Source organism: Agelaius tricolor, unplaced genomic scaffold (assembly GCF_023055355.1).
Source record: "Agelaius tricolor isolate 1412-34295 unplaced genomic scaffold, bAgeTri1.0.p SCAF_24, whole genome shotgun sequence".
Taxonomy (NCBI): domain Eukaryota; kingdom Metazoa; phylum Chordata; class Aves; order Passeriformes; family Icteridae; genus Agelaius; species Agelaius tricolor.
Window position 1 is genome coordinate 712,722 of NW_027269284.1, and position 71,798 is coordinate 784,519.

General features: G+C 46.6%; 1 protein-coding gene across 1 annotated transcript; it reads right to left on the minus strand.

Annotated features, from left to right (window-relative positions):
- Positions 1 to 1,619: 1,619 nt before the first annotated feature.
- ADRA1D (adrenoceptor alpha 1D) lies at positions 1,620 to 47,234 on the minus strand. The gene is made up of 2 exons (XM_071447214.1): positions 45,834 to 47,234; positions 1,620 to 5,938 (listed from the first exon to the last, which is right to left on the minus strand). Exons 1-2 carry the CDS (start codon positions 46,798 to 46,800, stop codon positions 5,370 to 5,372), a joined length of 1,536 nt encoding a protein of 511 aa, XP_071303315.1. The 5' UTR covers positions 46,801 to 47,234; the 3' UTR covers positions 1,620 to 5,369.
- Positions 47,235 to 71,798: the final 24,564 nt, after the last annotated feature.

Sequence of the window (71,798 nt, forward strand, 5' to 3'; positions counted from 1 at the left end):
AGTCAGATTCATCATTCCTTCCACTGGTGGGGGTCCCAGAAAACACCACAAACTTTTGCCCAGGATGGCTGAAGTTTCTTGGGAAACCTCTGGGGCATCTCCCAGTCCCTGCTAAAATCCCTGTCCTGCAATTATAAAAGATTATAAAAGTCTTTTTATTGAGGGGGTGGTTTTCAATTTCTGAGTGGATAAAGAAATTTCCCAGCAGGAACTGGCACACAGGGATGGCAAAATCTTCTGACTTTGATGATGTGATGGGGACTAAACTTTGGGTTTTCCATTTTTTTTTTTTTTTTGGGACTAAACTTGAGGTTTCCATTTTTTCCCCTCATTTTTGCCTCTGGGCAGGGAAATGCAGGGTGGAATTTTGGCAGGGATGGGCTGCCAGTGTGCAGAGGGAAGGGACGCAGACAGGGCTGGACCTTCCCAGAGCCTGGCTCATTCTGAGTCCCCTCTCTGAATTCTGAAATTCAGAAAGGATAGAGGAGAAAAAAAAAAAAAAAGACAACAGTGAAATATCCCTTGAAATATCCTCCCAGCTGACAGCAATTGCTGCCTCAGGGATTTCTCAGCTCAGAGATTATATAAACGCTTCCAACTGCCCTTGATGGGTTTATCTGTCACCAAGGCACCTAATTGCTGTTCTAACCCCTACAGACAGATGCAATATCTCGTGGTGATGAGTTCCACCCTTCAGAAATGAGCCATGAGAAGAATTACCTGGCTCACTGGGTTCATTTTGATAATTGGGTTTGATGTCACTTAGTTCTTGTACCAGGAGAGGCAGTGAACATTCACTGCTCGTCTTCTCCCCAGCACTCCTGGTTTTACAGACCTGGATTCTCAGTTATCAGAGTGCCATTTGATTTAAATGCTCCTTGGATGGAAACTGTCCTGTAGCTTTGGTCCACTCTAAATCCATTCTACCTTTTTTGAACTGAACAATCCCAAAAGCAAACAGGAGTCAAATGACACATATTCGGAGGTGCAAAGATATTTTCAAGGTCATTTTCAATCTCTTCCAGTCTCCATTTCTTCCCCCAAACAATTTTCCCCTCTGGCTGCTATCAAATATTGATCCAGTGTTTTCATGATAGATCTCCTTTTGATTTTCCCTTTTGCCTTTCCCCTTCCAATCTACATATGCATCATGTAAATAAGAATCCCAGAATGGTTTGGGTGGGAAAGGACCTTAAAGCTCATCTCATTCTACCCCCTCCCATGGGCAGGGACACCTCCCACTATCCAAGGTTACTCCAAGCCCCATCCAGTCTGTCCTTGGACACTTCCAGGGACCCATGGGCAGCCACAGCTTCTCTGGGCACGCTGTGCCAGGGCCTGCCTAGAAAGCCTGGGAAGAATTTTTTTCCTAATATCTAATCCAAAGCCGCTCTCTGGATGTGGCTGGTGCAATCCCTTCCTGCCTGTGTGTCAAGAAACTGAGTGTCCTCTCTTGACTTGCTTTTATCATTAATTCTTCCAAGTGGGAAGGATTATCCCTGTGAAATTGCAAAAATAATGTCTTAGAGAAATAAGCAAGAGTGGATAATTTTCTGCCTTTTCTTCCTCCCTCCTTCATCCCCTATAACCCTTGTTTTAAAAATCAGACACAGCAACAATTTACAGCAACGTTTTAGACAGGTTTGTGCATGTATTTGGTACAAACAAACAAAAATATGTGCATTCTGTTTCATAGAGCTTACATCAATCTGGCAGAACCTGAAACACAAAACAGAAATACTCCGGCTAATAAATACATCTGGGGATGAAAAATAAAAATCTATACATAAAAAATTTCCAACGTTCTGCTAAAGAAAATGTACACTTATATACACACTGTAAACAATAGTAATGCAACCCAGCTGCAGCCCAGCTCAGGCTGGCAGGGACCTTTCTTCCCTCGTGGACCTGGGAGAGTCCAGTGACACAAAATCTCATTTTCCACCCCCAACCCTTGGTTCCTTGGAGCAGCAAGGTCTGAGAATGCAATTGTGACGTGGAGCCAGTGCAATGAGGTGGGATCTGATGGATAACTGAGGTGCAGGTGCTTTGGGAAATGGCCTGCCTGGAAAACCTGCTGGAACAGGGCCATTCCCTCAGCTGGTCACACCCTTGTGGATCCAGGGAAATCTGTGGGATTGGACTGAATTTGCCTCCTGAAAGTCTTAGCCCGTTTTTCCAAACTTGGGAGAGCTTGGAAATCAGGGGATTCAAGGAAAAATGCTCAATTCCAGACACTCAGGTCATATTTCATACAAGTTTTCCTTCCTCCCTGCCAGCAAAGACAGCCCTGTCTCCTCTAAAGGAAGCTCTGCATAAGCAGCCTCAGAGTCCAGTCCTGGCACTGCTTCTGATGCAAGATGCCAAATCAAAGCAGGGTGAAAACCAAGAATTTTGCCTGAATGCAGCAGAGCAGAGCTCAAGGCTTTCCTACAGCTCCTTCCAGGGCATCTCTTGGGGCCAGATCAAATACAGTGAGTAACTGAGCCAGAATCTGGGCATTCATGAGTGTGTGTGTGCCATGTGTGTGCTTGAACTGACTTTATTTTCTCCCTTGTTGGTCTGTAAAGACTTGGGATGGAGAGGCAGCAAACCTCCAGACTAATCCTTTTTTCCTTCTCAAAAAGCTTTCGAGGAGCTGGAGGCTGTAAATATATTTCAATACTGGAAAAAAAAAAAAGAAAAAATATATTGAAAAGGTCAGGGAGAAGTGTAATCTATAATACCAGCTCATTTATGGGAGTGCACTGCTTGCCAGCATTTGCTAAATGTTCATTTATAGAGGGATGTTTGCCCATTTGTAGGAGAATGCCTGGCATTTTGGAAATGACACATTTATATAAACACAGTGAAGTGTGTCTGTCTGTCTGTCTGTCTGGTCATGGGTGTCCTTTCCCTGCTCCCTTCTCTGCCACATCCCCAGCGCTTCCCATCAGGATCCCAAAAACACCCAGGAAACCAGTGGCAGCTGCAGTCCTCACGCTAAAAAATGACTTTTTGTGCCACCCCATTATCACTGCAAAGCCTCAATTCCCTTCAGAGCCAAATAAACCGGGGAAAAAAAAATTATTTCCCCACAGAAGCTCCCATGGGGTGATGGGAAGTCCCCTGCTTTGGTAGGGCAGAGCTGGCAACCTCAGGCTGGTTTTGCAGAGCTGGGGAACATGCAGGTGGTTGTGAGTCTGAGTTCAGTGTATGTGCTGGGATTTGCTGCTGGGAGGAAAATATCTGGACAAGATCTGCTGGTATTTGTGCAATAATTGGTCCAGTTTGTCCTGCATCATGTAAAGGGTGTTGAGACAGGGCCAGCTCCAGATATCTTGTCCCAATATGCACTGCACAAAAGAGTTAAAAAACAACAAAAAATTCCAACTTCCCTCCTGTCCTGTTTTCATTTAATGCAAATCAGAACATCAGAAAGAAAGGTGACATTCTCCTTGCTGTGCCTGGCACCTTTAATCTTCCTTTGGCAGCCACCCTTGGTGGGATGAGCTGGATGTGCTGCAGGCACTTCCATGAAAGGCTTCCATGAAAGGGTTTGAGGGGCACTGCTGGTGTGGAGCAGTTTCCACCCAGGACACGTTCAGTGCCGTGTTTCCACCCCTCAGGACTTCCCATTCATGTTCTTTAGTTCCCTGGCTTGAGGCACTTCCCCTCAGATCCCTCCTCTGCCTCCATCACCTGCGTGTCTCCTGCTCATGGCTTAACCCGACGGTCACTCCTTGGGGCTCATTATCTGGAATTTGGTTAAACCACTCTGATTTTTGAAACCAGCGCCTGCAATCCACGGCCAAGCAGAGTTTGGGTCACCATTTCCTGAGCTGCCTGGTCAAGGTGGGCTTGCCATGGCTTCAGATCCTGGAGTTTCCTGGAGGAGGCTGTGGTGCCCTCCTGAGGGGTGCTCACACTCTGGGACTGTGAGCAGGGAAAAACCCACTTTAATTGTCATTACTTTTGGCACAGCCAAGGCAATTGTTGGCAGCCACCAGAAGTTTGATGCATGAAGCATGTGGGAAGTCCCTTGGGAGAAGGATCATGAGTGTGACCCTGACTGGGGAGAGGATCCCTCTACTTCAGGGAGCTCCAGCTGCACCTCAGCTCCACTTCAGCTTGGACTCTACGGGCAGTGGAAATGCAAATTTCCCAACTCAGCCATCCCACCTTTCCTGAGCCACAGCACAGGCTGGCTGAGGACCTTCATTACAAAATCATTACAGTTGGAAAAGACCTCTTGGATCATGGAATCCAACCGTCAACCCAGCACCACCCATTCACCATTAAACCACCTCCTCAGGGCCACATTCGCAGTCTTTTGAACACTTCCAGGGATGGTGACTCCACCACTGCCCTGGGAATCCTGGTCCAGTGCCTGGCCACCCTTTGAATGAAGAAATTCTTCCTAATATCCAGCCCAAATCTTCCCTAGCACAACTTGAGGCTGTTTCCTGTTGTCCTGAGTGAAGCCCCTGGGATGCATTTTTTATCCTGCGTTTTTTGAGAAAAACAACGAGAGCAAAGAAGGGGACAGGAAGGTTTGGGGGTGACTGACACCAAAAGGAGCTGGTTTCTCTGTGTGTCACGGATGGATGTTCACTAAAGCAAGGTGGGTTGCAAGTGTTTCACTGGAAAGTGAAATGCAAAATGCTTCACAGGATAGAGTTAGAGGAGAGAGACCTGTACACCCCCTGGCAGCACGTCTGGAATACTCCTCTGGCCTAAAACCAGGTGATGTGGAAGGGCCAAAGCTGTGGCCACTGCAGAGATGATGACTGAGAGCTGGGATCCCTCCACCTTGCTTGGGAATACCCCAGTCTGCTCTCCCTCCAAAGCCAAGGCCTCATCTGGATGTCCCGTTCAGGACCTCCAGGATCCCAACCCACCCACATAAAGGATCAGCTGCCAGCTCCTGCTTGGCAGGGTCCTTCCTGGCTGCTGCCTCTGGATGGAGACATGAGCACGTTTACTAAGGCAGGGTTGGCAACTTTTGGGATTCAATCTTTCCATTAGGTTTCGCTGTGGTGTTTTTAAGGCAAAGGAGACATCCTGGTTTCCCTTAATTGCACAGCTTCTTCCAAAGCCAAAGACAACTATCCACCAGAGGAGACAGCTCTTGCCCTAAGGTTATATCCACACCTTCTCCTCCTGCTGTGGCTTTTTAGAATGGGATTTGCCATTGGCTCTAATTTGAGGAACCCATAACCCCACAGAAGGGGCTGAGCTCCGCCTGGGGGACGCTTGGACAACCTTTGGGCAACTGCATTTAATACCTGATTGCTGCTTCCAGCCTGCCTGACAGACCCACAGGTGGTATCCCTCCATGTTTCTTCTAGATACCTCTAAAGAAACCATCGACAGCTGCCCCACAGGCTTCAAATATCTGTTTCTCTCAGCCCACAGCAGTCTGTTAAATCATGGGTTTGGTAGTCGATGGTTTCCGTGAAATCATGAGGGATCCCAATCGAGACAGACTCCACCTCTGTCTTGTAGGTGGCTGTGGCCCCCCCTTTGCTGGATCCACCCCGGATTTTGTTGGAAAGGCTGTTCATCTTCTCCTTCAGCTGGGTGGACGCCGGCTTCTGGAAAGGCGTCAGCATCTTCCAGCCCTTGAAGCTGAGCGTTCGCCTCTTACCGCCTCTCTCCTGGAAGGAGGAGTTAAATATGAAGGAGCTGTTCAGGGTGTTAATCCTGGGCCGTAGGTCTGTCTCTGAGTCCTGCACTGAGCTGTTGATGGAGGCCCCTCTCCAGTGGTGGTCGTAGACCCTCCAGATGGGCCGGCGCCGCCGGCGGCACTGGCACTTGAGCAGCCGGATGAACGCGCGCTTGAACTCCTTGCTGGAGCACGGGTAGATGATGGGGTTCACGCAGCTGTTGAAGTATCCCAGCCAGAAGATGATCTTGAAGACGATTTCCGAGGGCTTCAGGGACGGGAAGAAAGAGCCTTGGGAGAGATTGAAAGGAACATGGTTAGAGGAAGTGGAAGGATGTGGTGGAGTAGGGCGATAAGGTGTCGGGGGTTGACAAGGAAGTGAGTTTCCTTGGGAAGTGATAGCCAGGCTTTGGCTGGAACCTGTCACAGACATCTTTTATGAAAAATCCTTTCCTTAGGATTTTTCCTCCTGAGAAGCTGAGAGGCCTCAGGAACAAAATGTAACCAATGGTTATCTGCTGCTGTGGAATGCAACAGGTGGGATCTGTGATTGGCCCATGTTGGTTGTTTCTAATTAATGACCAATCACAGCCCAACTGGCTTGGACAGAGAGTCAGAGCCACAAGCTTTTGTTATCATTCTTTTTTTTTTTCTATTCTTAGCTAGCCTTCTGATGAAATCCTTTCTTCTATTCTTTTAGTATAGTTTAAATATAATATATATCATAAAATAATAAATCAAGCCTTCTGTAACATGGAGTCAGATCCTCATCTCTTCCCTCGTCCTAAGACCCCTGTGAACACGGTCACAGAAACCAGTTCTCTGAGCTTTCTGGAGGATGGTTTTCCTCCAGCAAACAGCCCAGGGAGCCCTTATGTAGGTCAGTCACAAAGCTGGGGGTTAATCCAGTCTGGAAGAGGGGAGATGTGTAGAAGAGGCTGATGGTCTGGTGGTGGTGAGACCCTGGAGCACGTTTCCCAGAGAAATTGTGTCTCCTCACCCTGGAACTGTCCAAGGCCAGGTTGGATGGGGTTTGGAGCAACCTGGCCTGGTGGAATGTGCCTTTCAGGTAGTTTACTGCCTCCAGACTTATGGACTTCAGCATAAAAGTATGGCCACAGCCCTGTCACCTGCACTGAGAGAAGAGCAACACCTCTTCACGTCCTCCTCTCGTGTATTTTGGGTCATCAGTGTCACACACCCTCTGCTCAGATTCTGTGGTGATGCTAAGGGGGGCTGTTAAATGGGCTCAGACAATATCCACTGCCCCGAAGCTTGTCCTTGATACTTTAAAACACTTTTGTCCACCCAGTTCCTCCTTAGTTTTTTGCAGAGTTTCTCAGTGTTTTTCTCCATGAAAAAGCTGGAGATAATTTTTTACTTTGAGCCAGAAGATGTCAGTGTTGCTCCCACATGGCCTCGGAACAGCATTCCCCACTTGGATCTGAAATAACTTTCTGACTCAGCCTTAATTTCTTTTAATTTTAGCTCCAAATGACAAATCATGCCGCCATGTGACTGAGTGTTAATTTGTATTTTAGTAAATAACATTAACTCCAGATATCATTATTATTTTCCCCTGCGCTCCTAAGCCTGGTGTCAAAACAGTAAAACAGGTGCCAGGAGCCAGAAATTCATGACTGACACTACATAAAATCTCCCCAGGCTGTTTGCTGGAGGAAAACCATCCTCCAGGAAGCTCAGACAACTGGTTCCAGCAAAGCTTTTCTACACCCATCCCTAAAAAGTGGAGAAATTTCAGCCAGACTCAACATTAGGTACGTGGGCAGCTCCACCACGGGTGTGTGGGAGAACACAGACACATCCCAGCATTTTGGGCAGGCAAAGCAGATTAAATATCTGCTGCAGGCCCACCCAAAGCAGGCAGGAGCTCAGGCTGGCTGTCAGTGTGTGCTGAAGGGGGCATGGAATGAGGGCTGTGAGCAGGACTGACATCTCTGTGCTGGGAAGGCTCAGGGCCTTCCTGGAAATGAAGGCATTTGCAGCCAAATGAGCAGCAGCTGGTGGTGGCTTTGAATGGAGCAATGATCATGGAATGGTTTGGGTTGGAAGGGACCTGAAAGATCAGCTTGTCCCAAACCCCCTGCCATGGGCAGGGACACCTTCCACCATCCCAGGCTGCTCCAAGCCCTGTCCAGCCTGGCCTTGGACACTTCCAGGGATCCAGGAGCAGCCACAGCTGCTCTGGGCACCCTGTGCCAGGATTCCTCACCCTCACAGGGAACAATTTCTTCCCAATATCCCATCCAACCCTGCTCTCTGTCAGTCTGAAGCCAATCCCCCTCATCCTGTCACTCCATGCCCCCATAAATAGTTTCTCTCCACCTTCCCTGTCAGCTCCCTTAACACAGGGCTCAGTTCTGTGGGCAGTGACCCCACCTTGGTTGCTCCAGATAAAAGGAATTTATTCTCTTGGGGACAGTGCTGAGATTTCCAGGTTGGCTCTGGGCTGCTGGAATCACAGGGTTTGATTTTAACCCCACCAGAAACTCCCTGAGTGACAGCCAGGAGCTCTGAACCCCCCCCAGTGCTGCTGGGGCCATCCCCCTTTGCCTTCCACACAACACCTCCAGTTTTCATCCCACCATGGCTTTACCTTCTCCCTTTTTCACAGTGCCCCCAGCCCACCCCTCTGGACCTACAGGAACCATGGATGTGCCAGGAAATTGGACCTAGGAAGATGAACTGAACATGCAATCCTGCTTATTCCCTTGTCAGGGAGAGGTTTCCTGCCTCAGTTTCCCCACAGAGAAAGGGTTAATGACCAGGAACTCCCCACAGTGTTGCTGTGAACCCTTTTTGCAGCGTGCTCTGGGTTCTCAGAGGAGCTGCAGCTCTGTGGAGCATTTTTTTTTTTTTTAGCTTCAAGAGAGAGGAAAAGAAAACAAAAAACTATGGTAACAAAGCAAATAAAAGAAGGGTCTCTTTTTAAATTCAGCTGGTAATTACTGCTTGAGCCAGGCCACTTAAGAGATTGGTGTTGCCTAAACAGCCTGATGATTGCTAAAATAATAATTTCTATCTGGTGTTTAGCAGTTCAGGGCACAATGCAGTTTCTGTACTATGTGCTTTGTCTTTTGCATCCAGATAGAAAACACAAATTGAAAAGGAAGAGAAACTATGAATTCTCTGAAATTCAACTCTGGCTGGTTTTCACCCAGTGAGAACCTTGTGTACATACAAAGACAAGGGGCTCATTAGCATCCTCATTACCATGCAAATTAGCGTGCCCCTCGAAGGGACGTGTCCTGAGTGCAGCCACAGTCTCCTCATTTCCTCACCCTGGGATGAACAGAACTGGGCAGGGAATCCCCAGAACAGCTCCTCTGCACATGCTGGAGCATCAGAATCTTCTGATGGGCACTGGGAAGCTCCACATATGAGAATTTAAGAGGTTTTTTAAAGGAATGAGTGAAAAATCAAAGAAATCAGCTCTTGCTTTCATATACTCGAATATGCAACAACACTTTGAGGGTTTTTGGGCTGGGCTTTGTGACATTTTCTACATAAATAGGTGAAAGTCAGTACTGAGTGATGGACACTCATGAAACACACAAGGATGTGTCCAAGGTCCAGAAATGTGAGTAAAAGATGAATAATAGCAACACAGAGTGAAGCACCAGCACTTCAGTCTGTTATCTTAGTGTGAGAGCAATTTTTGGGTGATCTGGCCCCAAAAGCATCAAGGCCAGTACAGGGCAACATCAAAGAAGAGGAAATATGATTTCTGTGGGATCTGTCACAATCCAACAGGAAACCTGGTCTTGTTTAGAGAGGAGAATTTGCTGAGCACTCAGAATCAGCCCTCTGGGCACCTCTCCTGGGCATCCAGCTCAGCACCTCATGGGGTGAGGGAGGAGGAGGTGGTGACACCCACCTTAGGGACAACCATCAGAATTTATAATAAAAAATAATGCTGGGGTCTTAATAGTCCATCTGGGGACTTTATTCCTTCCACCATTTTATAAAAAGATCATCCCACACCTTGCAAGATCTGAATATGACAGAGCTGGGTCAGGGCAAGGGTTCTATGCCTTGTTGTAACCTTAAATAATTCCTGTTGTAACCCTAAATAATTGTCTTCAGGATCATTCAGAAATTAAGAAGGCTGCAGGTGAGCTCAGGAAAAGCCTGTTTGCAGCTTGCAAAGTGACTGAAGTTACAGACTAAGCATGATCTGAAGACTGAACTGCAGTTTTCTGGTGATGCAGAAGTCAAGCCAATAAAGTATGTGCTCATACCATTTTTAATTTTTTTTTTATTGTTACTTGTTAATTTTTTTTTTATTGTTACTTGTTAATGCTCATATTTGGGGAAAACCAGGCAGGTAAAAATCTCTGGAACTATGGGCATAATTCCCAAAACTAAAACTGTGACACTCTGTGGTGGGAGGTAGTGGATGCAATCTGTCCTCCATGTATCCAAACACATTTCCCATTTTTTTTTAGGTTGTTTGAGCTGACACAATCTCATGATCTCTCCTCGCCTGCCCTTCTCCACCCTGCCCTCCCCATGACTCACTGGAAGGTGATATCACTTGGATTGTTCAGAGTTGCTGGTCCCAGTGTTCAGAGCTCAAAAAAATAAAGCAAAACAAGGCAAAAAAAAAAAAAAAAAGACAAATGCACCAATGCAAATGGAGCCAGTCCAATCTAAATTCTGGCCCTGGCTCCCAGTGTACAGCCAGAATTCATGAGCAGGCTTAGCTGGCAAGGGCATCTTTGTTGTAAAAGGTCCCTGCTTTGCAGCATGTCCTGAATAGTCCATGGAGCAGGAATGCTGCAGACATGGGAGAGGTGGGAAGAACAAAGGGACAAAGTCATGTCCCAGCGCTGCCCCAGCTTGGAAATGCAAGGACCAGCAGGACTGCTCAACACTGATAAAGGGGTTGCTGTTGCTTGGTGTGGGCTTTGTATCAGGAATGGGCTTGCAAAGAAAATAGCTTTTGGAGAGCTGGATTTTACAGGTGTCATCACAGGAGAGGACAGGTAAAACCTTCCACAGGAGGTGGCAGGTGAACAGCTAAGAAGAGGACATGGCTCATCTCACAGCAGGTTGCTAAGTTATGGATGTCCCTGCAAGCAGGAGGTAAAAATTGATTGGCCAAACTCATGGAAAATAATAATAATAATAATAAAAAAAAAATTACCAATGTGTGAACCAGTGTTTCTGAGCTAGGAAGCTCCAGAAATCCATCTGTAGGATTAGAACTGTGGTGGGGACAGGTGTGCCATCACCTGAGCTTCTCCTGGATGTGCCTTAAAGGTTCAGGAGGGGATTGAGGACTGCCTTGGGAGGTATCAGAGCAGCAGGTCAGAAGAAATCCAGCTGACAGAGGAAAAGCCCTGGCACAGGAGGTACCACAGATGCTCACTGTGGGTCCTCCTGGCCAAAGGAAGGCAGAGAATCATGGAATGGTTTGGGCTGGGACGGATCATAAAGCCCATTTCATTCCACACCTTCCACTGTCCCAGGTTGCTCTGAGCCCTACCCAAGCTGGCCTTGGACACTTCCAGGGATGCAGGGGCAGCCACAGCTTCTCTGGGCACCCTGTGCCAGGGCCTCCTCACTCTCATACTCAAAAACCTTTCCCTTGTATCCAACCTAAATTGACCCTCACTCTCTTCCTTATTTTTTTTTTTTTCTGACTCTCAAAAAGTAAATTAATTAAATCTGTTCCAAAAGAACCATGAGCTGCCCCTTTCTGCTCAAAACCCAGCTTGCATCTCTCCTTGCCAGCTCCTTCCTGGGCCCCCAGGATGGACAACCTCCCTGGAGCAGCTGCCAAGCTGTGGGAGAAGGGGCTGGATTTCAGCAAGGACTTCTCCCAGTGGTGGGGCTCTGATTCTGACTGGTCCTTCCTGACCTTCTCCTCTGTTCTCTATTAGCCACCTCCACTGGGTATTTGTAGGCATGTCAGGGTCCCTAGAGGGTTAACACCTCCTTGGTGTGTCTTGGAGTGGTCAGGGAGTTCACTGCCCTGCTAGGATGGATCCAAGAGCTGCTTGGCCTGGGGAGGAGGACAGCATGTTCACAGCCACTCCAGCATTTTCCCTGGAGGATGATGGCATTGGGATATCGGGTGGAATTCCTCAGGCCTGTCAGCCCTCCAGCCAACCCCATAAACAATGTCACAGATAAGCTGCAGCTTCCCAATGAAAGCCCCAATGAGCTGCCTGATTGTCTCCCTGCTGCCTGTGAGTCCAACTTGTGCATCCTGCTCTGGCCCAAAGAGAAGCAGGGAGGAGCCACCACTGCCCTGACCACTGCTGACCTTCTAGGCAGTGTTTTGTCCCATGTCATGGCTGGAGAGGTGCTCCTGGAGAGCCCCTGGCCAGGCCAAACCTGGTGTGTGGGCCCTGCTGGGGAGGGAGGGAAGCTTTAGGTGTGATGGAGATCAGGGAAACATTTGTCTGGCAGATTGCAGAGGGAGGAGAAACCAGTCAAGGGCTCTGAAACACACCAACAGTCTCAAGCAGGATCTCAAATTTGAGGTCTGAGGGTGGTTTGTTGTCGCCACATTTCTCTTCCCAGAGAAAAGCAAGGCACAATTCTTCCCAAGAATATTTCTAAGATTCACATTCTCTGAACCTCAGAGAGAGGAAAAACAATTCTTATCATTTGCTGGGCGTGTGTTTGTGCAAAATATGAAGATTATTTACCCAAAGTGATGGTGTTTTGTTTCCTTGGCCTATCAGGGCCTATCTCAGCTGACAGTCACGAGAGTCAGAGCAGTTGTGTGCAGAGTTGAGTACTTAGAAAATTCAGTTTAGATATAATGTAACATAATGTAATATAGTATAATAAAGTAATTAATGAACCTTCTAATAAGATGGAGTCAAATGCATCCTTCTCTCCCCTCGTTGGGGATCCCTGCAAATACTATAGTTTGTGTGTCAGGAAGAGGAGGATAATGAATCAGAGCCTTGCTCTGGTCATTCACTGTCAAATTCACGGCCCCCAAACCTGTCTCCCAACATTTAGGAGTATGGTCCTAGTGATGTCCCCAAAACTTTTCTCTAAGGTGCTGCACATCAGTAGGACTTTGACCAAAATTGCCCTTTATTCCCCTCAAATATTGGAGATGATCTCAGAGTAATCCTGGGAATTTGGCCTGGTGGGAGTAATTGATGTGAGGATGTTTATGAGGCATCAAATTTCCTCAAAATTGTGGCTTCTGTGTGAATCACCTGCCTGAGTTCAGGCACCTGAGCAGGTCCTGGGGCTCCTCTTACAGTCACTGGCTTAGAGGGCAAATTTTGTGATGAGAGTGGGCTGATCTATCTCATCCTCAGTAGAAGCCACAGGGCAGATGGATCACAGCAGTTTCAGGTGACTGGACTCAGACTCCTGGCTCATCACAGACATCCAAGGTTACTCCTGGTGGGTGGATTTCACCCTCAATGTCACGATCATCTGGTGGTCTGATGCTCTCTGAGAAGTTGCCAAAGCTTCCCATGCACCAGTTTCTCCCCTGTCTGGGACAGGACTTGGATCACAGGAAGAATTTCACCAGTGGAAGGTGAAGTGAAAAGCCACACAGGTTCCTCTATACTGTTCCCTGACAGAAACATCACAAGTAATTTCAAGAATTTTGAATACTGCTAACTTGCTTAGCGTGGTCCAGCCAGACCCCTCCAGATAAATTTGGTCCAGGGAACAATTTAATCCAGAGCCCATCCTCAAAAAAAAAAAAATAAAAGGGATTGACTTTGCAGCCTGCCAACATTGCCCCAGCAGACTGTGCTCCCTTAACCACCTCCAGATGCCCTGGTGCCACATCACAGGGCAGGGAATGCAAAGCTTCTGCTCCACCCTGCAGATCCAGGCTGGTGGGCTGCCACACAGCCCCCCTGCTCTGCCAGAGATCCTGAACTTCACAAGACAGGAATTTTGCCGTAGGACCATGCATGGGGCACAAGACAGGCTTTGGGCAAGATCCTGTGAAGTATTTACTCTGCTCTGTTCTGCTCTACAGCTCTTGCTCCAGGCAGGGGCTTGAGATCATAAACTGGCTTTTTTTCCTTTTTTTTTCTTTTCTTTTTTTTTTTTTTTTTTTTTACAGTATAGCTGCTCTTAGTTTGATTCCTAAGCAAGTTGTACCAAAACTTTGTAATTTGCTGAATATTATTTGGAATGTGCTTTTTTGATATGAGGTGAAGGGGACTTAGAGTTTTAAAATATAGTAACATATATGAAACAAAATAGAAGTTTTAGAGCAGAAATCAGTTATTCTTCTTTACCTTATTCTTTCTTCTTCTTCATAAATTTAAGTATTATTGTGTAATTAGACAAAAAAGTTTGCATTGCAGACTTCAAGTAATTAGTTATTAAGTTAAAAGTAAAAATAATTTATGTGTCATTTCTTAATTAAATAGTTTAACCTTAAAGGACTTTATAAGAAAAAATAGTTAACCATTTTGTACCTTGCTAATAAAAGACTACAGAACTCACTGCTGTGAAACTATAACATAGAAAAGAAATAATAAACACCTAAGTCTAAACCCAAACTATCATCTCAAGTACCTTCAATCCCAATCTCAACAAAAGTAAAAAAAAATTTAAAAAAAACCCAACAAGGGGATACAAAGAAGGTTCAATCATACAATCAGGGAATGGTTTGGGTTGGAAAGGACCTGAAAGATCATTTAAGTTCCACCTCCTGCCATGGGCAGAGACACCTTCCACTATCCCAGGTTGCTCCAAGCCCCATCCACCCTGGCTTTGGACACTTCCAGGGATCCAGGGGCAGCCACAGCTTCTCTGGGCACCCTGAGCCAGGTCCTCACCACCCTCACAGGGGAGAATTTCTTTTAATACCCAGTTTAAACCTACCCTCTTTCAATGTAATCCATCTCCCTTTTCCGGTCACTCCATGATTTTGTAAATAACCTCTCCATCGTTCTTGTATGCTCCCTTCAGGTGCTGGAAGGGCACAGTTAGGTCACTCCAAAGCCTTCTCTTTTCCAGGCTAAATAACCCAAATCCTCTTATATGCCATCTTTCTTGGGAGGGCGCTGACCCTTCACCTGGGGACTCACAGCTGAAATCATCATCAGCAAATCCCTAGAATGTCATTTCATCCATTGCATCCTCCTTCCAAAGACCTGGATTCCCATGCACAAAACCCTCTTGGCCCTGCAAGGAACACACCACATTGCATCTTTCATGAGGGAACCTCTAAAGAAGAAAGCCATGTTTTAAACCAAGGAATAACCCAGGAATTGTGGCCTGGTACTGCAGAGGGGTTGATACCAAGGTCTGTAAGGAGAAACTGTACCTGCAGCACAGAGTGGATGCCACCAAAAGAAGCCCTGAGTGGTGCATCTTGTCTGATTGGATTTCTCCAAGGTTTTCCATATGGTTTTCCATAGTCTCTTGGAGAAACTGATGCACTTTTGTCTGGAAAAGGGGTCTGTGCAGTGGGTGGGGAACTGGCTAACAGGGCACACCCAGGGAGGGGTGGTAAAAAGCTTCTTCCCAAAGAGGCAGCCTGTCAGCAGTGGGATTGATATCACTCCCAACGCTGTTTAACATCTCCCAGGTGAGCTGGATGATGGGATCAGGTGTATCCTGGTCAATTTTCCTGATGATGCTGATGCCTTGTGAAGGCTGACCTAGAGCAGAGGCTGGACAGAGCTAAAGAATAAAGCAGGTATTTATTAGGAGGCCTCAATGGATGCACCTTGGGCAGCACAAGAGCCCAGCCAGGGCTGCACCCAAGATGAACCAAAATGGTCCCAAAATGCACGACTGCTCACGGGGTCTGTCACTTTGATCAGTTCTGCTCCATTTGCATATTGGAATTAATTGTTCAATTACAGCTTTAGGTTATGAAGTCCCATCCTTCTTGTTTTTCTCTCTCCAGCCCATGTTGTTTGTGCTCTTGGGCCTGAGATTTGGATCATTTGTCCTTGGTCCCCAGCTGGAGCAGGAATTGTTTTGTCTCCCTGCTCTGTGCACAGAGCTCACCATCCCCTCATATGAAGCCCAGACCCACACACTAAAGCAGGACAGAATCTGAAAAATAGAAAAGCCAAAATCTGAGGCATCAATACCAAACAGAATGAGGAAGTGGACACTTCAGGAGTGGGGGACACCCTGCAGGAAGACCTGCATCAACATGAGCATCACCAGCAGAGATGGAGAAGGAATTGTGCCACTCTACTCAGTGTGTTCAGTTTTGGTCCCCACCAGGGAAAAAATATGTGGGCAGGCTGGAGAGGGTCCAGAGAGTGGCCAAGAAGATGATCCAAGCACTGGGAAGCTGCCATGTGAGGAAAAGCTGAGATAACTGAGCTTGCTAAGTTCTTGAGAAAAGAAGGCTGAGGGGGAGGTTTTGTCACTGTGTAGCTACAAAGAAATTGTGGCTCCCTTTTTACAAGGAGTCACCTGGAAAAGATGAAGGGTCATGGGTACAGGTTATTCCTGGGGGTATTTCTATTGCACACAATTTTTCACCATGACAACCATCAGACATCAGAATAATTTACCCAGGGAAGTGGTGGATTCCACTTTTAAGATTCATCTGGACATGATGCTGGGCCATCTTGTGCAGATTGTGCTTTTGCCAAGAAAAGTTGGACCAGATGGTCCTTCAGGTCCCTTCTAACCTGATATTTTGTGATTCCACAAGTTTTCCCTGCTTCTTGATTTTTAGCAGGAGCTCTGTGGACTCTACGCAGGCAGGACTAGGCAGAGGGAAGGGAGAGAAATTCTGACACCAGACCTGGGTTTGGATACTGCAAACCAAACTCTGTAATAAATCTTTTAAATGGTTAAGGCAATGCTTTCATGGCAGAATCACAGAATGGTTTGGGTTTGAAGAGACCTTGAGGACCATCTAATTCCAGCCCATACCCTCAAATCACGCTGCTCCATCCAACTCACTTCAACACTGCCCTGGAATTGCCTTTTTAGCTGCTTGTTTCATCCTCCAAGAAGATGGCCCAAGAAGGGCAGAAGATTCAGGACACAGATAGTGCTGAATAAAGCATGGTCAACAGGAAGATGGACTTTGAAATTAATCACAAAATTAAAAGGAAGATGAAGATATAGGCGTTTGACATCTGACTTTTAGTACAGACTCCCTTAAAGGTACTGCAAAATATTTTTGCAATGTTCCTCATGCTTGGGAAAGATATATGTGTGTCCAACTCCCTGCTCCTTGATTCACAAATAATAGCCTGACTCCAGCCCCAGAGGGGAGCTTAAAACAAATCTTAGAATCATGAGACTCAGCAAAAGGACATAAATAAAATTAATGAAAAAAAAAAAAAAGACAAGACTGACCAGTCTGGCAAATCCAAAGGGAGATATCAGGAAGGCTTTTATTTACCAGATGCAAATGAAGAAAAAAAAAAAAAAAGAGTCTCCTGAGAGAAGGAAAAAGTCAGGGCAACCGAGCTGCCTGTCAAGAGTTCTTGTCCTGCTGTCTGAGCAGGGAGGAGAGTGGGATCCATGTGCTGATGGATTGAGCACGGCTGAGATCCGTGCTGGGATGGCTCACCAGAGGAAACACGCTTGGGGCAGCCTTTAAAAAGAAAATTTCCATCTGGCTCGGGATCTAAATGAACACAATGGCCTTGTGGGGTTGCTAAGCTCCCTCCAGGGCAGTTCAGAGCTTGCTCAGAGAGGAGCATTCCCGGGGCTCTCCGTGCTCCAAACTGGAGCATCCTGAGTTCATGCTGTGCCTGAGCCTGGGAATCTCTTCCCTGAGCACACCGTGGGGAAGCACAGCCAGGATGACCAGCTTGGGGAAAGGAAACATTTACAGACAAGCTGACTTGCTTGCCATCTCAGCAGGAATAAGCCAGAGGTAGAATGTCTCATGGGCAAAAATCCAACAACAGGCATTGATTTTCCAGGGGCATTGATAAGACGAGGGGAAATGTCCTTGAACTGAAAGAAGAGGGATTTAGACAAGTTACCATGAAGAAATTTTTTGCTCAGGAGGTGGAGAGGCTCTGGAACCACTTGCTCAGAGAAGCTGCGGCTGCTCCTTCCCTGGAAGTGTCCAAGGCCAGGGCTTGGAGCAACCTGGGCTAGTGGAAGGTTTCCCTGCCCATGGCCAGGACTACAATGAGATCTTTAAGGTCCCTTCCAACCCAACCCAATCCATAATTCCATGACAAACTGTTAATCCTCAAATTTTCTTGCTGGCTGGCTCCCTTATACTCTAGTTTTCCATGAACCATTTACCAGGCCTTCATGGACTGTCAAGGTCTGGAGAGCACAGTTTGGGAATTACAGTTCCAGACTACCCCTTGCATTTATTGACAGTGGAGCTTCGTGGTGAGCCCTCCAGTTGCCTTCTGCTGTTCAACTCCTTTTAACACCTTCCTTAAACTTCCCTTTGCAAGGAACTGTTGTTCTTTGGTGGCTTCTGCAAACACAAGTCTGGCTTCCACTCACCTCCAAGATAAAATGTCCCTTTTCTATCAAGCTGCCCCCTCCGCTCTTCTCAGAAACATTGGGAATGTGTAATTTTTTTTTCCCAAATGAAAAGGTAAGCTTGGGAAATCCTGTGGAAAAGGAATGGAGGGGAATGATTCTCAAGCAAGCCATCCAAGTCTTGGAAAAGCCACTGTGTTTGCTGGGCTGGGCCCAAGACTACTCTTTGTTTTTCCAACTCAGAAGTTCTTTTCTCTGCACTTGGTTTTCTAAGAATGTGAACTCACCCGCCCCGTCCTGTTTACAAGCTCGTAAATATGTAGATCAGATTTGGCTGCAGGGTAGGCCTTGGAAGGGCTGAATCCTGCTGGGAACACATGGCATTTTATGTTCAGCGAGGCCAGATCTGTGCTGCACAGAGGAAAAAGCCAATTTTTCATTGGGACCAACCCAGCTCAGGGAAAAAAAATTGTACCCAGCGCAAAATGCGCAAATCCCAACTTCAATTCGAAGCTTCAATTTGAAGCTCGGGGTGAGCAGAACTCACTGGGGTGGCTGAGTGTGGCCAGCACCCCAACAGAGGTGACCCCAATGGTCTGGGAGGACCCTACAGTGAGCCACGGTGGTGGCTGATGGCTGGGAATGCTGGGGAGAACGTTGGGATGTCAGCGTTGGGAAACCGCGATATCGAGAGGAAGTGTGGGAGCTTCCTCGGCACATTTCCACCGTGCCAGCCCCCAGGGCTTTTCTGTTTGTACCAGAACTGGGCAGACAGGACGTCACTGGAGCCTGGCACTGCAGCCCATGTCCCCTCCCAGCACTGCCAGCTCTGATGGATGCTGGACAGCATCCTCCAGAGAGCCGCACCGTGGCGTCACGGAGGAAAGGGTGGGGGGAAACAAAAAGGATGGGGGAGGTGGGTATTTTCAGCTCTGACGAAAAATTGTGGCTGGTTCCGCAGGCTCAGGAGGGGTTACTCAAGATCAGCCAGACAACTTCTTATTTCTTTTCAGGCTTGGAGGGGAAAATCCTCCAACGCCTGCCCTGTTTCCGCACTCGGCTCCAAGGCACAGCCCTTTTGGCTTTACTTTGCATGGAAAAATCCATGGTTTCTCATCGCTCACTTTCTCTTTCTTGGTGTTTTTTCCTGTGATAAGAAGGGAAACTTAAAACCCCAAACCATATTTCCGTCTTTTGCCCCAGCCTGGAAATATTCAGGGGAGATAGCAAAGAGTTGGTCTGTCTCTCCCCAGCCCTGGAAGACATTTTTCAGCTGATACAAAGCTCTAAACACATTGCACTTCAAAAAGAGACATTTTTCCCCCCCTCTCTCAGAAAACAATGGGTCAGTGGAACTGAGCTCCAAAAGTATATCAGGAGTGGTGAGATAACAACATCCTCATCACTCCCAACAGTTCCTGAAGCCCTTAACTTGGAGGGATAAATTCTCCTGTAAAATGCTGCACTGATTGCCTTTGAAGGAACCCTCTTACATCTGTCTGATGTGACCACAGAATCATGGAATGGTTTGGGTTTGAAGAGGCCTTAAAGATCATCTCATTCCAACCCCCTGCCATGGGCAGGGATGGGACCACTAGAGCAGGTGGCTCCTCTCTGGTTATTCAGCAGTGATGCACTTAAGCCATGTATTTTGACACAAGAGGCAAAAATTGGCTGCCTGGTTGTCTTTTCCCAAGAGCTGAGCCTGGGACAAGCACAGAGACAATGCTGGGAAGGACCAAGAAACGTGGGAGCAGATGAACCATTACCTCACGGTGGTTTTGTACAAGCTTTACAGCCACAGGGAGTTTTAAGGAGGTATTTCAGGAGAGGGAGTGCAAAACCCATGCTGCATTTGCCTGGTTTAAATGCCTGCACAGGGTAATGGGATCTCTGCTGAGGAGAGAAGAGTGTCTCAAAGTGTCTCATTATTATAATGAGGCTCTCTCTCCACTGACATGCTTCCTGCTCCATCTCAGCCCTATCCCTATTTATTTTTTAATTTCTGAACCTGAAGGGAAAGGATGAAGATTTGCATTCCATTTTCATGGCACTTTGAGCACTGCCCATGAGATTCTGTCTGCCTCTCTTCCACCTTTTCCTTGGACAAACTTAAGTCTCTTTGATCCCATGCTCCTCACTCCCTGCTCAGAAATATCAGACATGTCACATGGGGTACTCTCCCTGCCTTGACATGGCCTTGATTCCTAATTAGCTCTTGGATATTCAAATTTTGCACGTTTACTTCTCATTCCAGGCAAGTGACTCTAGGCAGGCTTTCAAACTCCCCTTTGAGAAAGTGCTGCTTTTGTGGACAGCCCTTATTAAGAAAGGAATCAACCCAGGAAATTATTATCCTCTCTTTTTTTCCATCATCACCAACCAGTTCCTGAGTTGCCATCTCCCTCTTTGTTCACTTTGATGTGTTCTTATTTCAAGGGAACAAAAAACCTATGCCATATAAGATTGGCTGTGCTTGTGCACTTCCTCCAGCAGTGCTGTCTAAAATCTGGGGGGACACTGGGGGGGTCCCAGTTGGTCCCCAGGGTGTCTTGGTCAGAAGATCTTTGAGCAGAGCTGTTCAGCCCCCTCTCTGTGTGATGAATTTAAGGCTGCATAAGGAGACTCTACTCTTGCTGTGAGGAAAAACTGAGTTTGCCTCCAATGCAGATCCCCTACAAATTTCCTCCAGATATCCAAAAAGAGCAAATTTCCTGGCAACTGAAGCCATCTGGCTCAGACAACACCACTGACCTGCTTCTTTGATTTTAACAACCTGTTCATAATTAAATATTCTGTACTACTGTGTGAAGCTGAGCCGTGTGATGATCCCTGATGTAAAGGTTGTGGCACAGATTTTAGAGGTTGTTACACACTGAACTCAGACTTAACTCACAGGCATTAAGCATGAAAATATCTTCTGGACATGAGAGTTCCCAGCATCAAGCCCAGTACTGAATCTATTAGCAATAATGTCAGTTCTGGGTCAGTATTTGTGCTCACCCTCAGCAGCAGCACGTGCGAATATTTTGGTTAAATGATTCACTGGAGGAATGTTTTTTCCTTCCAGGAACAAGTGGATGACTTGCTCTTACAGTCACTTCCCTCACAGAATGGCTGTCAGGGCTGTTGGCAAAAAGACAGGTGTGATTCACCTAGGAGCAACATGTCACAGAGAATTTATAAAAATAACTCATGCTCAGATCATAAAATGCCAAGAACGGGAGCAGGTGAATGAGACCAAGAAAGAGTGAAAAATGGAGGTTACTCATATGGAAAATCACATCCTTTTTCTGTGCCCACGGAGCAGAAAAAGAGCCAAAGAGAGAGAAAATGCTCTGAGGAGCTCTACAGGGCAACACAAAGGTCTGGAAAACTCAACTTAGACCATGAGATTAAAGGGTTTTGATGTATTTGCATTACCCAGGAGAAACTGAAGTGATTTGCTCACACTTCATGGTGAAATACAGGAGAAGCTGCTCCTGACAGCAAACATATCTTCAATCCAGCCAAGAGAGGTAGAAAAATTTAATGGCTTGAAGTTCTAGCTAGATAAATTTACTCTGGGAGGAAAGCAGCCATTTGTAATAGCAAGGATATAAAACAATTGGGAAAAGCATAATTGGAGGCAGGGGTTCTCCATTATTTGCAGTCCTGAATTAATTCTGAGTGTCTCTTCAGGGACAAAACGTGTCTTTGAGTTATGGGGGAGCTGAAAAAATTATTGAATGAGGTGCTGAGGGCTGCAGGTTTCTGTGAATCACTGCAGACAGTCAGAGCAATCCCTCCAAACCTTGGAACTCCATCCCAAAACGTGGTGGGTCTTGAATATGAAAGAGTTGTAGAAATTATCCTGACACAGAGAACTTCAGACATGACAAGAACTATTTAAGAAACTGCTTGTCTGCTCCAGAAACTGCTTTAATTAGGAATAGCAGTGACCTTTATTCCCTGCTGTAAGATCTTTCCCTGTGTTCCACACGTGTGCTGTGATGTCTGCATTTCTATGCATTCCATTGCACTTGGAGGCACTGACAGTGAGTGTCAGGGGGTTTAATTTGAGCATAATGAAGGTTTTGCTTGTTGGGGGATCATGTCAGCATTTAATTAATTACAATGAACTACACTGTTGATATTTGAGAGCAGCGCTCTCACGTCCAGACTTAATATCCTTTGGTGCAGCAATAATTACCCAGAGCAAACAAAGCTGGGAAGAAACAAGCACTGCAGAGGCCTTTCTGGGCCCTTCCTCACAAAGAAAGCTGCTGCCACTCGCTGGCACAGGTGTCAAGGTCTGCAAGACCTTGTGAATGCCATGAGCAGAGCCCTGCGCCAGCTGTGAGCAGTGATTCAGGTCCCAGCAACATTAAAACTCCATTTTTTTTTTTGTTCAGCTAGGGAAATCAATGTGTGACATTCAGAGTACTGGATATTTTGAAGAATATCCTCTCTTTTTTGGTGGGAAGGCGCTGGCACAGGGTGCCCAGAGAAGCTGTGGCTGCCCCTGGATCCCTGGAAGTGACCAAGTAACCACCTGGCTAGTGGAAGGTGTCCCTGTCCATGGAAGGGGTGGAACTGGATGATGTTTGAGGTTCTTTCCAACCCAAACCATCCTGTGGTGATTCTGTGAGATGCTGAAACTGCCCTGCAGCTCTGGGGACAGCTCTGGGGAGCAGCCTGGGCTGTCCCTGTGGTGTTGGGTATCTGACTGCTGATAGAGCCTTGTACCTGTGGGACACACAGCCCACCTGGGAGTGGCTGTAAGGGCCTCCCAAGGAGCTGGAAAAGCAGATGTATTAATAGAAAACATCATGAAAAAGAGCTTTTCTATTAACATGCCTTTCTCCTGATGTGTGAGCTTTCCCCTCTCAATCCAGCAGAACATGGATAACCAAGATCAAGAGAAGTAAAAACCCTCAAGGCTTATTATAAGTAAACATCTCCCTTCTCCTTCTCACACCTAATGCTTTCTTTAGGGACACTTTTTGAAGAACCCCATCAAAATATTCTCTGTTGCCTGTCAGGGCAAGGAAGCAGCACCTGCCAGTGACTCTTTCCTGTGCTTTCCTCCCTGTGGTGACATCTCACTCTCAGGGACAGGTGACAAAGGGCACGAGCTCATCTCTGGCCATGCCCCAAAGAGGAAAATCAACCCCAGGGCAGCCCTGCCTGCAAGCAGCTGGCAAACCCTGCAACTGGAGCCCTGCAAAGCTTCCAGCACTGGGGGCTTTTCCATCCCAGTGCTGCCATCACCAGCTCTGCTTCTCCTGGAGGTGGGTAGGGGATCACCTTGTTTCTCCATTCCCTCCTCAGGATTCCTCTCCCTGAGCTGTTCCCCCCTGTGGCTCAGCTGGGGTGAACATCCCCTGGACCTCTCACTGCAAGGTGTAAGGGAAATCCTTGAGGGATGGTTCTTTCCAAACCTGGCTGCTCTCCTTGGTCACACTGGAGAGCTGGAGCTGCTCCACTTTCCCAAAATAAAATTAATATTCAGAAAATAAAGAAATAAAAATGTATCTCTGATGAACTGGCCAGGATGCCAATTATGAGATACAGGAGAGATGGGCTAAAAGCCTGAATGGGACGGTGGGAAAGCGGTCCCTGGGACGCAGGTTCAGCACAAGGCTGGAGAGACAGAGGTGGCTCTTCTTCAGGAAATATCTTCACAAGCACTGCAGGCCAGCAGACACACACATTCCTCAGTGCCAGCTCTCCAGCTGGAGCTGCAGTGCCAGACTCATCCTGCATGGCTGGAAAGGGGATACACGAGGCCCTGAGAAACCACACAGATTGCTGGAACCCTGGATGCTGAGAATTTCAGACTTTCTGTGCTGCCAGGCACTGATCCCCAGGAGAACACTGTACTGAGCTGAGGCCATGGAGAAGGCTTCCAAAATGGAATGAGAGAACTGGGATTGTGGGTGTGGAGTTTGGATAGAAGTGTGTGATATCACAGGGTGGAAAACTTGGAGTTTAAGGTTTTAGAATCTAGTAATATATATATATAAAGCAAAATGGAGGCTTTAGGGTGGAGGCTGGTCCTTCTTCTTCACTTTCTTCTTCGGGGTTTGGGTGGTTTTGTGTAATTGGATAAAAAAGTTCACATTACAGGCCATGGGTGCTTTGTGGTTGGGTTAAAATTAAAAACAATTTAGGTGTCATTTCTTAATTGGACATTTCATCCCTAAAGGGCCTCATAGAAAGAGAGATAGGGCTCCATTTTTAGTTTGTTAGAGTGAAGTGCTGTAGAATTCAGGGTTTGTGAGACTGTGACAGAGATAAGAACTAATCAACAAGAGACTGCTGAGCTGAGGAGCCACCTGCAGCTCTGAGGGGCTTTGCAAAGCCTGGCCTGGCCTTGTGTCCCTGCTGTCCCCAAGCCACCACTGCTGGGGATGCCCTTGATAAATGCAGTTTATTCCCAGTGTTCCTGGATGCTGGGCTAAGCCTGATGGCACACAGAGTGACCTTCTGCCATCTGCCCCCAGAGCAGAGCACACAAGTCCCTGATCCCAGCTCTTCCCCTTGCACGTGCCAATGGATGCCAATCCAAGTTATTTATCAGGACACACAGCATCAAGGGCATGCTGTGCTCTGAATTCCAGAGTGCATGACCCAAGGCAGGGCAGGAATTACTGCCTGCAGCCACACAACTCTTCTGCTGCATAAAAAAAGCAAACCCATTGCTTTTCCCACTGTACCAAGCTCTTAAAACCTGGATGTGCCTCTGTGCGTGTTGGGGTAAAGAAAAATGTGTTTGGGTTCCCGTTCCTGTACATGGGACCCAAATGAGAGAGTATTTGAGGCTTGGCACCTCTGCCTTTAACCTTGGATATCTGGAGGTGATGCTTTCCCTTGCACCCCTAAGTGTTTTTGGATCCTTCTGTTACTCTTGGAAGGCCCAAATCCCTTCAGGCCACAGATGAATTTTCCATGAACATGGGGCTTATTTAGTTCCAACTGCACACAACCATGTGGCTGCCCAATGACAGATTTCTAGGGATGAGTGTTTTCCAGGTGGATTTCTTTTTTTCTACTGTCCTCCCAGCTCAAAGTCTCAGATTAGCTGAGCTGTGCTTGCCCATGCCTGATAACATCTTTAATATCTCTTAAAAGTACCTACAAAATATCAATACCTTGCCTGATGCCATCAAGCCCATGTCTGAGAAGAAAAGGAGGAGCTCCTTGCCAGGCATGAAATTGAGCCTGGAGTCATCCTGGATCCAAATAAAATCTCTTCTGGAAAGCAAAGCTGCAAGCTGCTGAACAGATGTGGCCTTATCCATGCATGGGGGAAAACATGGAGAGATGAAAGCCTGACATGTCATTCCTGACCTGGCAAAGAAATGGGAATGTCAGCTCAGAGTTTAAAACAGGCTCCAGGGATCCCAGATACGCTCTCAGACAGCTGGAAGGGTGAGGATGCTGGAAGGATGGAAGGTGTGTGTTGTGTGTATGGGAATCTAGGATAAAAAAAAAATCACTTATGAGATTGGGGCAATGGGGCTGTTGGGAAAGAGGAGGCAGCAAAGGCTGAAGTATTAATCAGGAATTGGATTTTGGGTGAATTTATGTCAAACACTCTATATTTGCACTGCTCCAGGATGGAAAAGCTTTTCCCTCAGTGATAGCTGCCTTCTGGTGATGCAGATTCTGCCTGGATTACACCAAGCAGCAAAAGCAGATTTGCACACTGCAATCAGTTTCACTACATCAGGACAGCCAGAAATTCCCTTGTAACTCCACCACATGCTCATTTTATAGATGTTTCTTCTGACCTGAGGTCAGGGGAGGGACAAGATCATCTTTTAAGACAGTTCCCATCCCCAATCATCTACAATTCCACAAAGCCAGTGGCCCAAATCCCCGTGATTTTAATGTTATGAGACGGAATTGGTAAGACTTGGTTCTTTTGCAGAATGCGTCAACCCATGCTCAGGAACAGAGCTACCTGGAAATCCAGATGTGTGGTTTGGGGGAAATTTCAGTGTTTGATATTTGTCTTCTTTCAAAAAAAACCTCAAAAACCCAATCCAACAATAATAAAAAAATCAATTAAAATTTCTGAGGAACTATGAATTAAAAAAAAAAAAAAAAAGAATTTATAGAACCTGCAGTGCACACTGTAGTCTAGAAAGGATTCCTGGGAACCTGACAGCTACCAGCTGACATGGAAACACTTGTAAATCCATGGAGAAAACCATGGCAACAGTCAACAAGCATGAGATGGATCTGCACTGTGGGACAGTGCTCTCTCCTCTTTCCCGAGCTTCCATAGCCACAGCATGCAGAAAATCAGAAAATCGCAGTGCAGAAAATCACAGTCTCAAGCTGCATCAAGGGAAATGCAGGTTGGATATCAGGAAAAAGTTTTTTACAGAAAGGGTGATAAAGTTCTGGAATGGCTGCCTGGGGAGGTGGCGCAGTCCCCATGCCTGGGTGTGTTTAACAAAGCCTGGATGTGGCACTGGGTGCCAGGGTTTGGTTGAGGTGCTGGGGCTGGGTTGGACTCGGTGATCTTGAAGGTCTCTTCCAACCCAGTGTTTCTGGGATTCTGTGAATTCTGTGAAAATGCAGAGTCCTTAGCTAAGTACATTCCCTGGGCTTTCCCTGGACTGAACCACACAGGAGTTCAGTCAACGGAAATCCTGAAATCCTTGGAATTCATGAATCTGGCTATCTGGAGTGTCCTGAACTCCTCCAAATTAACATACTTGCAGCAGGAAAGCCTTGAAGCACGAGAAAACCCGTTCTGGAGCCAGGATGCTCCAGGGGCTTCCAGGTTTCTGGCGTTGGATCCAGGAGTCAATCCCGGCTTAGCCCGGAGCTGCCAAGGTTTCACTCTGATGGCTGCATGGTAAGAAAGCCATGGAAACTTGGCATGGAAGGGCTGCCCTGGAGCTAAAAGGAGTGATTGAATTGGAGGCTGTTAAACCTGGGATGTTTCCACTTGGTTTTCCAACTGGCATTTCCCAATGGAATCCTCGTTCGCTGGCCAGCACCCAGGGCAGCTACTTGGGAATCTCGTTAAATTCTGCAGGAATGTTTCACTCACTTTGGGCCACTGCACCCAGGAGAGTGGCCAGTGCTTTGCAGATGTGCAGGAGGCTGAGGCCATGCCCCAGATATTGTAGCAGGAAAGCAGGAATATCAAATGTGACCAGTTTGGGTTTATTGCTGGCTCTGAATTGACACTGGGGAGCTCTGGAGCTTCTGGAATAGCTCATCAATGAAGGAGAAAGGGAGAGGCTGCACAGATGGATCTGTGCTCCATTCCTACTTTAGCCTCTGCTTAATTCCCATTTTAACCTCTCCTTAATGGTCTTTTCCTTTTTCTAGCTCATTCTTCACATCTATAACACATCTCTTCCCAGCAATTTAAAGCTAGAGATGCAATCAATCACCTGCAGGCAGCTAAACCACCAATTTTGGAGCTGGAATAGCCATTTCCAGGGATTGAAAATGCAAATAGAGGCAGGTTTGTAGCAGCATGGATGCCACCAGACATTTCACTCCTGGCAGCTGGAAAAGCCAACACTTCCCTCCCCAGGATGGATGGGGCACCAAGTTGGCCACTGATTCTGAAGAACAGAAATGCTGCAAGCAATGGCAAATGGAGTCTCTAATTCTTTTGGTCTCTGATGAGAATGGAGGAAAAAATGCTTCCACTCAGACAATTTCACCTTCTGTTGGAAGAAAGTTCTTTCAGTTATTGGAGATGGTCAAATCATGCCTTGAAAAATGGACACTTCCAGGGATGGGGATGCCACAGATTCTCTGGGCCACCTGTGCCAGGGCCTCACCACCCTCGCTGCAAAAAAATTTGCCCTTAAATCCAATCTCAGCCTACTCTCTTTTAGTTTAAAACTGTTGCCCCTTGTTCTGTCATTACAGGCCCTGGTAAAGAGCCTCTCTCCATATTTCTTAAAAGCCCCCTATAGACACTGGATGTAGGAGTGTGCCCCCTGTTCACAGAGTGACAAAACTGTCCTTTGTCTCCTTCAAAAGGAAAAAAGCCCAGAAATTTCTTTCCTCAATTATCAAAGAAGACACCTCATGGGACCCAGGGGACTTCACGTCAAACTTAAGTTTAGCCAGTAGGACAGAAGCCAAAAAGTCCCACCTGAGCAATTTACTAGAAAAAGAAGAGAACAAAGAAACTAATGGCTTTTGTGAGGTGTTTTACCAGGAGGAAGAACCTCTTGCACCTGGCTCTGTTTTTCTCTGTAAAGAGTTTTGTTATTTTGCCTTTTATTAAAACTTTTCTGTTTCCAACACTACCACAGAAGCCATCCTGCTGATTTTATGCCATCTGAGGTGGCTGAGCTATCTTGGGTATGAAGCAGATCTCCAAGAGCTTATGAGACATAGCTTGAGGAGACCATATATCAACTGGAAGGGGCTCTGAGCTCTCCCTGGAACTTTCCCTTCTCCAGGTGAGCACCCCCAGCTCTCCCAGCCTGGCTCCAGCCCTTGGGGGAGCTCTGTGGCCTCCTCTGGATTTGCTCCAGAAGCTCCACATCCTTCTGATGTTGGCCCCAGGGCTGGAGCAGCTTTGCAGGAGGGGTCTCACCTGCAGAACCCCCTGCCCTGCTGCCCGTGCCGGGGGATGAGCCCAGGATGCCCAGGATGGCTCCCCAGGCTGTGACACACATTGCTGGGCTGTGCCCAGCTGTTCCTCTCCCTTCATCCCCCAGCCTGCTCTGACACCCTGCCCTGCCCTTGCACTGGGCTTCAAAAACAAGATGAAGGAGTTGGGTGACATAAAATATTCCCCTGGGTGACAAATCAATCCAGAGCCCACTAAAGGACTCTGCCCTCAGGGAAGGAAGAGGGGCTGGACCAGCTGGGAGATTCTCCCTGGAGGAGACCCTGGGGTGGAGGTGTCTCTGCCCTCCTCACACCCTGGAACATCCACGATCCTTTGTTGTTCTTTTGCACCTCCCTTGGTTCTCTCAGAGACCTCCTTGTGGAATCAAGAGGCCTGCTATCCATTAGGCCTGTGAGACAGCTGGTTATAATCTCCTCTTTGATGTCCTGGCACTGAGAAATCCCTGGATGTTCCCACTGACAGAAGGGAAACAGCCCAAGTCATGGGCTGGCCCTGCAGCCTGGGAATCTCCCAGGTCATGAACCTGCCCTTGTTCCTGCTCTGCTGGGGCACTGCTGGCCCAGCTTGGCCAAATTGAGGAGGTTTGGGTGATGCCATCCATGCCCAGAGCAGCAGAGAGGGATTTGGAGGTAACACTGGGAGGGATTTGTCCCTGTGCCTGATCCTGGCTCTGTGCCGTAAATTTATTGGTGGCCTCTTTCATTCGCATATTGGAGGAGGCAAAACCAAATTTTCACGTGGAGAAAAATCATCAAATTATTTTTGCCAAAGCAAAAATAATTATTTTTGCCAAATATCAAGTTATTTTTGCCAAAGATGAGATAGAAAGAAAGAATTTGGAAAACAAAGGCGAAGTTTCAATATTGAAACTTTTCTAAGCAAAACTTTTCTTTTGGGGTAGGGAGGAACATACATGTTGAAGCACTTTATACTAAAATTTGCTTACATTTAAGTTTACAAACCAAACCAAACCTAATCAAAACTCAAGAGGAAATAGAAAATTATGGATAATTTCAAAAAAGAGAGTTTAATTTTCTCTTGGCCCAACTCTCCCCTCACTAGATTCCAAATCTGTGGATAAAGGACCATTATGAGCCTTCTGTACCTCCCCTGAGTACTTCCACATCCTCATTATCCAACTTTTCATTGAAAACATGGACATTTTAATGCTTGATATTCTTCTGTGCATCTGCTGTGGAGCACTCATGGTAGCCACACAAACTAATGGTACCCAGAGATCAATGATTTGCACAGTTAAACTCACAAAAACAAAGCAGTGAACTCTTTGGAGTGAGGAATCATCATTTTACAATAGGAAATCCAGATCCTACCCTCATGTTCCTGGACAAAACTGCAGTCCAAATAGATTTTATTAGTAGGAAAAACAAATAACAAATAACGAATTGTTCCCAAATGATCACATTCTTGCATTCTTTGTTGGTTTGCTGTTTGTTTGGGTTGTTTTGTTGGGTTTTTTTTTTCCTGTTTGTAAATGGCAATAAACAGCTCGATTTGCTTTTCATTTGTAGGCTTTTTTTGAGTGGTTTTGTGGACATTCCTAGATTTAATGGAAACATCTGTCTAGTGGGATTGGTTTTACTCCTTGCCAGTATTTGGGGGAATGGATGGCTTAGCACTGATGTCAGAATTGGTGGTTTCTGCTGAAACCTGCAGGGCCCAAACTCCAGTTTACCTGTCAAAACCTGCCACAGTGTTTCTCTTTCCTCCAGGGAATGAAATGGAGCAAAAAACCAATAAGGATAACCAAGGAGAGGATGAAAACAAGGTAAAACCCGCTAGTGCTGAAATTTCTGAGTGACCAGCCTAGCACCAGCAGAATTGGGACAAAAAGGACATTCAGAGTGGGGTGGAGACCAACAGCCACTGAAAGAGGAAGGATTTAACCTTGAGAAGGAAGAAAACAATCTCTGGGTACAAAGATCTCTACAGGCACCAGGGTGACAACTGTGGTGACCCCAATGCAGACGCCTAAACTCAGTGTCGTGCTTTGCAGAGCCCTTAAAAGTGCCCACAGCATTGCCTGGGTGCCTGCCAGACCCTGAGGAGGGTTTCCTCACCTACAGCTGGCTCAGTCCCTCTGTCTCTTCACAGGCCAAGTGATTTCTTGTGGACTCTGACACCTTTTCCAAACGTGTGTGGTAGAGCTGCCTCCCTGATGATGCAGTTCGGAATAAAATAAAGGTTCCTTGGTTCCCTCTGAACCTGAAATGCAGTCACTCCTGGGCTGGAGAAGAGTGAGAGGAAGGTGTTAGAAGTTTAGAAGAAATAAGTGGGGAGACAGAAAAATGGAGTTTCTCAGTCCATTTTGCTGAGGTGGTTGACCCAGTCCCCAAAGTGACCATCAGGCAGTGCTGGAGAGGGAGGATGTCTCACATCCTCACATCTGGCAGGGCAGCAGCATTTCTTCATCCCCATTTCAGCACTGCTGGATGGAGACCTCAGGGCTTCGAGGTGTGACTCTGCCAGTGACCTGGGGAGGTGTTTCCAGCTGAGTTTGGAAGAAGGATCCTATGGAAAATCCCTTATGGAGCAAAACAGCAGTGAAAAAGATGAAATTAACTTATGCTCAGGCTTATGAAATTAACCCTGAGCATGAGCTTGGGCATGGCAGGGAGCAACTATTTATTTTTTGGACACTTTCCCTTGGAGATCTCAGTGGCATGACCCAGAATTGTCCAAACCCGGTGCCAGCAGAGCACCAAACTGCAAAGCCTGGGCAGAGGCAGCCACAGGGGACATCCACCAAGACAACCCAGGTTCTTCTTTTCTCCATCTCTTCTCCAGGTGGGAAGTGTGATCTGTCAGGATCACTGCTAACAGGGACATCAGGGTTATCACCACACAGAGCTGCTTGCCCAGACACCCCTTTTTCTGCTGTATCTCCAAGAGTTTGAGTGTGAAGTACAAGGCTGGTCCCCCAAAGCACCCAAACCACCAGTGACCTAAAGGGGAGTAAATCCAGATGGATCAGTGGGGGAATATGGAGAAAATCATCAGGTGGGATGGATTCAACAAACAGGGGCTACAGGGGGAGAAGACCTCTAAGAAGTTGTTTGCCAAAAGGATGAAATCTAAGGAAAGAATCTAATTCCTTAAAGAAGATGACATGGACACACAACTAATGAATTTGCAAGGAGACATGGATATGTTCCCACTGCAAAGAATAAAATTTCCAGGAATTGGGTGCAGTAAGATCCAGAATGGCCTCTCTCAAGCACAGCAGCAGAGGTTCAGGGACTGGCACACACGTGCAGCCCACGTGGTTTTGAATGGCTGATCCATGGGGAGCTGCAGAGACAGACAATCCTTTATCCAAATGTCACCACTGCCCATGGTATTTGCCACCAGAGCCACAGAGGGCTACAGGCAGGAGGAGAATCAGGAAAAGGGAGAAGAAGACGAAGAGCTGCAAAGGCAGAAGGCACCTGAGGGTTTGCCAATGCACCCGGTGGGATGGCAGACAGATCATATTTCTGCAGTGCTGCTCTCCAATGGCTGATCTGAATTCTGCTGTGAGTCACCCAGCTCTGCTTGGAGCAGTAAACACTTGGTTTTGGAGCAAATTATTTTTGTTCCATACATTAGGCTGTTAATTTAATCACCTGTGGTTTCTCTGAGTGCATGCTGAGGGGTGTGCAGAGAGAGTACACAGGGAAGGAACAGACCTTTTCCAGCTGAATGTGTGGAATTCATCCTGACAGGCTGATGGCCCCATTTAATGTAAACACTCTCCACCCAGCCCCCTTCCCTCCCTGCCTCTGACTGGAGCAGCCACAGACACTGGGAAAGTTCTGTTTTGAGTGTAAATACTTTCCCTTGCCCTGTCCTTGCAGCAGGAAAATGAAACCACCCACGTTCCCATTCCCCTGACCTCTGGGGGAAGTTCATGGATCCTTCCTGTAGGACAGCAGCAGCCTTTGGGGTTGTTAATGAATCCCAGGAAGAGTCTGAGCATCACATGTGTCAGGAAATCATGGAATTGCAGAGTGGCTTGGGTTGGAGGGACTTTAATGTCATCCAGCTCCAAGCCCTTGCCATGGACAGGGACACCTCCCAGGTTTCTCTGAGCAGCATCTAACCTGGCCTTGTGTGTTTGTGGTTCTCACATCTCAGCATTGGCAGGTGGGCAAAGACCTACAGCTGTGATAGGATGAACTCTGTGTGCACCACCACCACCCTGTCCAACACCACTGTCACTACCTGTCCTAAAGGGAGAGGCCAAACTGGCAGAGAAATCCCTGTTTTCCATCTGCTGAGAAAGTCACTGGGGTCCTGCTTTCCTGGAGCACAGGTCAAGTGATGGAGACTGTGAAAAATGTGTATTTTATGATTGGCTTTTCACAAATATGAAAATTATATGTGTTATGTTAGAAAGTTATGCTGTATTAATTTTCTTTAAGTAGTGTGTTAAATATAGTTTTAGGTTATAACATAATGTTAAAATAGAAACTAAGCTATCTAAGATAATTTTTAAAAAGAGGAATGAGGTACTTGCACTGAGATAGCAGCCACAGGACACCTGAATCTTTCAGAAAAAGAGAATTTATTGCTCCATTATCAGAAGAAATGAACTTCTTCCTGCCTTGCTCAGTCCTGAAGAGCCGTCAGGATTCAGAGGACAAAGCTGACACTGACCAGACAGAATCCTGTGTTTGAATGGAATTTATGCATCATGTATGAGATGTATGAATATGCAACAGGCTGTTGCTTTTAAGGGTTAATCCTTTGTTAATGTGGGTCCTTTTTCGGGCTTATTTTGCCCAGAAAGAGGTATCTGGACTGTGTGTAACTCTTTGTTTCTATTGTCTCGTATTATCCTAAATCCTAATTGTCCAAATTTTTATTACTCTAATTATATTACTATTTTTATAACCATTTTATTACTATTAAACTTTTAAAATTTTAAAAACGAGTGATTGGCGTTTTTCACAGAGACTACAGAAGAAACAGTCAGGTCAGATCAGTAAAATCACACAAATTACTTTTCTTCTCTATCTCTGCCTGTCAGCAAAAATTAAGCCCTTCCTTCAGAGACTTTTATACATATTTCCTACTATTGCTGCACTGAAGCAAAGATGTGCCCTTCAGTGCTTGGCAGCAATGTGAAGGAAGCCAGGCTGGCTCCTCTCAGGCCAGCTGAGCAGGCAGCAGTGACCCCTTTATTTTCATTTTCAGGACACAGCTTCAGAATCCTCCTGTGGAAAGGTGCACCTGAGGGAAAGGCATTGACATGCCAAGGTACCGAGCTGCAGGGCTGATCCTAAACTCCAGGTTTGGGATAGAGGATGAAATCTCAGTGTGGGGAGGTTACTGGATGTATTTCCCACGAGGGTATCTGGTTTTCTTTTTAATTTTGTGGGAAAGCAATCCAGGGTGCAATCCAGTCATCTGAAAGCAGACACTGAGGTTGCCCATGTGTCGTGTGCCACTGGAGACAAATGCCACCCTCCTGGACCCTGGATGTCCCTCCTGGACCCTGGGTGTCCTTCTAGAAGAGCATGGAGCTCCTCTCCATCCTGCTTTGAGCCAAAACCTCACGTGGTTTCCTCTTCTACCTTAGGGATGGCACTGGGCATATTTCAGGGAAGCAAATTGCAATCCAAGCCTGGTGAGCAACCATGGCTCTGTAGGCATGGACAGTAATGGGAGATGAGACATCAACTCTCCACAGAGATCTTCACCTGTGAGTCTGGTCCCAGTTTCTGTGTCCACCTGCACACCAGGGATGATTACATTCCTTGTCTACCAGAGCCATGGATGAGAAGGGAGCACTGATTAAGGTTTTCAGGGAAGGGGACTCAGGGAGAGTCCATTGGTGATAAATGCCCTGGGATGTCCCTCCTGGACCCTGGGTGTCCTTCTAGAAGAGCATGGAGCTGCTCTCCATCCTGCTTTGAGCCAAAAACCTCATGTGGTTTCCTCATCTACCTTAGGGATGGCACTGGACATATTTCAGGGAAGTAAATTGCAATCCAAGCCTGGTGAGCAATCTGAAGGCATGGACAGTAATGGGAGATGAGACATCCACCTGCTGACAGACAACTCTCCACAGAGATCTTCACCTGTGAGTCTGGTCCCAGTTTCTGTGACCACCTGCACAACAAGGATGATTACATTCCTTGTCTACCATGGATGAGAAAGAAAGCACTGATTAAGGAGGTGTTCAGGGAAGGGGACTCAGGGAGGTGGTGGCAAGGGAGGTGATCAGATGCAATGGAAATTGTTCCCTTCTCCTGGGTGGCTTTCCCAGGAGAGCAGAAGCTCTCTGCCAGCATCTGCACCACTCCTTTGCCTAAATGCTGGCAAAACTGCAATCTGCCTGCATGCAGATACTACAGGGTGCTCTCCTGCCTCCCACATCCATCTGGATCCACCAGTGTGAGCTGCTCCAGTCTAGAAATAACACTACTGTACGAATAGCCCCTGACACAGAAGAGGCTGAAGCTCCTGACTGATGGGCTGGTGCATCATGAGGGATCTCAGAAACATCAGTCAGCAAAGAGCCCAGGAGTGCTGCAACTGTGTGCCGTCACTGGAAGTGAAGCCCAGCATGATTTAATCCCAAATAATCTGGTTTTTTTTTGCAAGGCAGAAGAGAGGGAGAGATGAAATATTTGGAAAATCTTGCACTTTTCTCCTTCTTTCTCATTGCTGAGAAGGTGGGGAGGCCCTGGCACAGGGTGCCCAGAGAAGCTGTGGCTGCCCCTGGATCCCTGGAGGTGTCCAAGGCCAGATTGGATGGGGCTTGGAGCAACCTGGGATGGTGGAAGGTGTCCCTGCCATGGCAGGAGGAATTGGATGGTGTTTGGGATCCAACCCAAACCATTCTGTGATTGTATGATGATCTCTGAGTGAGGAACACACAGGAAACAAACCCTGTGATGTAAAGTCACTCTGCTTTGCTTCCCCAAATGCCCACAAGTCCTGGCTGGCTGCCAGCTGCACTCCACACTGCATCCTCACAGCTCTCCAGATAATTCCTATGGAAGGAACCCTGGGGACAGAAAGAACCCATGGCTGAAAACCTTTTCTGGTGCAGTTTGGAAAGAGTCTCTGAGAGAACTTGGCTTCAGAGGGTGAGGATCAGAAGCTGGAAGCTGCTCTGAACCCAAGTCCTCTGCTCTCAGACCAGGACGAGGGGCAGCTGATGGTGCCACCACTGCTGTGTTTTCTGTGTGCCCAATGCCCTTCCAAATTGCCTTTCTGAGAACCCAGCTGGGCAGGGAGCACAGGTGTCAGGTGCCCTGCTGGGCCCTCAGGTGAGAGGGCAGGAAATGTCACCATTTCCAGCTTCTTCTGCTCAAAACTGGGAGCCTGGATTTTGGGGTCAGTGCCCTCCATGATCCCTGTCATTACTCATGAGCTGTTTCTCAGTGATTTGTGGAGCTGCTCTGAGGAAACCTGAGCTGGAAAACAGCCAGGGATGAGATGTGACACAAGCCCAGGGTGCTGGTGACATCCTCCCCTCAGCAGTGCCTGGCTCCACATCATCCTCCTGCTGCAGGGGACCCTCCTGTCCCTTTCCTGTCCTGCTGCCCCTCTTGCCTCACTGCCACAAGGATACCCCCATTCCTCACCGTCTCTCTGCTACAGACCATCAGTTTTAGGCCTAGGATATGATTGTCCCCAATTCCAAACAAGTTTCTTTTTTATCTTTTCCCCACCTCAATGCTTTCACCAAGGTCTTGCCCCTGTCTCCTGGACTGGAGCTCTGGCAAAGCCCTTCCAGCAGAGTCTGGGGCCACATTCTTGTGCAGCGGGGGCTGCTCCCTGCTCAGTGTTTGCAGAATTGAGCCTTTAATTGGAGATCTCTTGCAGGGATGCCTTATGGCTGGTTTTTTGGGGTTTTTTTTCCCCATAATGTACTTTTTTTGGAAGGTTTGCAGCTTTTTTCTCAGCACTTGCAGTCCTGCACTGCAAGAGCCTTGCAGGGGAATACAGCCAGGAGTTCTTTAATTCAGTTTATCAGACAGGGAAGCCCCTGTGATTTGCTCCAGCCTCTGACTCACTGGGGGAAATACAGATCCCATAAACCATGACAAATAAACAAACTCGTGCACACAAGAGGAGCAAGTTTGATTCCAGGTCCTGAAACCAAGTGGCACCAACAATCCCATGTTCCTACAGCTCCAGGCACACTTCTGGGGCAGATTTGTGTTGGAAAGAGCTGTCTGGGGCCAGTCCAGTTGATCTGCCTTAACTGAATGTCATCAATGTGCTCACTGTGAACAACAGGAAAGGCAGCATGGACTTGTCCAGTGCAGGGATTTCTCCCAGCAAATTTCTCCCTTATAAATGTTTCTTTTTAATTTTTCCCCTCCTTTCCTTTCCTTTCCTTTCCTTTCCTTTCCTTTCCTTTCCTTTCCTTTCCTTTCCTTTCCTTTCCTTTCCTTTCCTTTCCTTTCCTTTCCTTTCCTTTCCTTTCCTTTCCTTTCCTTTCCTTTCCTTTCCTTTCCTTTCCTTTCCTTTCCTTTCCTTTCCTTTCCTTTCCTTTCCTTTCCTTTCCTCTTTTTTATTTTCTTTTTTTTTTCCCCCAGCTCCTGGAGGGGGTAAGAATAAAAGATGCATTTCAAGGGCCTTAATGACTGAGCTGTGAATTGCCTCGGGTTGGAAACTGCCCAGGAGGAGGAAATGCCCTCTCTTGATCAAGCTGGCAGTTGGTTTTCTGCCACCAGATCTGGTGGTTCTTGGGCTTGGCTCCAAAGGCATCAGCCACGAGCCCTCCTGGAGAAAGGCTATTCATTAGGAGCAGCTAAAAACCATCTCCTGTTCCAGCCACTCCAGTTAATCCATCCCTGGGCTGATCTCACCCATAAATTATGGTGCAGGGAGAAGTGCAGCCTTCTGTTTCCATGTGACAGCTTCACAGAGCACCAAACCAGAGAACACAGGGCAGGCAGAAGTAGAATCAGGGAATCACAGGGACATTCAGGTTGGAAAAGCCCTCCAAGATCACAAAATCCAACCATTCCAAGCGCCACATCCACATGGATTTTAAATCCCTCCAGGGGTGGGGATTCCACCACTGCCCAGGCAGCCTTTGATGGTGTTTGAAAACCCTTTCCACGAAGGAATTCTTCCTAAACATCAGTTAAAAAACCCTAATCAGTGAACAAAGCTGATTCACTACAATCACAGAATCAATACATCAAGTTATCCCATAAGGAATGATGGAAATAAATCTCCTGCTTTGTACCTGCAAGCATAGAGACCCCAGGAACCAAAATCTGTGTTTTACCTGTCATCTTCCACAGGTTTGTCGATCTCATGTTGTCTCACATTGAGCAGAACAACCTCAGCTTGTTACACAGACACAGAATGGAAAATTTCACCTGGTAGATAATGTCTGGCACCAGAAGCTGGGACTTTATCCCAGAAGGGTCCCATAATATTAAAAGGTGCTATCAGCCCTACCTAGAATACAGCATAGTAATCATAGCAGGTAAAACTCCTATTGATCCCTCAGAAGATAATTCAGGTTGTTTTCCCAAGGAAATACACTTTTTTTGCCAAATATAATAAAGCCATCAAACCCAGCTTAATATAGATGAATTTACTGTTATGTGGTTTATTCTGGTATTGCTTCCAAAACTCCTGTTGAGAGATTTTGTAACATTTTGCTCACTGAATCCCAGCAGTTTCAATTTTTTCAGAGTCTATTTTTTCCCTGTTTGTGGTACACTCCTTATAGCAACTGCCTCGAGATGCGTCAAGACTCTGCTATATAAATATGGACATTTGGCTCTAAATAGTTTTATTTGGTGGTGGAGGGGGTGGACTGGAAGCAGAATAATCCCTTACACAAGTCATGGAATATCTGTGTCCCACTCCCAATCACTGCATTGCTTTGGCCAGGCAGAAGCAGAGCAGATGTTCAAATCTGGGTGTCCAAATCATTGACTGAGGTCCAGAATAAGGCATCTGCTATAACAGCAAAAACTGCACTGAGCCCCTCTGTCCATCTCTGGCTTCCCACACAGGTAGGAAACACTTGGGCTCCAAATAATTGGTTTTGGCTGATTATTTCCAAACAAACATGGAGTGTTTCCCTGTTTTTCTACACCCTGGTGTCTTCTGAACTCAGGCGCGTGGAGGGAATCAACACTGTCCAATGCTTTGGCTGCATAATTTACTCACAGGCTTGTTATCCATGTGCCTACTTGGAATTGTCTCCTGTGTCCCTCCTGCAGGATGGAAATGTGTTTTCCCTGGAGGGAAACCCAGCTCCCAGCCTGTTTTTCCACAGAGTTTCTCCAGACAGACACAATCCCTGCAGGTGAATCCACTGTTCCCTCAGTGCTATCCCAGGGGGCTGCACATGCCCACAGGTCCCTGTGCCTTTCCCACTGCACACATCCCTGCTGCCATGCCCCAGGAATGGCACAATGGATTTCTTCTCACTTGAATGCTTTAATAGTCTTGAAATGGTTCAGGAATGGTTTGGGGCTAAGTGTTCTCTTCTTGAGAAAGGGAGATGGGCTGGAAGATCCATCCGTCCATCCATCATCCATCCATCATCCATCTATCCATCCATCCATCATCCATCCATCCATCCATCCATCCATCATCCATCCATCCCTCCATCCATCCATCCATCCATCCATCATCCATCCATCCATCCATCCATCCATCCATCCATCCATCATCCATCCATCATCCATCTATCCATCCATCCATCATCCATCCATCCATCCATCCATCCATCATCCATCCATCCCTCCATCCATCCATCCCTCCATCCATCATCCATCCATCCATCCATCCATCCATCCATCCATCCATCATCCATCCATCATCCATCCATCATCCATCCATCCATCCATCCATCCATCCATCCATCCATCCATCATCCATCATCCATCCATCATCCATCCATCCATCCATCATCCATCCATCATCCATCCATCCATCCAATCATCAATCATCCATCATCCATCCATCCATCATCCATCCATCCATCCATCCATCCATCATCCATCCATCATCCATCCCTCCATCATCCATCCATCATCCATCATCCATCCATCCATCATCCATCCATCCATCCATCATCCATCCATCCATCCATCATCCATCCCTCCATCATCCATCCATCCATCATCCATCCATCCATCCATCCATCATCCATCCATCCATCCATCATCAATCATCCATCCATCCATCTATCCATCCATCATCCATCCATCCATCCATCCATCCATCCATCCATCCATCCATCCATCATCCATCCATCCATCCACCCATCCCCTATAATTTAATTAATTTATGGTAATTTGGCATGAGCCCATTTGATGGGAACACCCTGTGGTGCCTCTTTCCTGGATGATGTTCATAAATCCAGCCAGAGCTTGGTCCCAGCAGCTTGTGACACCAGCAGTGTCTTTGCTGGTGTTTTTAATCAATGTTTGGTTCCTGTGAACCAGGACCAACGGGGGACATGTGGCAGATGGCATGGTTCATCCCAACTGCTCTTGTTCCACTTTGATCTGATGCTCTGGGCCATAGATAATTATCCCAGAGCATTTTGCATTCCTTTCTCTACATCACTTCTGCCACTTCCACCATAACTCAGAAAAGTTCAGGAGATACAAGGAACTGCCCTGACAATCAAAGTAACTAAATGTACTTTTATCCTTCTACTTTCAAATCACCTTTTTTTTTTAATCAGGTCCTCCTGTGCACAAAAACACTACAGAAGTTGGGGGTTTTCCTGGGATTGTGGCTTGTGGTAGATTTTAATATTTTCTGATGTCTAAGCAGGTGCTGAGCTCGCTCTGAACCTTCCTTCTGTGAGGAAGAGTATAGGAGTTTTCAGTCCTTCACCCACCTGTCCATTTTTACAGGAACTTGGGATATTAGAGCACTTTTAGCACTTTCTGAAATGTGACTGGGGTTGATGATGGGCTCCATCCAGAGCAGAGTGACCAGATCAGGAGAGGGCATGGGACTTGGAGCCACCTGCTTTGGTGGAAGGTGTCCCTGCCCATGGCAGGGGGTGGAATGAGATGAACTTTCAGGTCCCTCCCAACCCAAACCATTCTGTGATTCTATCACAAAAGAGTTCATCAGGTGGTGAGTTCATCACAGGCACAGAGTGATAACATAAACCCTTTTTCTATTAAAAAAACAATGCTAAATGCTATTTTATCAGAGTAGAATTAGATTCTCAATTTCTACCAGAACTTGGTCTCGCATGAAACGTGCTTTCACAGTGTTTTTCCCATAATTTATTTTACAAGTGGCACTTCCTGAAGTAGACCAGTGCTACAGCTCTGCAAAGTGCTTTGTGAAAGACCTCCTGCCCTGTGTCAAACAGCAACTCAAAAGATATTTATATTTTGGCTTGAAGGAGACCTTTCAGAGCCTGGCTGGTGCAGCAGCTGCCTTTCCTTCAGTCTGCAGGTGGAAAAGCCTGCAGTTCACTGTTCTTCTGCATCATCCCTGGGAATGAGCAGCAGCTTCCACTGCAAACCCAGCGAGTCACCCACCCAAGGCAAAGGTTGGACCGTCAGTCTGGAGGGTTTTATCCATGCCCAGGGATCTCTTCAGGCATTCCTTGAGTGGGTGACCTCCTGCTTGTGGATGGAGCCTTGGGTTGTGGCCTTCACCCTTGTGTGGCACTAACTAAGGTGTTTCCCCATTTCTCACTATGTGTCTTTCTTTCTCACACCAGTCCTGATTTCTGACCAAATCTAAAGAACAACAAACATGGGAGCCCACTATGGGAGCCCAGACTTAAAAACCACAGGCACTGAGGTACATAAATCACCATCCTGGGTACCAGCCTGTCCATCCTTGATCCCAAGGGATGGCTGTTTCCTCCTAGATCCTTCTGAGGTGCTGATGGACAAGTCTTGACCTCCACTCCTGGGATGGTCCTGTGAACTCACATTGACTTCAGGTGCTCCCCAGCTGAAGAGTGATGGGAATCAGGATTACATTCCTCCTCCTACTCTTACCTACATTCTCCTGGATCAGAAAGCAGGTGACTATCTACCTGTAGGGGGTTCTGGTTCCCTGACCACCTGGAATAGGTGTCCTACTGCAAGGACAAACCCAGCACCTAAATTTAACAGGATTTTCCATCAGCAGAAGAACCAGTGAAGCCTCTATAGAGCCACAGAATTGTTAAAGTTGAAGAAGTTCTCAGAGATCGTTGAGTAAAAAATCCAGACTAGGATATATCCCACTTTTCTGCAAATACCTGCAGTGCAGACACCCTCAACTCATTAGTTGAGCCTGGATGTTTTTGTAGTCATAGAATCACCACGGAATGGTTTGGTTTGGAAGGGACCAGCATCTATCTGGTTGCTCCAAATCCCACTATCCCAGGCTGCTCCAAATCCCACTATCCCAGGTTGCTCCAGCCTGGCCTTGGACACTTCCAGAGATCCAGGGGCAGCCACAGCTTCTCTGGGCACCCTGTGCCAGGACCTCACCATCCTCACAGCCAGGAATTTCTTCCCAATCTCCCATCCAACCCTGCCCTCTGTCAGTTTAAAACCACTGCCCCTTGTCCTATCACTTTCTGCCCACATAAGAAATTGCTCTGCCTCCTTTTATGAGCCTCCTTTAGGCACTGAGCTCTCCCTGGAGCCTTCTCCTCTCCATGTGAGCACTCCCAGCTCTCCCGTCCTGGCTCCAGAGCAGAGCCCCAGCCCTTGGAGCATCTCCATGGCTTGGCACAACCAAAGGGAGATGAACTCTATGCTACAAACCAGCCTTAAACTCCTGGCCCCACATCTCTGAGAAGTCTCCAGCTAAATTCTCTTGGCAGGTGTTTGCTCAGGGAGCAGGAGCCCTGCCACAAACCCCAGAAGCAGCTCCCAGCAGCCCAGGAGAGCTCCACTGCTCTCCACACTCGGCAAAGACAGGACCCAAACACAAACTACAAACCAGGATTTCATCTTGGCTTGAACAACCCGCTGCTAAAGATCCTCATTAGCCACAGGAGCTGTTAATTGTATTTAAACTGCTGGTGATAACGTCCCGTGCTCAGGGACTGTGATCACACATCCAGGAGGGAGTTAAATCACTCAGCTGATGAATAGACTGTGGTGGTACTGGGGAGTTTGAGCTGATTTAAAGAAAAATCATTGTAGATTATTTGAGCATGGAGAAATGGCTGACAGCGTTTGGCACACACATAATTTGAAAATTTTGATTATTTCAGTTTTTCAGCACCACTGTGAGGAATATTACCCCTGTGTAACAAATGTGGGAGCTACTCTGCAGAGTGGCAGGGATGTGTACGGACTCAGAGACACCGAGTACAGAAGTTTCCGAGTGCTGAAGGACTTTAAAGTGGAGCTGAGAGTCTTTTGTCACTTGAAAAATTTAATTTTACTAAAAATTTTAATCAGATCTCAGTGAACAGTGTGACTCAATGATGACTTCCTGCAAATTCATGTCAAAGAGAGAAAAAAACAAGTCAAAACATTTGGATATTTTCAGAAGAAAAGCGAGGACTTGTTCATTTCACTTTGATGCAATTTGAAGGCTCAATTTGAAATGTCTCTGAATTTTAATAAATTCCAATTTACTCTGAACTTGAAATAATACATTGCTCTTCAATTGAAAGTTATTTTGTTTTTCATGGGAGTTTTACTTTCATTTAAAGTGTGTATCACTATAATTTTCTGTTGGTCCCAAATTCTTTCACCTAATTTTGTCTTATAAAATAAATAAAACCCATTCTACTTTACCACTTACAACCTTCTTTTTTAGCAGAGTTGGCCACAGCATGTTTCAGCTAGTGGATTTACAGTGAAATTTCCTGATTTTTGCAAGTTTCAGACCTGTCTCCTGTGCTGCAAAATCCAAGCTTAGAAGTTTCTGTTCCCTTCTTGACAGCATTGGATGATTCTCAGATTTGAATAGGAAATTGCCATTAATAAAGGGGAGGGAGGGGAAATCAGAGGCAGCATATTTTGTAGTCATAAAATAAATGAACTTTTGCCGTGTTTATATTATACATATAATATGGCAGGAAGCAAAGATCAAAGCTGTGTTTATAAAGGACTTGGCCAGTTGTGTGCTCGGAGGAAGCAAATGGGTTCGTGGGAGGCACCCCAAGAATGAAGTTTGGATTTTTAGCTGGTGAAAATCAGTGTGCCTTCTTTGACTTGTCTGATTTACATCAGCTGGTACAAAGGTTTCAAGGCAGAACAGATATGGTAAAACAAAATAAAATTGTTTTTTTCCTACTGAAAAGTATTTGCCTGAGGTTCCTTCTCTGTTTCAAAGTACTGGGAGTAACTCAGAGGAACAGGATCCCGATTTCCAGCTTCATTAGCTGGAAGGTTGTCAGGTGGTTGGATCCAAACAATCTTTAAAGCCCCTTCCATCCCAAATCATTCAGTGATTTTGTTATTTTTAAGGTGTTAGGGTGCAAATGAGGTTTGGAGCTGGTTCCTGCCCTGGTTGGCCGAGGAAGGGAACATCAGAATGGGGCTGCTCAGAGGGCTCAGCCTTCAAGGACTGGCATCTCCCTGAGCCCCACAATTCCCAAACAGTTTATTTGCAGGTTACACCACGTCCCCTCCATTCCCCCCAATACACCTGATCACTGAAAGGGAAACTGAGGCATGGCCAAATGGGATAATTCATCCCCGGTCCTGCAGGGAGAGGAGTTCAGTGCAGCTTCACTGCTCCCTGCCTGAGTTATACCATCAACTGCAACACTCCCACAGGGTGAAAATTCCTCACAGCAATGACTTCATCCCGTGGAGAGCTGAGCCAAACCCCCCCAAACACCACCCTCACCCACAGGAGACACTGAAGAGGCACCAGACAGCAGCAGGGTGAGAGCAGACAGGCACAGCCCTGATCCACCACTCCAGGGACCCCTCAGCTCCCCAGGCACCATGGATCCCAGGGGATTGTCCCACTGGAAGGTGCCCCACAGCCCTGGGCTCCAGCTGTGCCTGGGGATACAGCCCAGGGAAACAGCCCCAGTGTGGAGGGAGCTCAAAAACCTCAGCAGCTCAAAATCTCTCCTGCAGTCACGATGCTGCTCCCACTGATCTGAGAGGCAGCCCCGAGCAAGAGGATCTGAAAAACCCTGAGAAAAAAGTGCAGCAGCCCCAGCTGTGATGAATGCTCCTCTGGCTGCAGGGCTGGTGGGACACAGTCCCCCATGGGCTGTGGGACACGTGGGTCCCAGCTGGCAGATGGAATGACAGACCTCCCTGCTTTGCTGAGCTCTGTGCAAAGGCTGCTGCTGATACTCAGGAATTATTCCAACCTCGTTTTTCCCAGCTCCAGGTTCAGCTGCAGCATTCCAGAGGGTCATTCGGGTCCCCTGAGCTGGGTGCCTGCTGTCAGGGTGAGGAGCACTGGCTTCCCTGCACATCCTGGGTCCCTGATGCTGGAAGGGGACGTTCACACACATCCCTGGTGGGCTCTGTGCCTGCTCAGCCTCCCCTGCACGCAGGAGGGAGCATCCTTCTCACAACCAACTTGCCAAAACTTTAGAGCACAACACGAGGGACAGCCCTAAATGAGCACACGGGCACTACAGCAGGGCCACAGCTCCTGGGGGTGGTGGATCAGTCCTGGAAAACCACAAGGGATCTTCACCCACCGCCCTTATGGATCATACCTGGTCCTGCTCCAGGTCCCTGCACAAAAACAGCAACTCAGGAAGCCAGGATTTGTGCTTCAGGCTCTGACACACTCCTTGGAGGGATAAAACCTCCCTCATCTCCAACAGAGGTGGGAGCCCTGGACCCACAGGGGCATATCCAGGTGCAGTTCCCAAACTGGGAGAACGAGGAGATAGCAAAACTGTTTGAAACCACTGTGCCACAGAAACAGCCTGTTTAAAACAGAGTTGCTTCCTTCTTAGCCTAAACTTTGTTAGTTAAAATGCTGAAAGCAGAATGAATTAATTAAAGCAATTATTATTTATAGCTGCTATTTTATTCATTTGCTATCTACTCTGATTGATTATATGACTTTGCTTAATAAATATTGAATAAGTGTTAATTAATTGAATTAATTCATCGCTGGTTTATTCACCTATCAGTCACCTCTCCCTCATTTCTATGCATGAGTTGTGTCCTGAAAAGTTTGTCCCAAGGAGCAGGTCCCCAGGGGCTCAGCCCCAGGCAGCAGAGATGGGATGGGGTCACTTACCAAAAGGCAGGATGAAGAAGAAGGGGAACCAGCAGAGGATGAAAACACCCACGACGATGGCGAGAGTCTTGGCTGCTTTTTTCTCCCGGGAGAACTTGAGGAGCCTCACGGAGAGGGAGCTCCTGAAGTTGTGGCCCTTGCTCCGGGCGCTGGAGAGGGGCTCCTCCAGCACGCTGCGGCAGTGGATGCGCAGCACCACCTCCATGGACTTGTTCCTCTCCTTCTTGACCCCTGCCTCCAGGCTCCGGGTGGTCCGCCTGGCCACCACGTAAATCCTGAAGTACATCACCAGGATGACCATGAGGGGCAGGTAGAAGGAGAAGAGGGAGGAGAAGAGGGCATAGCCCGGCTCCTCCGTGATGCTGCAGATGCTCTCGTCCGGCGGCGGCGGCTCCTTCCAGCCCAGCAGCGGCCCGATGGAGATGACCATGGAGGAGAGCCAGACCACCACGAGGATGACTCCTGCCTTCCTCTCGGTCATGATGGTGGGGTACTTGAGGGAGTACTTGACACCAATGTACCTGTCCACAGAGATGATGCAGAGGCTCATGATGGAGGCAGAGCAGCAGAGCACGTCCACCGCTGCCCAGATGTTGCAGAAGATGCGCCCGAACACCCAGAAGCCCAACACCTCCAGGGTGGCCGAGAAGGGCAGCACGGTGGTGCTGAGCAGCAGGTCGGCGATGGCCAGGTTGACGATGAAGTAGTTGGTGACAGTCTGCAGGTGCCGGTTGCAAGCCACCGAGAGGATGACCAGGATGTTCCCCACGATGGCCGAGAGGATGAAGACGGCCAGGAAGACCCCGACTCCCACCGCCTGCACATCCAAGGCAAAAGTCAGCGTGGTGCCGTTGCCCTCGGGGGTCTCCTCCCCTTGCAGCCCCCAGGACCGGTTGGCAGCGCTCTGGCTGCCTTGTCCCGTCCGGTTCCCACTCAAGCTGCCATTGCTCAGCTCGGGGAAAGTCATTGTAGAGAAAGTCCGGGCTCCATTGAGGGCGAGGAGAAAGCGGTGCCGAGGCGCAGCTCCCCCAGCATCATCCCCGGCTGGCAGCCCCCGCCAATTCGCGCTCCGCACCTCGCTCCGCCGGCCGGGGTGGAGGAGAAAGGGATGGAGGGATGGAGCGAAAGAGAGAGAAAGGGAGGGAGGGCAGGACGCGCTGCCCGTCGCCCCCCGCCCGCTTCACGCCGTCCGCCCGCGCTGCCCCCCGTCCCCGCTGTCCCCGCTGTCCCCGGCGCTCAGCCCCGGGGGGGCAGCGCGGTCAGAGCCCCCCCGCCGCCCTGGCATGCTCCGGGGGCTGCGCTGGGCACGGCCGGCAGCGCCCGGCGGCTCCGCGGCTCCGAGCTCCGACCGGGAGCGGCGGGAGGGGCCGGACGGGCCGGGGGCGGGGGGAGCCCCGCGCGTCAGGTGCCGCCGGGGAGGAGGAGGAGGAGGAGGAGGAGGAGGGGAGGAGGCAGCGCTGCTTTGCAGGACGAGGCGAGCCCGGGGCAGAGTGAAAGCGGCAGCAGAGTAGGAGGGGAGAGGAGAGATGATAGAGGGGGTCCAGGCGAGATGATGATGATGGAGGGGGTCCAGGCGAGATGATGGAGGGGGTCCAGGCGAGATGATGGAGGGGTCCAGGCGAGATGATGAGCGAGTTCACGCACGCTCTGGGAGGAGGCAGCCCCCGGGAGGGTCTCGCAGCACTGGGGTGCAGCCCCAGGAGGAGCACTCAGAACTGGGGTTTAGCCCTCAGCAGGAGCACTCAGAATTGAGGTTTAGCACCCAGGAGGAGTCACTCAGAACTTAGGTGCAGCCCCAGCAGGATCATTCAGAATTGGGATGCAATCCCAGGAGGATCACTCAGAACAGGGGTTTAGCCCCCAGGAGGGGTCACTCAGCACTGGGATGCAGCCCCAGCAAGATCACTCAAAACTGGAGTCCAGCCCCAGGAGGATCACTCAGCACTGGGATTTAACTCCCAGCAGGATCACTCAGAACTCCGGTACAGCCCCAGCAGGATCACTCAGCACTGGGGTTTAGCCCCTAGGAGGATCACTCAGAATTGGGGCGCAGTCCCATGAGGATCACTCAGCACCGGGGTGCAGTCCCGGGGGCGCGGCGCTCCCGCCCGTCACCGCCGGAGGGCAGCAGAGCGCAGGGATTGCCCGGCGGGTCCCGGGGCTGCGGGGACAGAGCGGGGACAGAGCGGGGACAGCGAGGGGACAGCGCCATCCCACTGGAGACCACCCTGCGGCACCCCCGGGACTGCATCCCAGCAGGAGGGTGCCCTGCCAGGCTGGCATTCCCTCCCTTAGCCCCAGCATCCCAGCAGGAGGATGCCCTGCCGGTCCGATGTGCCCCTCTCCCAGCGTCCCACCACAAGGACGTCCTGTATGGCTGGCATGTCCCTGCCAGCCTCCACATCCCAGCAGGAGGATGCTGTGCACAGCTGTCCTGTTTCCCCCAGCCCCAGCACCCCACCAGAAGGATGCCCTGCCAGTTTTCCTTTGTGGTCCTGAATCCAGCATCCCTCTCATGCCAAACCCTGACCCCTCAGCCCCTCAAGCATCCTGCTGAGGGTGCAAGCATCCCCTCATGAGCTCCTTCCCAAAGCACAAGGGACAGTCAGGGTCTTGCATTTGGGGACAGCTCTGTGCCAGGGACTGAACCCTGCAGCACAGCTTGGACACAGCAGCTTCTGACTATAACATATAGGAACATATTTCTGGCTAATTTAAACAGGACTGGGTTTTTTTCCCACTGATAAAAGCAGATCCTGTTTACACTGGTTTCCTCCCAGTGACCTGCCTCCATACATTGGGATGAGGACTGACCCTGCTGGTGAACAGGGGCTCTCCCTCAGCTTCTTTCTACTGTACACAGGAAATATTTCCTTGGAGTGTGTTTATCCATGATTTTTCAACTTATTTTTTTCTTAAAAAATAGTTGGTTTAAAGGGCAGGCCAAGTGGACAGTTGGGATGATTTAACTGGTGCTGTCAGAGCATGGGAGATCTGGAGATTCACTGGGTACGAGAGTGGAAAAAAATACTATAGTTTCTTTATTCCTTTTTTTCCCTTGATAATCATTGCAGGAAATGACACATTTTTGATTTTCCTCATTTCTTTTGACATTGATTTTCCTCGTGCACTTTTTTCTTCCTTAAGATTTCACCCAACTTCCTTGAGCTGGGTTTTTTGTCCTGCTGAGAAGAAGAAAACTTGAAAATACAAGAAAATAGAAACAAATATTGCACAAGAAAAATATTCATAAGGATGGTTTTGCTTAAAATAACCCACCCAACAAACCCTTAACAGCTTTTTTAATGTGAATTTTTTTAAAAAAAGCCCAAACACCCAACACTTGAGGTCAAATTCATTTTCCTTATGTTTTGATGAAAACATGTCAGCCACCAAAATGAAGGATTGTTTCTTACTGGGATGCTAAACTCAGCATGGGAAGATCTCATCCATGGAATTTCATAGCCCTGTCTTTGCAGCAACACAGATTGCTGTGGAGATAAATTTATCTCATCTAATCTATCCAGTGACACCCAGAGATAAAGAAAACATGTGCCTCTCTCCAAAGTGAGGGCTTGAGTGAAGCTTCTCATGTACTGCAGGATTTTAAGCACGTAGGGAGAAAAGATGGGATGAAGATTTCGTGTCTGCCCTGATCCTGCCTGTTGGGACCCTGGATGATGAGAATTTCAGACTTTCTGTGCTGCCAGGCACTGATCCCCAGGAGAACACTGCATTGCCCTGAGGCCATGGAGAAGGCTTCCAAAATGGAATGATAGAACTGGGATTGTGGGTGTGGAGTTTGAATGGAAGTGTGTGATATCACAGGGTGGAAAACTTAAAGTAGTCATTTATGTAAAACAAGATGGAGGTTTTAGGGCAGAGTGGTCCTTCTTCTCCACCTTCTTCTTCACTTTCTTCTCCACCTTCCTCTTCACCTTCTTCTCCATGGATTTTGGTGGTATTGTGTGATTGGATAAACAAATCCCCATTGTGGGCCATGGGTGGTTGGTTATTGGATTAAAATTAAAAATAATTCCAGTGTAATTTCTTAATTGGACAGTTTATCCTTAAAAGGCCTTGTAGAGAGAGAGATGGGGCTCCATTTTTTAGCTTGTTGGAGTGAAGTGCTGCAGAACTCAGGGTTTGTGAGACTGTGACATAGATAAGAACCAACAAACACCTGAGTCTGAACAGGAAATACCATCTCATACATTTAATCCCAACCCTGGCAAAAAAAGAAGCAAAAGAATCCTCACCTGCCCTCCCCTGAGCGAGCTCTCCTCCTCTCTTGATGTCTCCAAACACAACTTGTTCCTGTTGCTGAGGGGTTGGAGCTGGCACGGACTGCAGGGTTTGAATGGGGTGCAAGGATGGGATGGGAGAGAGGAAGGGGCAGTTTTTGGTGGGGGTAAGAGCCTGGGGGCTGCCACTTCTGCCCCAACCACACAGAAAACCCTCGAGGTTGCACTGATGCCTTTGCCCTCCCCAGCAGGGCAGGAAGAGATCACGTCCTGTGCTGTCACTGTCAGCTAAAGCACATCAGGGCTCACTGCCACCCTGTCACCTCCTCGCTTTTCATCTGTTTCTCTCCAAATCAGGGCCATTATGGTTAATTTAATTTTTAATTTGCTCCTAACAAGGAACAGGTTTGTGCTGATGCACTTAAACCCAAATAAAAGTGTTGGGCTAGGTCTGCATGGAGGAATTTGAAGTAAACACACACAGAGGTGTGTGCGCACCTGGGATCTTCCCTCTTGATGCTTTTTATCCTTTTCCTCCCTCTTTTTTACCCTTTTGGGGCAGAGGTAGTGCCATTTGGTGATGTGAACAGGACTCTTTAGATAATAAAAAGACACACACACACCCACCTGCTGAACAGTGTTTGTCATGCTGTAATTACATGTTATGCCCAAATCTTGGAAAGAAAAGGCAATTTTTTGGTTCAAAGCACCAGAGCTTAAAGGATTTTGATCAACATTTGCAAACACTCTGGGGTTTGTACCGAGGAGAGTGGTACTGTGGGTGGAAAGTGTCCTTGCCCATGGCAGGGGGTTGGAAATAAATGATCTTTAAGGTCCTTTCCAACCCAAACCATGATTTTGTGACTCTACCCTTGCTCTGCAAAGGAAGATTCTCCATGGTGCATCTGCCTGCCAGCATCTCCTGGATCCACAGCTGGGAGAAATGGATCCAGATCACAGCCAATGCAGATTCATAACATTCATAATATTTAAGTCAAATTAATAATATTTAAGTGCTTGTAAAAGTGGGTTTGCCTTGCCTTGGGCAGGGCATCCAAAAATCCTCAGGAAAGCCAGGATCAATCTTCACTGCTGGTCTCTCTGAGGTCCTGTCCAGCTCTGCTGGCTCCTGTGCTGCTCACAGGTCTTCAAACAAAATAAAAATGAGCTAAAAGTGATTACAAGGGATGGTTCAAACCTGTTCTGCTGCACATTTTGTTTCCAAACATGGGGGCTCTGGAGAAATTGGAGATCAGGACAATAACTGGGAGATGTAATGAGCAAAACCTGGACTGGGCAATTGCTGCATTAGAGCATTAGAAATATGGGAAATTTGATTTTAATTGTGAATGAGGGGTGGGGTATGTGTGTAAATTGTCCACATTTGTTGGTGTTGTGATGTTATTCTTTTTCAACCTAAATGATTCTAAGAAGTTATTTTGACTTTGTTAGTGTGAATTCTTCTCGTTGATATAAGTGAAGATTTTGTGATGAATGCATGTTTTGTTAATATTTTTGTATTCTTGCAATTTTATTTAAGTCTAGGAAAAATCAGGCTATGCTGTGAATGTTTATGGCTTAATAAATGAGGCAGGAAGGAGAAGAAAATAGCTTTTGTTAACTGCATGATAAAGGTGGGGGAGAAGAAACTCTGAGCATCCTCTAATGATATCTACCTAAACCTGCTCAGATATGGATTACAATTCCCTTTCCCTTTGCCTTCCTGCTCCCACAGCCCATCCCAGCCACTATCACATCTTACCACATTTACTGGTTTTCCCCAGTTTTCTCCTTTTCATGTGATTGTGGCTGCTCAGGGTATGGTCTGGTTTTTAAATATTTGCTCCCCTACTCAAGTGCTGTGATCCCAGAGCACACAATGGAGATCTGGGGTCCAAGCCCCTTTCCTGATGATGGATTTGTCTTTTCCAAAACCTCCCTTCATGGTGGCTTTCTCCTTCTTCAGTGGTTCCCTGTCCTTCTGGTTGGAAGGTTTCTGGTCTAGTCTAAGCTTTCTTTGCTCTTTGTCAGCTGATGCAGAGAGCAATTTATTACCTTCCTCTTACAGGTTTTTAATTTAATTTTGGAGCAACTGAATAGAAAAAAAATTGGAAAAATAATCACAGAATGGTTTGGGTTGGAAGGGACATCAAAGACCATCTCTTTCCAACTCCCTGCCATGGGCAGGGACACTTTCCACTACTCCAGGTTGCTCCAAGTCCTGTCCAACCTGGCCTTGGGCACTTCCAGGGATCCAGGGGCAGCCACAGCTGCTCTGGGCACCCTGTGCCAGGGCTCAGCACCCTCACAGGCAACAATTTCTTCCCAATATCCCATCCATCCCTGCCCTCTGGCAGTGGGAAGCCATTCCCTGTGTCCTGTCCCTCCATCCCTTGTCCCCAGTCCCTCTCCAGCTCCCTTGGAGTCCCTTTAGGCCCTGCAAGGGGCTCTGAGCCTCTCTGGGCTGAACAATCACAAATCTTTCAGGCTGTTTCCATAGCAGGGATGGTCCAACCCTTGGAGAATCTCTGTGTCCTCCTTTGGACCCCCTGCACCACATCCACATCTTTCCTGTGCAGAGGAACCCAGAGCTGGATGCAGCAGTGCAGGTGGGGGTCTCACTGCCCTCCCTGGGGAAAAGGATTACCAAACACATGAATTCCTTTCTGACCGTGCTCTTGGAGCAGGGAGGGTGCTGTGGCAGGTCCCTGCTGTGATTTACAGTGAACTTTCTGAGAAGCAGAAATAATTTTGGCTTCCTGGACACAAGAACTGACACGGCAAGTGGAGGAGGGAGGCTGAGGGAAATTGGAGCCCCTCCAAACCCCCCCCCCCCAAAAAAAAGGGGATGAAGTGAGGTGGCAAAGCACTTTTAACAGCATAAAGTGGGGTGGTAAAGCACCTTCCTGTATCAGGAATAGTGTGGCCAGCAGGAGCAGGGAGGTCATTCTCCCCCTATACTCAGCTCTGGTGAGGTCACACCTCGAGTGCTGTGTCCATTTCAGGGCCCTCAGTTTGGGAAGGATGTGGAGGGGCTGGAGCCCATCCAGAGGAGACAATGAGACTGGGAACACAAACCCTGTGAGCAATGTTTTTGAGGGAAATGGGGGTGCTCAGCCTGGAGAAAAGGAGACTCAGGGCTGCCCTCCTCACTCTGCACAGCTCCTGAAAGGTGCCTGTGCTCAGCTGGCCCTGGGCTCTTTCTCCAGCAGCACTGACACAACCAGAGCACACAGCCTCGAGCTGCGCCAAGGGAATACAGGTTGGATATCAGGAAAAAGTTTTTCACAGAAAGGTGATAAAGTTCTGGAATGGCTGCCCAGGGAGGTGGTGGAGTCACCATCCCTGGGTGTGTTTAAAAAAAGACTGGGTGTTGTGGCATTCACATTTTCTGAAAAATCCCTTTGCCCAGGATTTTTCTCCTGGGAAGCTCAGAAGCCTCAGAGAAAAAGGAAAAAAATTCTAATCTCATTTGATTCTCTTGTGTTTTGTTCCTTTGGAATGTGTTTGGAGATTGTTCACCCACAGGTGATTGTTTCATTGGATTCTGCTGGGAGTTGTTTTCACTCTTTGGCCAATCAGGGCCAAGCTGTGTTGGGACTCTGGGGAGAGTCAGGAGTTTTCATTATTATCTTTTTAGCATTTAGTAAGTATCTTTTCTGTAATCTTTAGTATAGTATAGTTTATAATTCTTTACTATAATATAGTCTCATAAAATAATAAATTAACCTTCTGAGAACATGGAGTCAGATTCATCATTCCTTCCTTCATCTGGGGGGGAACCAAAATACAAGAGGATGTGGCACTGGGTGCCAGGGAACGGGTTGGACTTGATGGTCTTGAAGGTCTCTTCCAACCTGGTCATTCTGTGATTCCAGACCATCAGCCATGAGTGCCTATGGACACACGGGGAATGAGGGCATTCAGGAGGTGCAAGCCTCCACCTCACATCTCAGCCCCAGCCTGATCCAGGGGGCAGGAGCCAAGGAGAGAGGCTGGAGCTGTTGTGTGGAAAGGGAAGGGCTCTGAGAGCCATGCTGCTGTCAGGGAGGCCACAGCAGGTGGGGATGGGTAGATAGAACAAGCAGATAACTGTGGTTTATAGAGCTGGTGGGACATGTTTGTTATTTCAGTGTGAATGTTGATGTGTTCAAAATGAAGCATTCCTCAGGGATGTTCTTTTTTTTTTTTTTTGCCTTTTGCTCTGTTAAAAGCCATATAATAAAACACTCCAATACCAGGCACAGCATTTTAGATCCACATTGCAAAACGCTTTTATTTTTTCAGGGAAAAATGAGCAAAGCATAAGGCAAATTACTTCAGAATTACTGGGAGAATTAGCAATTAGCAGAAAAATGGCTAATGACGGTGTAAAAAAAGCAGTCGCTGATGTATAGAATGAAATAAATAACAGCATAAGAGATAAATCACAGCAGAACCAAATATATAAATAAAAATGCTACAAAAGGTCAAAACTGCAACAAAGAATTGCTCTGTTATCGCAGAAAAATATTTCTGTTGGCAGTTTTATTTCTTTGCGAAATTTCACTTCACCGAAATGTCAACGTTTATTTGCCATTACTGTATATTTTCCTACCAGTTAGAAATCCAGGCCATCAACTGCTTCAAATGGCAGGTATGGAATGAGGCCTGAACCAAAGCCCCTCTGATTTGTCACGGTCTGCCTCTCATGGTTGATTCTTTGGCTCATAAATAAAAGCCCGAGAAACGTTTTTTGGAAAAGGAGACCAAACTAGGACTTCATAGAATCAGAGAATATCCTGAGCTGGAAGGGACACACAAGGATCATTCAGTTCAACCCCTGTTCCTGCACAGACACCCCAACAGTTCCACCCTGTGCATCCCTGGCAGTGTTGTCCAAACTCTCTCGGAGCTCTGGCAGATTTGGGGCTGTGCCCATTCCCTGGGGAGCCTGGGCAGTGCCCAGCACCCTCTGGATGAGGAACCTTTCCCTGATATCCAACATAAACCTCTCCTGGGACAGCTCCAGCTGTTCCCTTGGATCCTGGCACTGACATAGTGTCTTGGTTTGAAGAGACAGGTATCTACTAAGGAAGGCAGGAGCCTCCCTTGAATTCGAAAATGTAAAACTCCTCCCTCTGAATTATTATAGTTTTTGAAATTAAGAGGCTCTCAGGCAAAGATATGGGAATGGGAATAACAGTTCTTTACTAGGAAAATTAAAAATACAAATGCAATAGTACAAAAAAAAAATAAAAAGAAAGAAAATGAACCACAGACAGAGTCAGAGCAGTCCCTGTTCCCCTGTGTGTCAGGGGGTGGCACAGCCCCATCCCATGGGGGCTCAGCCCTCCTGCAGTGCCAGCTGTGGCTCTGCTGGAGCAGGGATCCTGCACAAGGGGGGAGTTTTCCTCTGCAGCTCCAGGGCTGCTGCAGATGGGCCTGGGCTCCCTCTGGCAATGCAGGGCAGCAGAAGCTGCTCCTCTGGCAATGCAGGGGGCAAAGGCTGCTGTGCTGTCCCAAACCTCAGATTGGATCCAGGTAGGAATGCTTGGCTCCTCCCCTGGGCAGAGCATCTCCCCATGGGATGATGGAATTGGATCAGCCCTGCAGGGACACTCACTGGCCATGGACAGAAGAGAATTAATAATGAATGGCCCATGAACAGCAGAGATCTCCTGGAGGGAGGATGGGGTGTGGAAGAGATAAAGAAAACTGCCCAATGAACAGAAAACATCTGCCTCACCTCTGACAGATGGTGATAGAGTACCCCCAAACCATACTTTAGAACTCAGGACACACAGAGTGCAGAGATCAGAGCTGCCCCTGGGGAGGAGCTGCAGACCCTGATGAGTCTCCCCTCAGTCTCGTGTTTTGCAGGCTAAACCAACCAAGGGACCTCAGCCACTCCTCATGTGGCCCCTCCAGACCCTTCACCATCTTCACAGCCTATTGGTTTCTTGAGGTTGGGATTGAAGGCACTTGAGATGGAGTTTATGTTTGGACTTAGGTGTTATTTTTTATTAGTGAAACAACTTTACAACTATGATTTTGGCAGTCTTTCATTAGCAAGGTACAAAATGTCTTACTATCTCTTGTTACAAGGTCTTTTAAGACTAAATTATCTAATTAAGAAAGGACACTTAGATTGTTTTCCCTTTTAACCCAATAACTGATCCCTCAAAGCCTGCAATGCGGAATTTTCTGCCCAATTACAAAGCATCACCCAAACCCATGAAGAAGAAGGAAGAAGAAGGTAAAAAAGAACAACTTGCTTCTGCCCTAAAACTTCTATCTTGCTTCATATTTATTTCTATATTCTAAAACTCTAAACTCTAAGTTTTCTACCTTGTGATATTACACACTTCTAACCAACTCCACACTCACAATCCCAGTGCTATTAATCAATTTTGGAAGTCTTCTCCACAGCCTCGGGTTAAATGCAGGTTTTTTTGTGCGCCTGTGCCTTTGAGCACAGAAAGTTTAAAATTTTCAGTATCTGGGATTCCAACATCAGCCCTCTTTTGGACACTCTCTAATAGCTTTATATCCTTCTTGTGTGACCCACAAAGAAGCTGACATCCTTCCATCCTGTCAGTCATAAGATAACCAGAAAACTTGAAAAATCTTGATTGTCCCAACAGCTGATCTTTTGATGGACAGGGAGTTGGGTAGAGAAATGGAGATGCTGGGAGGAGAGGAGGATTTGCAAAGAGGATCCAGCGTGTTTGGCTTGAGGACCTGCCTTTAGCAATCAGGAGCAGGGGACACTTGCAGGACATCAGGGCGATGCTGGGGGGCCAAGGGGTTGCTCTGTTGGCAGAGGTGGGAAAAAAGGTGACCACGAGTTTTAATCTAGGCCAGGAGGGTGCTTTGGAAACCAGGTAATGATCTTGATTCTGGTAAAACCTGACAGACTGAAGCCTTTTTGTAATTCTCTTTTTATGACGCATAAATATAAAGATAAAGAAATAGGTACTATTTCTATAAGTTCAAGTTATGTTGAAATTTTTCCCAGGACCTTGTTTGCTTTCTTAAGGGAGCACAGGGAGCTTGCAGGCTTCCACACTTCAATTTAACACAAGTAAGTAATAGCAAATATTAAAACATGGCACAAAAATGAGTGGCACAGGCTCAGACTAAAATTAGACTGCAAACTGGGTGGTGGTCCTCAATTTTGCCTTCAGTTGGAATTAACCTGAGTTACTTTAGGTGCTCATGACAGACTAAAAAGATCTGGGTTCAATGTGTGTGAGGCTTTGGGTTGTTTTTAACCAGCCACCTAAAGCACTAAAGGATGAGGAATAAATTTCAGACTCATTTATTTCTGTGGCATTAAGGAAGATCACCTCCTGTCTGGGCTCCTCACCTCATGTCCACCTTGGGTTAGGAGTCAATAAAATGTCATTAATGCTTGATGACCTGAGGGCAAGGACACATGGTGGGGGCACAGCCATGCCATGAGGGTGGCTCCCTGTGAAAACTTCGCCTGCAGGACAATTTCCCTTGCACTGGTGCCTTCAGTCACCAGCTTTGTGTGCCTCCTGCTTCCTGGTGGTGCTTTCTCTGTTTCCTTTTCAAAGCAAAGTTTGGACTGAGCTCAGCCACCTCTCTGCACCAGAATCTTCAGGGCCTCTTTGGCTCTATGACGTGGGCAGTGAGGGGTTGAGAGAGTTACATCTCTTCTGTAATGCCTGGCTTTTTTCTCCTGATCAAATGGAATCCATTACAAAGTGGAATCCGATGGCAGCACGAGAACATCTTATCCCTATTTCAGCACCTTGTGGATCAGCTCAGCCTCCCCTGATCTTCCCATGGAAGTCAGAAATGCATTTCTGGTTTTTTTTTTTTTTTTTTTTTTTACTTGAACCCTCATGTTCTGCAAATCTCCCTATTAATCCAACAAGAAATGTCCCCTTGAGTGATGTTAATGTTGCTTAGTCTGGGAATATTATTTCCAACAAAGAGATTGCACTTGTGTAAATATCCAGATTTGAGATGTATTTGAATAATGTCTCTAGCTGCTGAATATTGAACCTGCTGCAACCCACAGAGCTAAAAGAATAATGAATTTAGCAACAGGCACAGAAATGGCCATGTGAAGGCATTAGCCAGATGTTTGTTTTTAGCAAGGCACATGTGGGATTGCCTTGTTCTCTTCCCCCTGGCTCTCAGGGGCTGCATTTCAGCTTTAGAAGCCAGAAGGGCACAACAGATTTGTCCTGGGCAGTAAAAGCAAAACCACATTACTGAGAGCTCTCTGGTCTGGAGGTGAGCAGGTCAGAGAATCACAGAATCACAGAATTCACAGAATGACCAGGTTGGAAGAGACCTTCAAGGTCATCCAGTCCAACCCAGCCCCAACCCCTCACCCAAACCCTGGCACCCAGTGCCACATCCAGGCTTTGTTAAACACACCCAGGGATGGGGACTCCACCACCTCCCTGGGCAGAAAATTCCAGAACTTTATCACTTTTTCAATGAAAAACTTTTCCCTGCTATCCAACCTTTATTTCCCTTGGCACAGCTCGAGGCTGTGTGCTCTGGTTGTGTCAGTGCTGCTGGAGAAAGAGCCCAGCCCCAGCTGAGCACAGGCACCTTTCAGGAGCTGTGAGAGTGATGGGGGCAGCCCTGAGTCTCCTTTGCTCCAGGCTGAGCACCCCCAGCTCCCTCAGGGGTTCCTCACAGGGTTTGTGTTCCAAGCCCCTTATGAGACATTTTGCTGAGGGAATGACCTTATTGCAATGGCTCTGGTATTTGGATGGCAGCATCAGTTTCTTATTAGCTGTTCCCAAGTGATCCTGGGCTGCTCTGTCCTTGCAGCCCATGAACTTGGCCTTCCAGGGCAGGGCTCTCAGCTGGCCAGAGGAGAACAGGCAGTGGAGAGAGAAAAACCTGCCTGGGGCTCCAGAGCTTGGAAGAGCAGCTGCTTTGGGAGCCAGGGGTTGTATGCAGATGCATTTTCCAGGTGGATGCCCATCCAAGGATGTAGCAAGGCTTGCAAAGCTTAAATGAGATGCCTGGAGTCAGACTTGCCAGTGTATGGATGGGGTGGGGAAGGTTATGGAGCTGCAGCTTTCAAATTTCTTCACTGGTGGTTTTGCATTTTGGTACAAGTCCTGTTCCTGCAAATGAGCTTTGATGGGGTTTGGGAATCGTCCATGTGGTTCCCAAATCCCATGGAAGTGCAGCAGCCTTACCAATGGCTGCTGAGTAGGGAAGATGTCACCTCCTCCTCTTTTTTGCAGCTCCAAGGGACCTTGGGCAGCACTGTTGGGTGAACTTTTAAACCCAAAGCTGAAACTTTTCAAGGAACCACACAGTGATTGCAGCACACACCTGATTTTCTGACTTACCAGGTAGATCCAAGCCCCAAAGTGGGATCAGATCTGCCACTGGTGAGGAAGTAACCTCATTTACCAAGTGTGCCTTTCAAATTATACATTCCACGTGGAAGGACGGGGTTGGAGAGAAATTCAGAAATATTTTGCCTATTTTCCCATGGTTAAAGACAAAGAAACAAAGGTATTAATCAAGGTCCTTCGGGGAAAGGAGCCAAATTTCCTGTCTCTACATTTAGATTTCCTGGGCTGCCATGGTGCCTGTTGAGCCAGGCTCAGTTGCCCCTCAGGGCTGCAGGTTGTGAAGTTTGAGAGAGCTGAACTTTGGTCTGAGGATATTTTGACAACACCAATGTGCAAAGAGCCACCATTTACAGAGACCATCTTTGCCTGAGGGTATCCCATGTACCTCCCTCTTTTTCCTTTTCAAGCATTTCCTTGGAAGTCATGGAGGTTTGTGTTGGAAGGGACCTTAAAAATCATCTCAGGGCATTTGGTAGGGTCATGATTTCTTCTGGTGATTAATCCATAGGGTTTCTCAAGAGAAATCCAGGCCTGACATGTAGATCAGGAGTGAACTCCCAGAAGGACCTATTGAAATCAATCCTAATCTTGGTGATCAGGGATCTTGAGATCTAATGGGTCAATCAGATAAGAGATGTGACTCCCAAAGACCCATGGAAAATGCTTTGGAGAAGACAATGAATTATCTGCTTGCATCAGCTACGTAAAGAGCTGAATCAGGTCAAATAATAAGTCATCATTAAAAATATCATCATATTATTTTTGGTAGGGACTGGAATAAAAATATACAGAGAGGAAAAGAATTAAAATACATTTCTGGAAAAGCGTGTGCTATCAGCAGCTTGACAGCCAGTGGGAGAAAATGATACACATTAGAGAGAGAAATCTGGGAAGTGAGGCACAGGGAAATTAGTAAGAATACACTGAAAAACAGTAGGAACCCGACACATTTTTTCCCAGCTTCTGGGCTGGAGCAGCAGCTGATTTCCACAAAGCAGGAGTGAACAGGGAAGTGCAATAATCTGATACAGATGTCCCAGCAGTGAGTGAATCCTTGGTTTTGACAGCAGTTCTCTGGAATTCAGGAAATTACTGTGGTTAGATGCTAATGCTTTCTCCTGCTTTGCTTTGCTTCCAGGACGAGGGAAAATACAACATGAAAAATGAACACAGATGTTATGGAAAGCTGAGAGGCTGATCGTGGAGTTTGTTTTTCCCTCCTGATGTTTGAAGCCATGTTTTCTGGAGAAAGTGTGAGGAGCAAATGTTTGCCTTAAGTTCTATTTGTTTATGGAGAACATAACAGCCAGTTCCTAGAGCCAACACAGAGCAGAATTCAGGTCCTCACCATCCAGGAATGCTTCCTCATTCCAGATAATTCCATGTGTTGGGGTCACATTAGCAGAGTGCTGAGGGGTCAGGAGAGAGGGTGAACATGAGTAAAATTAGCATGAATCATTAGCTTGTTGAATCCCAGGAAAATAATTTGTTTAGAGAGCTCTAACACCCAGTTGTGTATTTTCAGCCCAACAACATATGAAAATCTCTTTGTAGAACAGTGGCCCACCTCTGACCACTTCTTATTTTATGAAATAGTTAGGTGCAGCATTGTACCAGTGAGAAATTCTGGATTTTCCTGCACAGTGGACACATTTTGACAGTGATGGCTGTGGCACAGCTGCCAAATTATGATTATCTAAGGTTGGATATTCTTTTGGCTGCAGATTAGCTGTTAAAGCAAAATTCAGCCAAAATTGCCAAGAAATGCATTAAAGGATAGCAAAAGGGCCGGTAAGGATACCAAAGACAGAGATAAATAACAGGAGAAGTTGTGGATGATCCATCCTTGGAAGTGTTCTAGGACAGGTTGGGCTTTGGAACAACCTGGTCTAGTGGAAGGTTTCCCTGCCCATGGCAGGGATGTGGACTGAGATGGTCTTTAAGGATCATTCCAAACCAAACTTTTCTGTGATTGTGACGTTTCTGTGATACCACCTCTGCCTCCAGGTGTGGGAGGAGAATGCATCTGGATAGTCTGGTGAGAATTTAGGTGGTAAATACTCAGCAGAGGATACAGGTGTGTGACCACCTGCCTGCTCTGCTCCTAGGTTCTTTCCTGGGCTGTTGCCACTGCCAGAGAAAATTCCCCAGACTTTTTGTCGTCCCAGCAAGGCCACTCTTCATGTTCATACTGGGGAAAGAGGAGGAGTGAGGCTGTTTCGTGTGATGATTCACTAATCTCATCCCCCCAGAATTTCCCATGAAAATGGAATAATGAAATTGTTGGACAAAAACCAAAGATTCAACAACCCCAAACAGGTCAAGCAGCAGGACTCAGATAACATGTAGAGCAGACTTCTGGTCTCCTGAGTTTCTACCAGGCTTCAGAGAATCCCAAGGGTTGGAAAAAGTATCCAACCTTTGAGCAAACACCACCTTGCCAACCAGCACTGGGTGCCACTGCTCATTTCTCAAACATTTCCATGGATGCTGAAAGCAGCCACCACCTCCCTGGGCAGCCTCTCCTACCCTTTCTGGAAGAAATTCTTCCTGAATTTATCTTTTTTTTTTTATGGTATTGATGCAACAAATCTTAAAAAACATATGGAGCTGACAAAGAAGGGACCTGATGGCAAAAATTAGTGTAAAAACCCCTTCATGTTCATAGTTCAGGTAAGTGTTTTTGAACAGTTCCATGGGCATTGGCTAATTCTTTAAAAGCAACGAGCTGGATTCATAAAGGAGAACCTAATTTGGATTTTTTTTTACAGCAGCTTGAAGAGCTGAAGCTGGGTGTGGTGAGAACAGTGTGATACATCCAGCTGGAGCAATGCCTTCAGGTGTGTCAGTTCAGGGACTGAAGGAATTATCTCCTGTCACACAAGACACCTAAAAATGCCACAGACTCTTGGCTCTATGATAGGTAATTCCATAAATATTATGGGCTGGGTTATAATATTATGGCTTGGGTTTCTATGAACCAGCCCAGAGCTCAACAGGGTAAAACAACAAGCACCACGAAAGTTAGGACATGCAGTGGAAAAGCAAACACAGACCATTGTGGCACTCCATAAATCAGGAAACTCTGAGCCAAAAGCAATGGTGGACTGAGGGAATGGGCTGGAGGATGTGTCATGTTTTCATGCCGTGTTCTGGCTCTCCCTGACTCTGTACAAGGCAGACAATTTTAAAGTCAGGTCCAGGAACATGGAGAGCCCTTCTCAACAAAATGCACATATTTGATGCCTCCCTGCCACGTGGTGGCATGTGGAAGGAAGGGGTTGGAAAGAAATTCAGAAATATTTTGCCTATTTTCCCACAGTTAAAGACAAAGAAACAAAGGTGTTAACCAAGATCCTTCAGGGAAAGGAGCCAAATTTTCTGTCTTCACATTTAGGTTTCCTGGGCCACCATGGTCCCTGTTGAGCCAGGCTCAGTTGACCCTCAAGGCTGCAGGTTGTGAAGTCTGGGAGAGCTGAGCTTTGGAGGATATTGTCACCTCAGCAGGGCCCTGCTAGGACTGATGTGTGTCACCAACTTGTGCTGCCCCTTCCATGCCCTGATCTGCCCCAAACCATAGTCTAGGACAAGAGTGATGGGCTCAGTGGGTGCCAGGGCTGGCAGGAAGGGAGGCGGCCCTGCCATGGTCCTGGTCCCACTCCTGACCCCAAGGCAGGCTCAGTGGGTGCTCAGCTCTGTAAGCCAGGCTGAAGGAGGGGAGGGGAATCTGGGACAGTCTTCTGGGAAGCAGACTGGCAGATCTGTCCCAAGGCTAAGATGAAGGGTCTAAAGCTCTTATCTGAAGCCTGCCTTGGTCCTCTTTGCTTTTCTGTCCGTAAGCATTGTATTTTCCCATAATGACTGGTTCAGGATCACCAGACTGGTTAATGACCTGGAATAATTTCATCAGAGATGAACCCAGGGCTGGGATTCAGCCAAGACACATAAACGGTTCAATTACCTGATTAGGGGATGAGCTTAAGCCAATTTGCAAGCAAAAACAAGGTCTCTGGGATTTAAGTCAGTTCTTATCGTGGTCATCATCTCAGGACAAGAAATGTAAGGGAGATGAATCTCCCTGTGGCTGGCAAAGATTAGAAAATGTGTTGTTTCCTTCTCATATGACAGGCTTAATTCCCAAGTATCTGCTGGACAGCTTGGGTGGATTCTTGCACTGCTGACTTTCCCAAAGTCAGCAAAGCAAGGTTATATCCTTCCAAACAATGTCTCAAAGCAGCGTGCTCCTATTAGGAAAAACTACACAGAGGAGGGATTTGCTTAATTGGAGCTTCTCTCCAGAAACTGGGTTGGCTCCTCAGTGGCAGATCCCAGTGATGGCCATGGAATTGAGATGTGCAGCCAAAGCAGGACATGCCAGGGTGTGATACAAACTCAGATTACTGGGATGTTCATCCAAATGCTCTTACACAAGCTGACCAGTGCTGGCTTATTGATTTTGTAAATTTGTATTGTATCCTTGCCTCTAAGTCCTGGTAATCACTGTGAATCATTATGGACACCCCACTCAAAGAATATTATTTTAGCCAGATGCATTCAAATCAAGGAGAAGAAAGGAGCATCACCTAAAACACTCAGAAAACTGCAGGATTTTATCAAAATTCTCAGGCTGTGACTCTTTGCTTAGCAAAATCTGGTGGTAAGGCCACAGGGTGTCCAGAGAAGCTGTGGCTGCCCCTGGATCCCTGGAAATGTCCAAGGCCAGGCTGGATGGGGCTTGGAGCAGCCTGGGACAGTGGAAGGTGTCCCTGCCCATGGCCCTGGATGATTTTTAAGGTCTCCTCCAACCCAAACCTTTCTGTGTTTCTATGACATCTTCATCAAGTGCCAAAACCATCTTCCAACTCCGTGTGAAATGCAGCTTTGAATCCATTTCTGGAAAATTAGCTGAATTAATCACAGTGATGCCTCTTGGTAATGAACGGAATTTTTGGACATGTCTGGAAAGGAGAGTGCAGCAGCGTGTGTAAAGAACCTGGAAAGGCCTGGATGTTAATAAGCCCTAATTTTTGATGGGCAGCTAAAAAAATAAAGCAAACAAACCAATCTAAGCAAAGAAAAAAGATGTTATGACTTTTAATAGAATAGGTAGAAACAGACTGAGAACATGAAGAAAAAGGGAAGTCTGGATGAGACTAAATCAGCATGGATGAGCCTTAGGAAAAAAGGGCAAGATATTGATGGTGTCATTCAGAAAAATGCATTTGCTCAAATGGAAGAGGTTAAGACCCAGAAGGGAACTTTTTAAGCTGAAAAATTGTGGAGAACTGGCAATGCCTTAGGAAATTTCTGTTAAAGGAAGACATACATATTATTGCAACATGGAAAACGGCTCAAGGAAGTTGTAAGAAACTTACTTGTCAGAATTAACATTACTGAAGAGAAACAATAAGTCAGACTAAAATGGGAGGGAAAAAAATTTTATCAAGAAGGTGTTTCAAAGCATCTGGACTTGACACCGTTCACCTGTGTGTGCTATTGATGGTAACTGGAATAATCCACAGAGTTATGGAAATGACCTTTGGGAGCATGGGGTAGGGCTGGGAAAGAGTTGCAGGGTGACAGTCCTTGGAAAGAAGAATACAGTGAGACAGCACCATTCCTGTTTTCAGAATAATCTTGAAATAAATCCTCAGCTTGTAAGTGTGAAGAAGACAACCGAGGGATGAATAAAAGCCAAAACTTTAAAATTTTTTTTTAAAGACAACCTATGCTGAAGAATTTTAATTTCTTTTTTTTTTTTTCTTTTTTTTGACAAAACTGTAGGCCTGGAGGATTGGGAAAAAAAAACCTCCATAGATATTAGATATGACTTAAGGTCTGGACATTATTTACTAAATAGTGTCCTAAGCAATTTTGAGACTTAAAGATTAGATAATTCTGCTATTTATTGTACTGGAATTTGACTGAAAAAGAGCAAAGCATTTATAACTATTCTCTGAGAAGTATCAGACCACAGTGATTTGTTAAGAACAAAAGCATAAATCTCCACAGGGTAGGTACTAGTCAGCAATTTTTTATTAATGAGTTAGAAATTCTGCAGAATGATCACATTTGCAATCCATATGCACAGGCAGAAGGACAAGACTTAAATCCAAAATTGTCTGGATTGGGAAAATCACCTGGAAAAAAATAATGTCAACTTCAATAAGGCCAAATGTAAAATTCCAGCCCCAGAAGGAATAATCAGCTGAGTGATGCAGGAGAATGGATGAACGGCAGCAGCACACGAGGAACATTTGTCAGGAATCCTCACTGCTGTGAAAGAGGAAAGTATCCTGCAGAGATGGGAATGCACCAGGCTGTAAATAAAAATCAATCAACTTCATAACAACTATTTTTCTCTCTTAAACTATTTTAATATGACATTACACTCTTAAAATGGGTGTAATCATATTGCTGTGAATCTACTGGGAATTATTTTAATATTTCTGCATTCTATGGTTTTTCAGGGTTTGGTGTATTCCTATTACTTCTTCTTAAATTTTTAATTTGGATATAAACAAAAGAAGGAACAAAGAGAGACAAGGGGAAGGTTTTCTAATGATATGGTTGATTTTGGCACAGAACTCCTGGTGACTTTGGTCTGCAGAAAATTTCTAGTTTGTGATGAGCTCTTCTGTTAATTCAGAAAGGAGATGACAGAGGGCTGTTGATAGTAATGGGTAACAATTTTTGGCTGGTCTCCCAAATTCTGGGTGGTGCCACTTTTCCAACAAGGGGACCACAGGCAACTCCAGGTGAACAAGGATTTAGAATTTAGGCACTGTGCCACATTCATTTGAGCACATTTCTTGGGTCCCAGTCACTCCCCTGGCAATGAGGATGTCTGGCCAACACACTGGCGTTGGCTGTGAGAGTTCAACCACAATTTCATGGAACCATAACTCCAAGTTTTAGGTTGGAAGGAGCCTCCAGAGACCACCCAATCCAACACCCTGCTCAAAACAGGTTTCACTAAACCAGGTTCCTCAGAGCCATGCCCAGATGGCTCTGGAACAACTCCGTGGATGGATAATTGCTTTTATCAACTCTGTTTTCCCAATGTTTTTTAGAAGGGGTGAAGGGGTGAATATCGAGATAATTTTGATCCTATGATAATCCTCAAAGCCAAAAAAATTCAAATGATACAAGCTAAAGATGCTGAAAAGAATGAACTGCAAGTGCAGAATAATTAAATAATAATAAAAAAAAAGATGGGAAGCAAGATGGAAAGAGTTAATTCCCCTTTTGTGCAGACTTCAATATGTACAGATACAAGGTAAAGATGCTGAAAACAATGAATTGCAAGTGCAGAATAATTTTAAAAAATTAAAAAAAAAAAAGGATGCGAAGCAAGAGGGAAAGAGTTAATTCCCTTTTTGTGCAGATTTCAATATGTACAGACAAAGAGATAACAGGGTGCTAACGTCCCGAGTCCCTGACTGTTTTGATTGGCACAGCAGCAGAAGTCAGCTATAGTTAGATCTTGTTCCTACATGTCCAGACAGCTCCGTAAAAACGCAGGAATTTAAGGAGGGGTGAATCCTGCCAGCTCTTACCCAGACATGTGAAACTGCTGAGTCCAGCTCCACTACCTCAGTGAGGAAAAGTTTTCAAGACCCAGTGCCAGGCAAGTCCCTTAAACAGATATTTCTGTGATCCTTGCTCAGCAGCCTTTCCAAAGTGTATCCGATTCCCAGGCCCTTTGGAAACCTCACCTGGCACTAATTCCATTTGTATTTACAAATGCTGTAAATTATAGGTGTCACATGGACTGATAGCTGCAAAAAAAGGGCTGTTATTTTTCATACTCTATGGTCAGAAATAACGAGTCTGCTCGTGGGCCAGAAAGCATGATTTCCCATTTGGAAGAATTTAAAGAATTAATTGTTTGGCAGAACAAATGTACTTGTAAAATTAAGCGTCAGAACACATTTTGCCCTTTGATTCCCTCTAAAATTCTCAGATAAACCAACTTAACCCAGATGCACAAATCACACACATCAGCTGTCCAGCAGGGAAAAAGGAATGCTATGCCTAAAGGAATAAATAATCTGGATTTTAAAGGAGGTGAAGCAACCTGAATTGTATGAAATAATTTTTGATCTACAAACAATTTAAAACTATTTTTAACAAATATTTTATCATGGCTTTTTTTACAAGTTTCTCCATGGTTATTGAAAATTTTGTGCCTGGAATTCAGGGGGAGTTGGTCAGAATCACATACATACATCAATTTCTAATCCAGGAATCCAGAAAATATCATGAAAACTTGGCAGAACCTGAATTCAGTAGGAATCATTCCTGCTCTCCACCACTGTGCTGAAAATCCCAGCAGAGCATATAAGGAGGATATATTTACATACCTGTATTTATTTATGTATGCATTGAAAAGAAATAAAATATTGGTTTGGCTTGATTGATTTGCAATAGATTTCTTCAAGCAATTTTTTTTTTTTTTAACTCTGAACCAAAAAGGCAGAAGAGGAACTGGAGTTCACTGAGATCAAGAACTCTGGCAGCCACATCACATTTTGGGAACACTAAATATTCCCAAGACAAAGAGCAGCTTGTTTCTGGGATGTGTCACCCAGTTTACAGCTGCAGCAGATATATCTACACATATATGGAGAGCGACTTTTACAGGAGCATGGAGTGATAGGACAAGGGGGAATGGGTTCAAACTGAAAGAGAGTAGGTTTAGATGGGATATGGGGAAGGAATTGCTCCCTGTGAGGGTGGGGAGGCACAGGGTGCCCAGAGAAGCTGTGGCTGCCCCTGGATCCTTGGAAGTGTCCAAGGCCAGGCTGGATGGGGCTTGGAGCAACCTGGGATAGTGGGAGGTGTCCCTGCCCAGGAGGGTTGGAATTGGATCATCTTTATGGCCCTTTCCAACCAAAACCATTCCATAACTCTTTGATTCTATGATATCTAGGAGTAGATAAAGTCTCCAAACGTGGCAGTGCTAATAAAAGCTCTCCCAGGCTGTTTATTTGCTGGTGTATCTCTAAGCTGGCCCATGCTGCAGGAGGTGACACGCTGCCTTTTGCTTTCACTTATTGAATAATTGCTTGACCCATGTGGCTCCAATATGAAATCACCACAATGATGGCTGTATTTAGACAGAGATCAGAGGGTTTTCTCACAGCTCACACTAATCAGAGTGGTTAATAAGGTAGTGATGGATGAATCAGGTGCTAATAGCACCTGCACTGTGATTACAATTTGGTAATTTGGGATTTTATTTGCATAATCACCCCGTGCCAGCCCTGCTGCACTGATACTGATAGAACTTGCAGCAGCAACAGGAGAAAGCTGATGGAGTTACTGCAGGACAACATTTGTCCTGGGTGAAATGCCCTCCAGACATGCTGGAAACCTCAGAGCACTGTCAGGACACATGAAAAAGTGAAGCACATCCCTTTGAGGGCTTTCTGCTTTACCCCAGAGCTGGTGTCCTAGATTGCCAAGCAAATTGTGTTCTATTCCCATCTGTCAGAGGTGGGGCAGTTCTCTGCTGTTCATTGGGCAGTTTTCCTTACCTCTCCCACAGCCAATCCTCCCTCCAGGAGATCTCTCCTGTTCATGGGCCATTCATTATTAATTCTCTGCTGTCCATGGCCAGTGAGTGTCCCTGCATGGCTGATCCAATCCCATCATTCCATGGGGAGATGCTCTGCCCAGGGGAGGAGCCAAGCATTCCTACCTGGATCCAATCTGAGGTTTGGGACAGCACAGCAGCCTTTGCCCAGTGCATTGCCAGAGGAACAGCTGCCCTCTTCCAGTGGATCTTCAGAGGAAGACTACACCTTTCTCCAGGATCTCTGCTCCAGCAGAACCACCCCTGACACTGCAGCCACAATTCCAATGGGACTGCTGCCAACACCCTGACCCACAGGGTGTCAGGTTGTGTTCTGACTCTGTCAGTGTTGTTCTAGTGTACTGCATTGTTTATTTTATCCTTTTATTTTCTTCCCTAATAAAGAACTGTTATTTCCTGCTCCCATATCTTTGCTTGAGAGCCCCCCCTTAATTTCAAATTTATAACAATTCGGAGGGAAGGGGTAACATTTTCCTTTTCAAGGGAGGCTCCTGCCTTCCTCACCAGACACTTGGCTTTCCAAACCAAGAGAGGTCATGGGGAGCATTTTTAGGGCTGATGGAGATGTTGAGCTTGTAGCCTGTTGAAAGCTGAGTGGGGGGTGGTGGAGAAAGTGGAGTCAAAGAAAAATAAAACACAATGGTCTGGGTTTCTGTAGCAGCAATGAGGCTTTTAAGAAGATGAGGAGTTAAAAAATACACTCTATAAGCATCCAGAGATCTCAGCAGCTCTTAGCTCCTAGAGCTGGATAGAGGGAGACAGGAAAAGGCAGAGAGTATGGAAAACAAACACAAAACATGACTCTGTGCTTGCATTGGTGTAGATGAAAACATGGTCTCAAAGATGAGACCAACTTCTTGTTTGGCATGTGAAGAACAAGGTGAGAACAGTCAGAGTGTCTTTTTCACTTGACCTCCCATTTTTGCACAATTTAGGTTGTTTTCAGGAGGGGAAGGAAAGAAAAAGTCTTTGTACACCTAAAAGGAGTTATAGTGGAGTTTTTTACAAAGAAGTTACAAGGCTCACTCAGAAAATACAATTATGGGCAGTTAACAGGCTGGAAAATTCAAAAGAGCTGCAAAACCATGTCTGATTGTGCAGCAAACAAAAGGATGGAGAATAAAAAGTGATAACAAGCTACTTCTTTTCGTGCCTTGAATTGTTGGGTCCCTTATAAGCTATAAATAAATTGCCCATCTTTGTAGAGATCATTGTGTGTAACTGAAAATCAAGAGAGATGGTAAAAAATACACATAATTGGAATTACAGCAACAGGAATGGGAGCTGTGATGGTCAGGGCACAGATGGTCTGGAGCACTGGGGCTGTGATTTATGAACCTGACCCACAGAAACTCCAAGGCTGTGCATGGCAGAAGTGCCTGTGAAGTGCCAACACCCTGGATTATATCCAAAAATTCCTTTCAGTTCCTACACTGGGGTCCATCAGAGTGGAAACTGAAGCACGGGTTGCTTCAAAGGCTTTTTATCAGACCAGAATCACAGACTGATAAAATCATTAAGGTTGTAAAAGCCTGATGACCATCAGGACCAGCCTTCAACCCAGCACCCCCACCTTTTTCACCACTAAGCCATATCCTCCAGTGGCATTTCCACACCTTTTTCAGCATTTCCAGGGATGGTGACTCCATCAAATCTGTGACTATTTCTTATATTTCCACCCCACTTTACTGCCAATTCCTATGGCAAATAGAATAGAACAGGAATATTATTAATAAAAACTAAATTACTAGATGCTAAAAATTAAAATTAAAATTAAAATTTATTTAGCTTGAGGTTTTTTAAATTTTTTTTTTAGAAGGATAACACTGAAGAAGACTTCTCGATCTACCAGAGCTGGTGAAGTTTCACCCAGCATCTGGCACCCTGAGAGCACTTGTGGCATCCTACAGCTTCCAGAGAGGGAATAATTCCATGTGCTGATTGGTGGCTGTGGCATGGACCAACAGGAGAGAGGTCAACACCACTTAACTATTAAACCTTACAAAAGTTATATCATTTGGAGGCTGCAGCAGGTGGAAGGAAGCCACCAAGATTTCTTACCTCCCTCCTGCTTGCAAAAAAACTTCTGTGGATTTGTTATTACTCCACGGGCACATCATTTAATCTGGCAAACTGTAATCACACCAATATTAATTATACATAATGATTCAGTCAGGCAAAGTGAAACCTGGCCACAAGGGAGATATTAGAGGTGATGTACTTATTTTTGATGTGCATATTAATGTGCTAACTTTAAATCTAAGGAACATTGTTTGACTGGAAAAACACTCATTACTAAAATTAGGCTGAAAGTTATAAGGCAGAAGAGATGCTGAATGATCTCATGTGGCAACAGTGATTTACAAACATCCATTATTAAAGCCAGAAAGAGGCTGTGTTTCAATAGTTTAATTATTCCGCAGGCGGTATCTGATTCAGTTGTATTAATCTTCTGTTTGCTTGTTTTCTTGACCTGTTGTGAATGGCACAGGAATTTATTAGCATTTGTCATTTCCATCCATTTATCAAGGATGTCAAGGTGACAGAGCAACTGAGGTAACAGTGCTGGGAGGGGAAGAGAGAATAATCAGTGTCTACTTCAGCAGAGTGTACTTTAGCAAGTGACAGAACCAAAGCATTTCAAAGTTTTTCAATTGTGTTAAACTTGACCAGAACTTCAGTATTTCTCAGACTTCAAGCCAATGGCTCTCCTAGTACTGAAAGCAGGTTTATGTTAATGAGAAATTAAGCAAAATAAACCATATATTTGCTG

Coding starts and splice junctions, on each gene's coding strand:
- ADRA1D (XM_071447214.1), bottom strand. CDS start 46,800: ATGACTTTCCCCGAGCTGAGCAATGGCAGCTTGAGTGGGAACCGGACG. Junction 5,939..45,833: donor CTTCTTCATCCTGCCTTTTG/GTAAGTGACCCC, acceptor ATCTCTCCCAAG/GCTCTTTCTTCCCGTCCCTG.